At 37.2% G+C, this 70667-nt stretch overlaps 8 protein-coding genes, 3 long non-coding RNA genes and 2 other non-coding genes across 17 annotated transcripts in view; 6 read left to right on the top strand and 7 right to left on the bottom strand.

The window, feature by feature from the left end:
• Positions 1 to 2690, top strand: part of LOC141632390 (phosphate transporter PHO1 homolog 10-like) — an 8298-nt gene extending 5608 nt beyond the window's left edge. The window contains exons 10-13 of the mRNA XM_074444944.1: positions 1515 to 1664; positions 1735 to 2013; positions 2077 to 2213; positions 2295 to 2690. Coding sequence (XP_074301045.1) covers positions 1515 to 1664; positions 1735 to 2013; positions 2077 to 2213; positions 2295 to 2433 — 705 coding nt within the window. The 3' untranslated portion in view covers positions 2434 to 2690. The remainder of the gene's footprint in view (positions 1 to 1514; positions 1665 to 1734; positions 2014 to 2076; positions 2214 to 2294) is intronic.
• A 332-nt stretch (positions 2691 to 3022) lies between these two features.
• TRNAD-GUC (transfer RNA aspartic acid (anticodon GUC)) lies at positions 3023 to 3094 on the top strand. Its single transcript has one exon. It is a non-coding gene; the product is annotated as a tRNA-Asp (tRNA).
• A 1755-nt stretch (positions 3095 to 4849) lies between these two features.
• On the bottom strand, positions 4850 to 11690 carry LOC141641898 (uncharacterized). Its single transcript, XM_074450542.1, has 4 exons — positions 11271 to 11690; positions 10848 to 11186; positions 6331 to 6668; positions 4850 to 5699 (listed from the first exon to the last, which is right to left on the bottom strand). Exons 1-4 carry the CDS (start codon positions 11688 to 11690, stop codon positions 4850 to 4852), a joined length of 1947 nt encoding a protein of 648 aa, XP_074306643.1.
• Positions 11691 to 24490: 12800 nt separating this feature from the next.
• Positions 24491 to 25638, top strand: LOC141632382 (sucrose nonfermenting 4-like protein). Its single transcript, XM_074444937.1, has one exon. It carries the CDS (start codon positions 24577 to 24579, stop codon positions 25636 to 25638), a length of 1062 nt encoding a protein of 353 aa, XP_074301038.1. The 5' UTR covers positions 24491 to 24576.
• Positions 25639 to 27162: 1524 nt separating this feature from the next.
• Positions 27163 to 30957, top strand: LOC141632374 (phosphate transporter PHO1 homolog 10-like). Its single transcript, XM_074444928.1, has 13 exons — positions 27163 to 27700; positions 27776 to 28043; positions 28124 to 28172; positions 28311 to 28382; positions 28521 to 28650; positions 28741 to 28861; positions 28966 to 29230; positions 29313 to 29417; positions 29507 to 29551; positions 29635 to 29784; positions 29867 to 30145; positions 30213 to 30349; positions 30427 to 30957. Exons 1-13 carry the CDS (start codon positions 27163 to 27165, stop codon positions 30560 to 30562), a joined length of 2295 nt encoding a protein of 764 aa, XP_074301029.1. The 3' UTR covers positions 30563 to 30957.
• An 83-nt stretch (positions 30958 to 31040) lies between these two features.
• On the top strand, positions 31041 to 31112 carry TRNAD-GUC (transfer RNA aspartic acid (anticodon GUC)). The gene has a single exon. It is a non-coding gene; the product is annotated as a tRNA-Asp (tRNA).
• A 4605-nt stretch (positions 31113 to 35717) lies between these two features.
• LOC141641897 (F-box protein CPR1-like) lies at positions 35718 to 36803 on the bottom strand. Its single transcript, XM_074450541.1, has one exon. The coding sequence runs from the start codon at positions 36801 to 36803 to the stop codon at positions 35718 to 35720; it is 1086 nt and encodes a 361-aa protein (XP_074306642.1).
• A 1539-nt stretch (positions 36804 to 38342) lies between these two features.
• LOC141644177 (uncharacterized) lies at positions 38343 to 41936 on the top strand. Of its 5 annotated transcripts, none has more exons than XR_012543926.1 (6): positions 38343 to 38370; positions 38789 to 38932; positions 39023 to 39099; positions 39277 to 39324; positions 39478 to 40051; positions 41573 to 41936. It is a non-coding gene; the product is annotated as an uncharacterized LOC141644177 (long non-coding RNA). The 5 variants fall into 5 exon arrangements; XR_012543925.1 differs by lacking the exon at positions 41573 to 41936 and having other exon boundaries at positions 39478 to 39554; positions 39965 to 41343; XR_012543927.1 differs by lacking the exon at positions 41573 to 41936 and having other exon boundaries at positions 38872 to 38932; positions 39478 to 41343.
• A 3325-nt stretch (positions 41937 to 45261) lies between these two features.
• Positions 45262 to 46945, bottom strand: LOC141632368 (putative F-box protein At3g16210). Its single transcript, XM_074444922.1, has 3 exons — positions 46860 to 46945; positions 46672 to 46729; positions 45262 to 46584 (listed from the first exon to the last, which is right to left on the bottom strand). Exons 2-3 carry the CDS (start codon positions 46725 to 46727, stop codon positions 45420 to 45422), a joined length of 1221 nt encoding a protein of 406 aa, XP_074301023.1. The 5' UTR covers positions 46728 to 46729; positions 46860 to 46945; the 3' UTR covers positions 45262 to 45419.
• A 2621-nt stretch (positions 46946 to 49566) lies between these two features.
• On the bottom strand, positions 49567 to 52646 carry LOC141632362 (indole-3-acetic acid-amido synthetase GH3.4-like). The gene is made up of 4 exons (XM_074444915.1): positions 52312 to 52646; positions 51899 to 52000; positions 50322 to 51131; positions 49567 to 50150 (listed from the first exon to the last, which is right to left on the bottom strand). Exons 1-4 carry the CDS (start codon positions 52608 to 52610, stop codon positions 49580 to 49582), a joined length of 1782 nt encoding a protein of 593 aa, XP_074301016.1. The 5' UTR covers positions 52611 to 52646; the 3' UTR covers positions 49567 to 49579.
• A 3600-nt stretch (positions 52647 to 56246) lies between these two features.
• LOC141641896 (F-box/kelch-repeat protein At3g06240-like) lies at positions 56247 to 57263 on the bottom strand. Its single transcript, XM_074450540.1, has one exon. It carries the CDS (start codon positions 57261 to 57263, stop codon positions 56247 to 56249), a length of 1017 nt encoding a protein of 338 aa, XP_074306641.1.
• Positions 57264 to 57282: 19 nt separating this feature from the next.
• Positions 57283 to 61566, bottom strand: LOC141632356 (uncharacterized). The gene is made up of 3 exons (XR_012537780.1): positions 61480 to 61566; positions 61285 to 61341; positions 57283 to 57411 (listed from the first exon to the last, which is right to left on the bottom strand). It is a non-coding gene; the product is annotated as an uncharacterized LOC141632356 (long non-coding RNA).
• A 7020-nt stretch (positions 61567 to 68586) lies between these two features.
• On the bottom strand, positions 68587 to 70315 carry LOC141632353 (uncharacterized). The gene is made up of 2 exons (XR_012537779.1): positions 70118 to 70315; positions 68587 to 68840 (listed from the first exon to the last, which is right to left on the bottom strand). It is a non-coding gene; the product is annotated as an uncharacterized LOC141632353 (long non-coding RNA).
• Positions 70316 to 70667: the final 352 nt, after the last annotated feature.

Below are 70667 nucleotides of genomic sequence, written 5' to 3'. Positions count from 1 at the left end.
CAAACCTACCACGGTCCGATTATTGCTTAGCCTTGCCGTTACCAAGAACTGGCCACTGCGCCAACTAGACATCAATGATGCATTTCTCCAAGGTACTCTTACCGATACTGTCTACATGGCACAACCTCCGGGGTTCATTGACTCTAAGAACCCGACGCATGTTTGTCGACTCAAGAAAGCCATTTATGGTCTTAAACAAGCCCCTCGGGCTTGGTACACCGAGCTACGGTCTTACCTTCTAGAGACGGGGTTTCACAACTCTATTGCTGACACCTCGCTCTTTATTCTTAATAACTCCCATGATTTGTTTGTTCTTGTCTATGTAGACGATATTATTGTTACAGGTGCCTGTCCAAATCGTGTGAACTCGTTCATCCAAGCTCTTGCTCAAAGATTCATGCTCAAGGATCTTGGTACCTTAGCTTATTTTCTTGGCGTTGAGGTTCAACCGTGTGCCAAAGGCCTATTTCTAACTCAACACAAGTACACGATGGACCTCCTTGCTCGTGCAAATATGACTGATGCGAAACCGAGCAACACACCCATGGATCACTCGGCTAAATTGTGTCTTCAGGACGGTCCGCTCATTGATAATCCCACTGAATTTCGAGTTCTTGTGGGTAGCCTCCAATACTTATCCCTTACTCGTCCTGATATTAGCTTTGCGGTTGGCAAACTCTCGCAGTTTATGCATCAACCCACCACCTGTCACTGGGCTGCCTTGAAGAGGTTACTCCGTTATCTTGCTGGGACACCTGCTCACGGCATTCTCATACGACGTGACACTCCCCTGAACTTACATGCTTACTCTGACTCTGCCTGGGGAGACCATCCCAATGATCTTACTTCCACGGGTGCTTACATTGTCTATCTTGGTCAAACTCCTATCTCGTGGAGCTCCAAGAAGCATCGTACCGTGTCTCGCTCATCCACAGAAGCTGAGTATCGCTCCGTCGCCAACGCTATGGCCGAACTTATATGGCTGGGTAATCTTCTCACGGAGCTCCATATAACTCTCCCTTCTACTCCTGCCATTTATTGCGATAATTTGGGTGCAATCAACCTTAGTGCTAATCCTGTGTTCCATTCAAGAATGAAACATGTTGCCCTGGATTATCATTTTATTCGGGAGAGAGTCCAATCAGGCGTTATGCGTGTTGTGCCCGTTGCCAATGATGATCAATTAGCTGACGCACTCACCAAGCCGTTGCCCAGGCCTCGTTTTACTATGCTCATGTCCAAGATCGGCCTTTCGACCCGACCGTCCGTCTTGCGGGGGGATGTTAGAGAATAATTGTAGTCAATTATTCTTCTATATCTTTGATAATATTGTGTCAATATTTAGTCAAATATTGTTAGTCAGTTTCCTTATTCTTAGCATAGTTTTAGGTAACTAATCTTCTCTAATTAGGTTAACCTAGATATTGTAATTGCTATATAAACGTTGTACCCTTCTCATTGTAATTTATTCAATTCAATATAACGATTTCCAATCTCTACAATGTATACCTCAGATTCAGGCAATTAGGATTATTGAATTCTACATATGCTACTACAGTCAGCCGGGTTTCTATCAGGGGCAGAGCGAATGTCATGATTCTGGAATATACAACGCTTTCTACTTTATCCTAGCTATCGTGCCTTACATGATCCGTTTTCTTCAGGTGTGCATTCATTTCTCCTGCGACTACCATTTTGTCTGTTTTATCATGATTTTCTCTTTTTTCTTTGTAGTGTATTCGCCGGTTGTTTCAAGAAGAAGATCGTATGCATGGATACAACGCTCTCAAGTATCTTACAGCAGTAGTTGCTGTTGTTATGAGAACAGTTTATGAGCTTAAGAAGGGAACACCTTTGATGGTGATGGCCCTGCTGACCTCAGCTATGGCAGTAGCATATAATACATACTGGGATCTTGTACTTGACTGGGGTCTCCTGCGACGAAATTCCAAGAACTTTTATTTGAGAGACAAACTTTTGGTTTCGCACAAGAGCGTATACTACATTGCTATGGTAATCGACTGTTGACCTTCATCTGTTTATGTATATTGAATGCTAAAAAAAAAATATTCGCAGGTCATCAATGTTCTTCTGAGAGCTACTTGGCTGCAGTATGTTCTAGAGTTTAATGTCCGTGGACTGCGCAAAAGCGCCTTTTCCACTACAATATCCTGTCTGGAAATAATACGTCGTGGCATGTGGAACTTCTTCAGGTTAGGTGTTCCCCATGTAGCTGTAAACTTGTAAATATGCGCGCGCGCCTGTCTGAGACACAGATTTTTGTTGGCTGTCAGATTGGAGAATGAGCACCTGAACAATGTGGGTAAATTTAGAGCTTTTAGATCGGTACCATTGCCATTCCACTACCATGATGAGACTGATAACGATGAAGAAGAAGAAGAAGAAGCAGACGAAGAAGAAAAGGTTGACTGAGTGAGCATGCTGTTAATCAGCAACATACTGGTGCTACCTGGGAGCTGCTGGAGGTAATCAAAATGAAGGGGGCAACGCTGAGCTGAAGCAAATGTCGGAAATTTGCAATTTTTTTGAATATATTAAATTTTACTGATCAAGTATCTATTTTTTTCCTGAATATAGCACACCTGAGTTTGTAGGCCAGGCGAGTCAAAACAGTACAGGTTGAACTTACCTAATGTGTAATTTTGTGTATATCAATATACGTTTGCCTATCTGAAACATGGTGCCGAAAAATCTTTTATGCTTATAGATCAGATCTATAGCATCTTTTGCAATAAATGTGTTTTGAAGTATGAACTTTGAAGTGAATATATGCTAATTAAGGATGATTGCTGCCACTCGAGGAGCTGAGCTTTCATTTTCGACTTATGGGAACGCGACCAAAATGCTATAGGTCTCATGATCTGAATTCTGATACTCATCATTTAAGTCTATGTTTTGATTGGTTTCTTCTCAAAGTTACATGATTAGTTCACAATCTTTTCAGAAGAGGATGATACTTGTACTGCTTATTAATCTACTGTTGCACTGTTAAAGCAACCAAGTCGTTGTAGTATAGTGGTAAGTATTCCCGCCTGTCACGCGGGTGACCCGGGTTCGATCCCCGGCAACGGCGTTTTTATTTCTAAATTTATTTTACTACTTTTTGCAAGAATTGCTAGCTACTGTACTTAGTTAGCTTACTGTGTAACTTCCTACCTACAAGTTAATGCCTTGATGATGTAACGTTTTCACCAATGATAATCCAATTGACTCGTAATATCCGATAAATAACTATCTGTTAGGAATACGTTTTGTTACATCAGGAGTAAGCACAAATGAAGGCACACTTACAATTAGGTTCAAGTGGAAGTCCACTTAGCTCCCATGTTTCTTGTGTGTCAAGGTTACATAGGATTAAAGTCGTACCACCCTCGGATTGGAACACCAGCAACCATCCTTCCATTGACTCAATGGTTCTCGTACCTCGTAAATGAGACCCATTGTTAGTTTCTTGGCCCAATGCCCTTCCTTTAATGCCCATAATCTAACTTAGCATATGTAACGACTTCATGCGCCTCGCTAAGCAAAATTTGGATCGGCTTGAGGTCATTGGTTGGCTTATATACAGCAATGAGGCAAACATCATGTATAGGATTGTTATACTGCTGCTTAAGATGTTTGGATATGAAACTCCTATTTTCGATCATAGCATACCAAGACTTGCATACGGATTTGAACCGTAAAGTAGATTTTACGGGCAACCAAGATAGAATCTCGTAAAACAAACCTTTGGCTAATGCTATGCTAAATAGAACTGGATTTAGCCCCCGGGTTTTTTCCCTGAACTATGTAAATATATGATTAAGGTTGGAGCATCCTCTAATACTCCCTTCGTCCCAATCATTTGTTTATCTTTGATTAAAATACTCTCACAATGAATATAAAAGGTGAACAAATGACTGAGACAAAAAGAGTATCAATTATGTAACTCAACTTATTAATCAAATCAACTTAATATTCAAATTCTCGAATGGATCGATGGTGTTTTAAACATCAAAGTACATAATGCTCACCTAGTTATGATGCTTTCAATGTCGCAAATATCGTAACGATCCATGAAGAAGCCATCCTATTTGGTATTAAGTTAGAAATTCAAGACTAAATTATACATAACTCAATGCAATTAATGCATATCTTAAGAACTTTTCATTTTTTGTTTCTTAAATACAACCTATTGAGTTGTATATATTTTGGGATTAAGGCTCTGATGTTATACACAACCCAATGCAATTAATGAAATTCAAGACCTTTTATTTTCTTTTCTATTTTTTTCGCATTTTGAGGTGTGCGTTCACCCATGTATGATTTTAAAGGATGATTCATGTCAGCCGACCCCAAATCATTTTGAATTAAGGCTCTGATGTTGTTGTTGTTGATAAAGACCTTGCTTCCTCAATCTCCTCGTCTTCATATGCTGCTTTTTCAGATTGGACTTCTGCCCCACCCGTGACCCGTCCATCTTGGGACTTGCGGGGAATGTTAGAGATAAACATATTATCTTATTTTTTATAAAAGAATATTACTAGTATTAGGAAATTATGTATTTATGTGTATTAGGAAGCATCGTCGTTAATAATATCCTTATCTCTTAATTTAGGAAACCATAAAAATTTATCATACAGTATAAAATAAACGCTTATGTATTCATGTTATTCACACAATACAATTCGTATTTTTAGGTGTGCGTTCACTCATGAACGGTTTTAAAGAATGATTCATGTCAGCCGACCCCAAATCATTTTGGGATCAAGGCTCTGATTGTTGTTGTTGTTGTAGTATTTTTCCTTTTATCAAATTGGTTACTCGCTTTCCATTTGTTTGGACATCTCTAAATCCTCACTATAGTTGTTAAGAACGTATAAGGGAAAGGCTTGATTTTATTAATGAGCCAAGGTGGCTTATCCATTTGATGCAGCTCCCATTTTTGGATAGCCGCAACAGCTAAAAAAGTACGGACTGTGACCATCTTGACAACAGGCGCGAAAGTTTCAGAGTAGTCAATGCCCTCTACCTGATGATTGCCAAAAACAACAAGGCGGGCTTTCAATCGCTCAATGGTACCGTCGGAGTTATATTTGATTTTGTAAACCCAACGGCATCCAAGAGCTTTTTTACCAGAAGGAAGATCCGTCAATTCCCAAGTCCCATTGCGCTCAAGAGCATCAATTTCATTTTTCATAGCTGTACACCAATTAGCATCACGAATAGCCTCCTTAAAAGACGAAGGCTCAACACCGCTAGTAATGGCAGCAATAAAAGCACGATGTTTAGGTGAAAAAGAATGACAATTGACATAGTGAGCTAAGGAGTACGAGTTACCTGAAGAGGAGGCGGATTGGAGAGAGCTGGGTGGACTTTGTGTGGTGGCTAAGACATAATCGCGCAAATTGGAATTTGGTATTTTAGGGCGTTTTCCCCGACCAAGAGCATTAGTATCATGGGTCTCGGAAACCGTCCCCGAAACCCCATCAGAGGCCGAGACATCGGCAGAAGAAGACCCGCTGGGCTCGACAATCTCAGGACTAGGCCCAGTATCCGACCCATTAGTACTAGGACCCGGATCATCAGACGCAGCAGTCGGACCAGCAGTGTCATTGGTATTGAAAAAATCGAACACCTCCTCGGTTCCATTAAACGGAATGTCGGAATGGGAGTAGAAGTGTCGGTCGCGAAACCACCTCGGTAGTATAGGGAAAAATAGACTCGTGAAAGGCCACATCACGTGAAACAAAATAGGACCCCGTATCAATGTCGTATAATTTCCAACCCTTTTTATTGTGAGGGTATCCTACAAAAATACATTTACGACTCCTCTTGGCAAATTTATCCCCTTTTGTATTCGATTGTGTGCAAAACGAGACACCCAAAACCCGCAAATTTTTATAGGACGGTGGAGTTCCGTATAGGCATTCATACGGAGTTTTGTTATTGAGTAAAGCGGAGGGTGTTCGGTTAATTAAGTAAGTGGCAGTGAGAATGCATTCCCCCCAAAAAGACTTAGGTAATTGAGATTGAAAAAATAATGACCGAGCTACTTCTAAAAGGTGACGGTGTTTTCTTTCGACTCGCCCATTTTGTTGGGGCGTGCCAACACAAGAGGTTTGAAAGATTATACCAGCTTTGAAAAAATAACCGGCCATATTATTAAATTCCGTACCGTTATCACTGCGGACCATTTTTAATTGTTTGGAAAATTGGGTCTCGATCATGGAAATGAAACTCATAAACATGTCAGAAACTTCCGTCTTATCAACCAATAGATAAACCCAAGTGGCACGGGAGAAATCATCAACCAAGGTCAGAAAATACTTGGCACCACATGAGGAAGGAATACGGTAAGGTCCCCATAAATCACAGTGAACCAAATCAAACAAACCAGAAGCACGTTTATTGTTCAAATCAAAACTACTACGATGCTGTTTTGCAAAGTGACATGCCTCACAAACATGTTCTTTATTAGAAATAAAATTACGAGCAAAGGGAATAGCCTTGACCACTTTTGCAGACGGATGTCCTAAGCGTTGATGCCACAAATCCAAAGAGCCATCAGCTTTGACATTGTTCACCAAAGTCTCAGCACCCACACAAATCCAGTAAAGTCCATCCCGCAGCTCACCAACTCCAATCGTCCTCTTCAAAGAACGGTCCTGAATAAGACAATGATGTTTAGCAAATTCAAAAGAGTAGTCATGTTCCAAAGTAAGCTGTGAGACGGAAATTAAATTGCAAGTCAACGAGGGGACGTATAAAACGTGATGTAGAGTCAAAGAATCGTTAATAAAAACAGAGCCCATGATGGATGACACTGTAACACTACGGATTTTCCTTGGTGACTACTCGACCGAGTAGAGCCTACTCGGCCGAGTAGTGATGAGGTTGTGTGTTGTTTTGGTTCTGCCGAGGAACACTCGGCCGAGTATAGTGAACACTCGACCGAGTATGGGACACTCGGCCGAGTATACACTTACTCGACCGAGTGTCCGGTTTGGCGGAGTGTTATTTTGACGGTTTGATTAGGGAGTGTTTAAGGTTATTTTTATATTCCGCGTCAGTTTCTAAACATCATTCCAACCCTAATCATTCTACGATCTCTCCCTAATCACTCTCTAATCATCCTCATTCTCGTTGTGTGTTCAAATCGTCGTGATCCTTGCGTGTAGTCTCTTATTCTACTGTTGGTAAGTTTCATCCCCTTGTCATTTGTATTCTTTTGGGGTTACTGTATATATGAATTGGGGAAAATGGGATTGTGCAATGTGTAATTGTATTATGTGATTATTGTTGTAGGTGATGATGTGGTAATTGCTCTGCATATTGTATGATTGATTAGAGCATATCGGATTGCGAAAAGGTAGGGTTTCCCTACTCAGTTACTGTTAATTGATTTAAGACTGTGCTTGTGTTGTAATTGTTGTTATCTGTTGATCATCGGAGTATGGGTGTTGTGATGACAGTGGTGATGTGATTGTGTTGTGACGGTTGTGGTGTTGTGACAGCTGTGAAGCTGTGGTGTTGTGTGATTGTGGTGGAGTCACTTGCGGGAGTGGCTTTACACCCTAGTTCGCCCTCCGTGGAACCCGTCACGGGAGGGGATGTGCACATTAAGGGACAGGGATTGTTAGTCGCTCGTTGATGAGTGGACTTGGTGGGGATGGGTGCGGTCACCCATCGGCGGAGTGGATTACCTGTTGCGATGGGTAATCTGGCAGGGCTACACACTTCGGTGTGTAGTCGGTTACTATGGAGGATGATCAGTCGGTTACATTGTTTGTTTGTCTTACATTGATTGAATGGTACTGACCCCGTGTTGTTGTTTTGTAAAACCTGCGGTGATCCATTCGGGGATGGTGAGCAGATTGTGATCTGGTAAAGCAGTTTTGAGTAAGTTTGTTGTCCAAGATGTTATATTGAGTCAGTGTTTATGGGATTGTGTATGTTGTGATGTCTATCGGTGTGGTTGTGGTGCCTCGGGTGGTGATCCGGGCACGGTACTTACTGTTGTGATGCGGGTATTTTCGCACTGTGGTGCGGCTGTTGGTGGCAATGTTGCGATGTTGTCACCGGTTGTGGTGGAATAGGTGAGATGACTATAATACGAGTTTTCGTAAGTGCATACCAGTTAAACATAGATTGTTGTTTTGTTTGCTGCTGTTCCTTGTGAGTTTTGGTTGAACATAAAGACTGTTGTTTTGTTTTGTTGATGTTTCTTACCAGTTTCGGTTTGGGAATGAGGGTAGAGTATGATGTGAAAGAGAGTTGTATATGTTTTCGTTGTTGTCATGGTATAGTGATATTTTGTTGATAGGATACAGTTGTGAGAAGTTGTTACAGTAATTTTGATCTTGTTTCAGGATGAGACATCGGTAGTCATAGTCATGGCAAGTGATTCGTGGAATATGTGTTGTAATGATCTGAAAGCGGCAGGCGGTTCATAATCTTTTGTTGAGATAGTGAGTGCAGGATATTGGGAATTGGTGTCATGTTAGGTTATGTGTGAGTTTTGCGGTAATGAAAGAAAAGAACTTGAGGATCTAGTATGAGTGTACGTAACAAGTGTGGAATGTGAGTTATGCTTTTGGCGATAAGAGTTTATATAGTTTATATAAAGAGGTATGTTGTGATGCGGTAATGTGAAAGAGTTAGAGTGTTTGTTATGATCAGGATTGTGTGGTATTGGTTAGATGCAGTGAAGAATGAGTTGAGGTATGAGAACTGTTTAAGTAAGAGAGCCTTGAATATAGTAAGTGTTTAGATTATAGGCGGGTATCTTTCACATGTGGTGGTGATGAAGATAATGAGAGGTATAGCTAAGGATCTAGTATTAGTGAGTTACGAGGACGTAACATGTGTCTTAAGAGGAGTAGGATGCGGCAAAGAGTGTTTGAGGGTTGTGCATGTCTTAATATTATTGGGCGTAGAGTGTTGGTGTAGTATAAGGAATGGATGGGTACATATAGCGGTTGATAGTGTTAAAAGGCCATGGTTGTGCTTGTAGTAGTTCGATGTTTAGGAGTGTGAGAATTTTTCGATAGTGTTGATAAAAGTGGATGATGATATTTATGAGTTCGAGGGTTTTGGCAGCTGGATGATGATGTTGATGAGTGTGAGTAAACTTCGAGGACGAAGTTCCTTTTTAAGAGTGGTAGAATGTAACATTCCGTTTTGATGGTTGATCTTCTTTTGTGGATTGTCTTGGTATTGAGTGCTATTGAGTGTTATGGAAGTGAGACAAGATTGGAAACATTATTTTGTGGTTATTCGATAACGCTATAGAGTCTATACCGAAAGGATATGTTATCTAGTAAGCGTGGTTAGTGGAGCTGGTGTTAGTTGTCCATGTTTTATAGGTTGGGTTGGAACTTCGAGGACGAAGTTCTTTTTAAGGGGGGAAGATTGTAACACTACGGATTTTCCTTGGTGACTACTCGACCGAGTAGAGCCTACTCGGCCGAGTAGTGATGAGGTTGTGTGTTGTTTTGGTTCTGCCGAGGAACACTCGGCCGAGTATAGTGAACACTCGACCGAGTATGGGACACTCGGCCGAGTATACACTTACTCGACCGAGTGTCCGGTTTGGCGGAGTGTTATTTTGACGGTTTGATTAGGGAGTGTTTAAGGTTATTTTTATATTCCGCGTCAGTTTCTAAACATCATTCCAACCCTAATCATTCTACGATCTCTCCCTAATCACTCTCTAATCATCCTCATTCTCGTTGTGTGTTCAAATCGTCGTGATCCTTGCGTGTAGTCTCTTATTCTACTGTTGGTAAGTTTCATCCCCTTGTCATTTGTATTCTTTTGGGGTTACTGTATATATGAATTGGGGAAAATGGGATTGTGCAATGTGTAATTGTATTATGTGATTATTGTTGTAGGTGATGATGTGGTAATTGCTCTGCATATTGTATGATTGATTAGAGCATATCGGATTGCGAAAAGGTAGGGTTTCCCTACTCAGTTACTGTTAATTGATTTAAGACTGTGCTTGTGTTGTAATTGTTGTTATCTGTTGATCATCGGAGTATGGGTGTTGTGATGACAGTGGTGATGTGATTGTGTTGTGACGGTTGTGGTGTTGTGACAAATTTGTGAAGGCGTGGTGTTGTGTGATTGTGGTGGAGTCACTTGCGGGAGTGGCTTCACACCCTAGTTCGCCCTCTGTGGAACCCGTCACGGGAGGGGATGTGCACATTAAGGGACAGGGATTGTTAGTCGCTCGTTGATGAGCTGGACTTGGTGGGGATGGGCTGCGGTCACCCACTGGCGGAGTGGATTACCTGTTGCGATGGGTAATCTGGCAGGGCTACACACTTCGGTGTGTAGTCGGTTACTATGGAGGATGATCAGTCGGTTACATTGTTTGTTTGTCTTACATTGATTGAATGGTACTGACCCCGTGTTGTTGTTTTGTAAAACCTGCGGTGATCCATTCGGGGATGGTGAGCAGATTGTGACAGGTAATGCAGATGTTTAGCTATGAGACAGTCATGGGGAGTCACCACGTCAAGTCTAGCTTCCGTTGTTATGAGTTTAGATGTCTTGGATTTCATTTGTATTAAGACCTTGTACGTTTATTTTGAGTTGGTCTGAGATAATGTAATCTTTAACTTATATATACTTTGATAAATGTTGTTTGGAAATTGTAACTTTGATATACTAACCTCGGGAAACCGAGATGGTAACAGCCTTTCATGCTAGGGTAGTCCTTGGTAAGGTACCTTGGTATGAGGGGGTGTTACAGACACGACTCGTTGGCCATTCGGCAAACCAACAAGTCGATCAGGAATCATACGCTGAGAGGTAAGGTACGATAAATTGCCACAAACATGGTTAGACGCGCATGTGTCTATTATGCAACTGCACATACCACTGAGACGATCGGAAGAAGTAAGGGAATGAGCAGAGACTCCAACCGTCACATTGTTAGCATGAACCATGGAATCATGACCAGCAGCAGCTGAGAACCCGCGGCCAGAACCGGCAGGAGCAGACCCGGATCTTCGTGCAGCCCGGTACTGTTTGTATTCGGCAATGGTACGCGGTCTGTCCCCCCACCACTCAGGAAAGCGCTGACTTTTGAAGAAACAACCAGCAACATCATGACCCCGCAGTTCACAGTGAGAGCAAATAAGTTTCTGATGCCGCTCACCCCGCTCCTTCTCTCGCTGAACACGCCAATCAACAGAGGGGCGAGAGGCAGGAACAGCGAATGCAGCAACATCAGTGACATCCTAGGGTATGAGTTCTGCCCGTAGGCGCTCCTCTTGCAAGACGACATGGTAAGCACGACTGAGACTCGGTAGCGGGTCAAGTTGAAGTTGTTGGGAACGGATATTACCATAGAGAGTGTTATCTAATCCCATAAAAAATTGATGAAGACGCTCATTATCTAAGCGTTGAGCGGCATCCTTACCAATATCGCACTTGCAGGCTCCACATTTGCACGCAAATATCGGTTCATGAATAAGCAAAGCATCCCACAGAGATTGTAATTTTCCAAAATAAGTGGTAACATCCATACCTTTGGTTTGTATGCAATTTTTGAGTTGAGTTTTGATACTGTGAATCAAGGCGCCGTCAACGACAGAGAAGCGATCCTTCAATTCGGCCCATAGTGCAGCTGCGTCCTCGCCATATGGTATAACAGGTAAAAGTGACGAATCAATCATATTCCGAATCCATTGTACAAGTGTACAGTGGACGACCTCCCAGTGGTCGAGAGTCACAGGGTCGGTTGGTTTCTTAAGGGTACCATCGACAAAGCCGAATTTGATTGCGATTTGAGCGACATCCGCATTGATTTTTGCCAATCTTGATAATTGTATCGAGTCAATATAACATTAGAGATTTTTGCACTAGGAATGTCGTGAGATCCTAGGAAATAGGGACTGGAAGCAGGGTTTTAAATCTCGGCCGATACATCTCGTCTCGCCCGAGATGTATCGGTATCGTTAGTTGCCGATACACGATACACCGAGATAAATCGGGTAGTTTGAAAGAGGCCAAAAATCGGCCGAGTAATCCGAGTCAACTCGGGTATCGAGTGACTCGGCCGATATGACCGCACCAAGGCAAAAAGATCCACCGCCGATATGACCGCACCAATTATAAAAAAAAAACTTACCTTATTTGCGGATCTTAATTGTTGAAGAAGTGAAGAACACTAAGGTATTGTACTATCATACAATTGTTTTCTTCTCTACTGATATCACCATATATGCCGCAGGTACAATCGGGACGAGGTTGAAGACGAGCAGCGGAGCAGAGGAAAAAAGGAGATGAAATAATCTTATTTTAGTATTAATAATGAGTTGGTTCATTTTTAATTTTTCACAGTTGGTTTTTTTTTTTCCTGGTGAAGGGAGATGAAGATGGAGATTGGGGGAGTAAAAGGCAGAGGAAGGGAGATGAAGTGATGAAGATGAAGGGGATGTCGATGTTGGGGGAGTATTAATTAAGTGGTTAATGGTTATAGTGGTGGGGAGTGGGACGTTCACGTGGCAAGTTTATAACCATTTAATTACTTTTTTTTTTTTTTTTTTTTTTTTTTTTTTGAAAATAAGGACCATTTACTCACCTAATGATAGTAATGACTAATGACTTAAGTCTATAAAAATGTTAGTTTGTATTTGTATTATTACGGTTTTTTATTTATAATTGTAGATTTTAGTATTATTTTGTTAAATTTGATTTATCATTGTAGACATGTGTAGTATATTCTTGAATTTTGTTAAGTTTAATTTATAATTATAGTATTTAGCATCTTTATTTGTTGATTTATATTCTTGAAATTATTATTCCAATTATTGATTTATATTTATATTTGTTGCCTGTCACTATTTTCCTTGCTTTCATCTTTCATTTACATTTTAACCCATTTCAGCCAGTTTACCGATACACACCGATACACACCGAGATTTTCATTTACTACTTAAAAATGTTTTTGTGGACATATTTCGTCATTAAATAACATCAGAAACATATATACATAAAAAAAATTACATAAAACATCGTAAAACAAAAATCGGCCGCGACAAGCGAGTCAAGGTCCGCGACAAGCGGTTCAGGAGCGATACCGTGACACCGCGACCGCTACCGCGATCGCGACCGATACCGAGATTTAAAACCCTGACTGGAAGGGTCGATTTTGGTGGCTGAGGAAGCATCATCGCCAGTCATGGCGAAAAAATTGATGATTTTCGTGATTTAATGGTGTTTTAGGGTTAGGGTTTTGTTTATGTGTGAGATCCCTGATACCATGTGTTAGGCCCAGTTTAACCTGGTCTGACCATAACCTGGTCCGACTCAATGAAGCTGAATGGTTGAGACACAGACCGGACAAGACTAACTACTATCTGGCTGGTAAAGAATATTATGGCAAGAAGACTACTAAATCCTGGAAGAGAAGCCTGATAATCAGTATATCATAGCTTGGCGGATTCCTGAAAATAGCCTGGATTAGGCAGATAAACAAGAAATACGATTGTATAAGCTAAATAACCGTGCCCTATTCTCAAGGAAGACCAAGTCCAAACCTAGAACTATATAATCCATGAATCTGGACGGAAAGAAAGGAAAAGGCTAAGGATTGGTTGAGTTGAGAACGGGTCAAGCAAGCTAATAGGAAGCATGCCCTATTATTCCGGTGACAGTTCCTACAATTTGGGGAAGAGGTTGCTGATTATAGACGTTGCTCAATATAAACGTTAGAAGGGAGAAAAATATAAATAGGAGATTTCCAACAATTGTAAAGTCATTCATTATTGCTTAATTTTATCTATACTTTATCTTTTTTACTCTTGAGCATTTGAATATTCTTTCAACATTGTGCCCGGTATATCAAAACAATAAAAACGTTATTCTTTATACTCATTTCTTTCTTTGTCATTTGTTCATACCATTCTAATCTTATAGAACTAGATACCCTGATCACTATATAACTAAGCCGGATCCCTCCAGGAAAATCCTGCTAAAACAATTGGCGCCCACCGTGGGGCATCTAGTTCTTCAAACCAATAAAATTCTCCTTATTATCTTTCAATTAATATTCACACACAAAAATGGTGGAACTCACCGCTGAACAACAATTAGCGGCTACAAGCTCGCCAAAATCAAGGAATTGGAAACAATCCAAGAGAAAGCAGGCTCAGTGAAGCAAAATCAATAGGTCAAGGAATCGAGTCTAGCCTTGAAGAAGAAATTGGAAAATCAGGCTTCGGGCTCCAAGACCAGATTCGAACCAGGAACCCCATTCTCATCCATCATCAAAAACATAGACTTCTCTAATTTTGGAACCCCGGAGAAGGATACATTATCCGGCACTCCAACTATTCCCAATGATGAGACAAACAAAATGAAGCCGCAATAATGATGGCTATGCTTCAAGAAATCCAAAAACTCCACAACAAAATAGAAAATATACCCGAGTACCAGACCCACTGTGGGTCAAGTAGAAGTTGATGACTTTGCGGATTCACCCTTTGCAGATGAAATTGCAAAGATTGATCTACCCAAGAAATTTACTTGTCCCATCCATGAGAACCTATGATGGAACTTCGATTCACAAAATCATGTTGCCATATTCAAACAAAAAATGTTGGTCGCCTCAATACCCGTGAACTCGAGCAAGTCCGTATGTGCAAAGGCTTTGGCACAACCCCGATCGGGCAGCATTACAATGGTTCATCAATCTCCCAAATGGAGGTATCAAGAATTTTGCAGAATTGATCAATGCCTTCAATCAACAATTCGCAAGTAGCGAGAGATATGGCCAAGAGACCAAGCAACCTGTTCAGATAAAGCGACTTCCAAGAATCTCTTAAAGAATTCCTGGCCAGATTTGTCAAAGAAAAGGTGGCCATTCCCGGATGCGATGAAGAAACAAAGAAGAGAAGCATTCGACAAGGAGTCCTGCTTGACAAAGACATCTATGCAGATCTAACCAAGAAAGCATGTCCAACCTTTGCCACTGTCCAATCCATCGCCTTAGAGCATGTCAGATTAGAAGAAGATCTCAACTTCAGGACGAACTCATCCGGAGGAAAGCAAGGCTATGGACACACCAACAGGAAAAGTTCATACCAGAAAGGAGGCAATCCTAGATCGGACCCTATTCCAGGCCCGAACGATCCAAGTCAATATGACACAAGAGCATAAAGGTAATCTCTCTAGCCTCCCAACTATTCCCGAATATAACTTCTCCATTAATACTGCGGGATTAATCAAACGCACGAAAACCCGGGAGATACGGTCAGATGGCCAAAGAAGTCCGACAACCCCAGGAAGGATCCAACAAGATGGTGTGACTTCCATCAGGACATCGGACACACCACAGAAGAATGCATTCAGCTCAGGAAACAAGTGGCATATCTTCTAAAGAAAGGCTACTTGAAAGATATAATCCAAAGACCAAAGAATAAAGATGAAGGACAAAATAAGAGAGACCCGGAAGCGGCGAGAGATCCTCCTCCTCCTCCTCCCATCTATGAAGTCAAATTCATAAATGGAGGATCGAAATCGTGGTCCGACCGACTCTGCAGCCCAAGAGGATATCCAGGGAATCCAAACTTCAACCTCCTCCCAAGCCTGTGTCATTGCCTGCTATCACCTTTGATGACTCGGATCTGCAAGGAATATCGGTCTACACCATGACACTGGTAATCACAATGCAAATCGGCACGACCAAAGTATCAAGAATTCTGATAGATGGAGGAAGCTCAATCAACCTGGTGATGCTTGACGTCCTTAAAGCTATGAAGATAGACGAAAGCAAGATCATAAAGAAATCCAGCGTCCTGGTTGGATTCGGTGGAGAAACAAAAAACACCCAGGAGAAATCGGCTGCCTACCTATGTGGAGGGCGTGGCTTCATATGAGAGATTTGGAGTAATGGATTGCTTATCCTCATATAATGTAATCTGGGCGCGACCATGGATCCACAATGTCAAAGCAATCCCATCAACATACCATCAATGCGTGAAAATTCCAACGAGAATGGGGATAACCACCATCGAGAGGAGAACAAAGGACTCAAGCTCAGGAATGTTACACTCGGGCTTTGAAACCCTCAAAGTCGGGTAAGTCTCTTGCATAGCAATTAAAGTCACCTGTCGGGAAGAATACATAGCACAAACACGGATGGAAACAGGAGAAGTCATATTAGACCCGCATTCCCGACAGAAAGTACTTGTAGGTCGGATGCACCCGACTCAATCGGACCAAATCTGGTCGACTTTCTTAAAACTAAAATGTCTTGTTTTGCTTGGTCACATTTTGATATGACTGGCATAGATGCTGATGTTATTACTCATAAGTTGAACATTGACAAATCCTTTAAGCCTCAGTCAAAGAAAAGAGAAGAAAATTTGTCAGCAGAAAGGCACGAAATTATCAACCAAGAAGTTGACAAGCTATTGGACATGGGAATGATCAGGGAAGTGATGTACCCTGACTGGCTTGCAAACGTGGTAGTCGTCCAAAAGAAAAATGGCAAATGGAGAGTCTGCGTAGATTACACCGACTTAAACAAAGCCTGCCCAAAAGATCCATTTCCCCTACCACACATCGATGCAATGGTAGATGCCACTGCGGCCACGAAATGTTGACATTCATGGATGCCTCCAGTGATTCAATCAAATAAAAATGCATCCAAAGAGACCGGGAAAGCACACTTTCATCACCGAAAGAGGTATATATTGTTATACTGCTATGCCCTTTGGATTAAAAAATGCAAGTGCAACCTACCAAAGGCTAGTCAACATGATGTTCAAAGATCAGATAGGAGACACCATGGAAGTCTATATAGATGACATGGTAGTCAAATCAAAAAAAAAAAAGAAGACCATGTCAAAGACCTGGAAGTAGCCTTTCAAATATTGGAAAAATTCAATATGAAGCTCAACCCACAAAAATGCCACTTGAGTCTCAAGAGAAAATTCTTGGGCTACATGGTGACAAAGAGAGGAATAGAAGCCAGCCCTGAGCAGATCAAAGCTATCCTGGAGCTAGAACCACCAAAGACAGTCAAAGATATACAAAAACCGACGGAAGGATAGCGACTGAACAGGTTCATTTCAAGATCATCGAAAAGATGCAAATCGTTTTATAACCTGCTAAGGAAAAACAAAGACTTCCAATGGACCCCGATCATCAGTCGCCTTTGAAGACTTGAAAATATATCTATCCTCCCCCTTTATCGGCAAAACCAGTCAAAGATGAACCCCGACAAGATACCTTCGATCCACGGCTTCTTTATCGGTGCGATCCTGGTCAAAGAAGCAGACGGACAACAACACACCACATGTCTACTATGTAAGTAAAAGTCTACGGATGCGAAATCGGTATGGATTACTAGAAAAATATGTTTTAGCTTTAATAATGAGTTGCACAAAATTAAGACCATATTTTGAAAGTCACCCTATAATAGTTAGAACAAATCTTCCTATTAAGTCTCAGTACTTAGGAGACCGGTATTGTCCTGGACGAATGTGCAAATGGTCGATCCAAATAAGCACATACAATATAACGTTTGAACCAAGGACAAGAATTAAATCACAAGCACTAGCGATTTTTGTGGCTGATTTTAGTCCAACCCTAGAACCCGACCTAATAAAAGAAGTAAATAAACCGACCAAATGACCAAACAGACCTAGAATGGACCCTATTTGTCGATGGAGCAAACAATACAAGGGGCACGGGCTAGATGTAGTACTAAAATCACCACAGGGGGATAAGATAGTACAGGCTATAAGTTGTGCATTTGAGGCCACCAACAATGAGGCGAGAATATGAAGCCCCGATAGCGGATTAAAGGTATGTATTGATCTTGGTGTGCAAAATTTAAAGGTACGCACTGATTCCCTTCTCGTCTCCAACCAGGTAAATGGCATATATACTTTAAAAAGACCCCAAAATGATGCTTTATCTAGATGTTGTTCAAATGCTAAAATCAAAGTTTAAAAACTTTAATATTGACCAAATTTCCGGGGACTTAAATACCTGGCCGATGCCTTAGCCGGCCTAGGGTCCAACTTTAGTCCCCTTGATTTTGACAAAATACCCATTGTGCATTTATTAGAACCTGCAATAAACAAACAAGATGAAAGTTTCCCAATCTACATTGCTAATTCTTGGACGAAACCTTACTATGATTGGCTACAACAGGGAATCCTACCCTTAAATAAGCAAGATGCCGAGCACCGAAAATAAAAGTCGCCGTATACTATTATTGACAACGTGCTTTTTAAGAAATCGCAGGCGGACCTTACCTCGGATGCCTGGAACCACGGGAAGTCGAGCGGATATTATCGAAATCCATGAAGGATACTGTGGAAATCACAAAGGTGGAAGAAGCCTGGCAAGCAAAGTACTCAGAACAGGATATTATTGGCCCACCTTAAGAGCCGATTGCCTGGATTTCACTCTAAATGCAAAGCTTGTCAGATTCACGGACCATATATCCATCAGCCATCTGAAGAACTACATTCCATATCCGCACCCTGGCCATTTATGAAGTGGGGCATGGATATAGTAGGAAAACTACCTCAAGCACCCGGACAGAAAGTTTTCATGCTAGCAATGACTGACTACTTCTCCAAGTGGATAGAAGCCGAATCATACAGGCAAGTCAAGGAGAAAGATGTCATAGCATTCATCAAACATAATATCATATGTAGATATGGCATCCCCTCCGAAATAGTATGCGACAATGGCACACAATTTGTGGGAAAAAGAACAAAGACCTTCCGTGCTCAATGGAACATCAATCTGGTAACATCCACGCCAGGATATCCAAAAGCCAACGGTCAAAGTCAATCCAGAAACAAAGTGGTGATCACCGTATAAAGAAAAAGCTGGAAAGAAGAAAAGGTAGATGGGTGAAGAGCTCCCCCGGTCCTTTGGGCTGACAGAACCACGCCTAAAACATCCACTGGCCAAACCCCCTATTCCTTGGTCTATGGATGTGAAGCAGTAATTCCGGCTGAGGTGGACATTCCATCAGCCAGGTGTAGCCTAAACACAACAACAAACAACATACCTCTAATGGAGGATAGCCTGGACTTAACGGAGGAGCTAAGAGATGCAGCAAGCATCGATTAGCGAGATACCAAAGAAAGAGTTGCGAGAAGCTACAACAAAACTGTCAAAGCCAGGGTATTCAGGGTAGGAGATCTCGTTCTCAGGAAAGTTTTCCAAAACACAAAAGAAAAGAATGCTGGCAAATTGGCCCCAACCTGGGAAGGCCCCTATCTGATTGATTCAATTGTTGGCCAGGGAGCTTATAGACTACAAACCCTGGACGGCGAAATGATCCCGAGAGCCTGGAATATTACACATTTAAAACTATTTCACATATAGAATATATCGCACAATCCAGGTATAACTTTTTACTTCAAATACTTCTTGCCTGGAACCTACATGTATGATACTTGCAATTACATGAATAAATGCCGTATATGATTTCTTCAATTTATATGTCCAAACACTTATTTATATTCTCATATTCATTTAGCGAAATCTTCAACACTTGTTTTACATATTGCATTTTAATTAAAACAAATCTCAAAGATTGGGGGCCACCCCCACCAAATATCCAACTGATACCCAAAATTCAGTTGCAAAATAGGCCTTTAAATCGAGCTCAACATACAAGCCCTAAAATCTATTCCTGAATTGTATGACATAGGTGGGTCATAAGCCCTCCGCATGCAAACAACCCCACCCATAACACATCAAATCGCCTGATCGATCGAATAATCGGCCGATCGATCGAATAATCGCTCGATCCGATCAAAAATCGCCCGATCCGATCGAATAATCGGCCAGATCCAGTACATATCCAACATCAATACCTTATCAAAACACAAAAAGAAACAAAACAAAGACCAAATATTTATTCACCCAAAATACTGGTCCCACCTAATAACCATCCATCCCAGGGACATTCCCCCTGGATGGGCCAAAAAATTCCTTAAAACTCTAAAAATTCATTCCAGGGACATTCCCCCTGGATAGACCAAAACCCAAAAGAAAAACTAAGTTATTTTTGAGCCATGAATCCGACTCACAACCATCCACCATCTCCCGATCACCGACTTTGCCTTGGAAGGAGGGGAATCCACTTCTTCTTCTTGACCCATGTTGGCCAAATCGGATACTCGAGCATCCGTAGTCGTCTCATCTCGGTCCGGATTCCAATCGGCCCGATCGATTCTGGGTCCCTCATAGCATCAACCCGACCTTTTCCGAAGAAGTCTTGAGCCGCATCACCAACCTCGCCTCCACTAACTCCTTTTCAAAGACAAGCTCTTCATTCTTTTTCAACTGATCTGCATTGCCTGCTTCTCGGCCTCCAACTCCACCTGACAAATTTCTCGGATTTTTGCGCCACCTCACAAACTATAGCGACCCTGGTTGACTCCTTAGCTGCCGCCAACGAGATTGGAGCACCACTTCGTTACCCCTGGATGAGTGCGGTCACGGTTTAGCTTATCCAGCTTTTCCTCCAAGTGGTAACCTTGGCCTCAGGCGTCCCTAAGGCGACAAGCGAGCTTGACCAAAAGATCCAACCCCTGCGTACATACAAAATCAATTAGGCAAATACAAGGTAAAACAAAAAGCATATAAACTATAAAAAACGGATACAACTAACCTCTCTAGCACGGGAAGCGAGTTCAAGCCCCTTGTTACAAGAAGAGTCAGAATAGAAACCACCCTGGTAGACGAATCAAGGGTACTAGCAGACAACAGTTGGTCGCTCATCCTTACGTAAAAAACTCATCTATCCGAGCCCGGCATCATCCATGTCATCAATCCTAGCAGTGCACCGCCTTATACTCCCGAGTGGTCGGGCGGGATAGGTCGTTTCCTCCTTCCTCCTCTTCCGCATTATCATCCTCCCTCTTCCTTTTTTGAGCCTGGACGACCTCTGGTGACACTATCCTGGGCGGATCTTGAGGAGGCCGGACATCGAAATCGGGATATCCAAAGTCTTGTCACTCCCACTAGTTTCCTGGCTCTTGGACCGTTCAAAGAATCCTAGCCACCCCACCTTCAAATCCTTGGCGAAAAAGCTAGCCAGCCTAGCAGAAGACCTAAACACTGGATACATAAAAAATATACGTAAATATCAAACCAAAAAGCGACAAGAAGACAACGACCAAAATAAAAGCATGCGAGAGGACGTACGAAAGAGCGGAGAACTAGGCTTGCCTTTGGGTACTCGACCCCATCCGCTTTGGTCTTCATATACCGGGCAACAATTCCCCGCCTGCAGCAGTGGCTGGCAGTCCTCTCTTCCTCAGGAATGGCAAGAAAAGCATCTATCCTTGCAATAGCCTCTTCATCCGGAGGATCGTGATTCCAATCGGGAGCTACAAACATTACGAAACAAAATATACGGGTAAGATTTATATACCTCACTCTCACTCAATATAACTCGCAAAATAAGAATACAGAAACCTACCACTCTCCAAAGGAGGATATCTCGAGTAATCAAAGCCCGATCCCGAGTCTCGGTCCGGATAAACAGAAAGTCTTTGCCCAACTCTTGTCGTCTCCAGAATCCAGGTTAGTAATTAATGGAGTCATCTTTGACTTAATTCTCAAATTAAAACGACCAACAGAAGGATTTTTAAAATGATATAATGCCTTAATATCATTAAGAGTAATCACAAGATTGTGTTTAGCACATAAATTTTCTATGGAATGAACAAGTTTCCAAACCATCGGCATAATTTGAAAAGGTGACACTTCCATAGCACGGATGGTGTCAATCATTAAGGGAGTAAAAGGTAACTTACACCGCTTTGAATGCCCATTCAAAAATACGAAACCAACCAGGTGATACCCGGTTAGCCCTAATCGGACAAGACTCGAGAATCCATACCTCGGTCGATTCAGAATTATTTTCTTCTCCCTTAATATCTTGTCATAATTTGTTTTCAACAAGTTCTCTTCAGAAAGTAAGGATCCAAAGATTGAAGGGCGGTGAAAAATGCAATCCTGGTACTTAAAAGCAACAAAGCGAAAGCGGAGGATCAATCTCCATCACTTCTTCTTCCTGGACGTTTACGTGTTCGGGCTCGCAGCAGCAGACTTTCTGGGATGTAGGGCGTTTCTTTGCTCCCATGTTCTTAAGTGTTTGATTTATTATAGAAATTGTTGAGAAAATACGAAACGATTATTCGAGAAATATGGAAGAATTCCAGAAGAATTTTAGAAGAATATTTAGCAAAGAAAGTGGAGGAAATTTGGTGGAAGATAATCTTGCCCTAAATACCGAATTTATAGAAAACCTATAACGGTGTGAAAACCCTAGGGATTGTAAAACACTCGGATGACATCACCTAGCCGTTATAGTGTCCAACGGTAACTAGGAGTCTAAGAGTCATTAATTAAGTGTAAGTCTCTTTATTGTTTAACCCGGTAAAAATTGACATTTCACCCCTGGCCTGACCCAGCACGGGTAAAATGTCAAGGGGCAATTGTTAGGCCCGGTTTAACTGGTCGACCATAACCTGTCCGACTCAATGAAGTGAATGGTTGAGACACGACCGGACAAGACTAACTACTATCCGGTAAAGAATATTATGGCAAGAAGACTACTAAATCCTGGAAGAGAAGCCTGATAATCAGTATATCATAGCTTGGCGGATTCCTGAAAATAGCCTGGATTAGGCAGATAAACAAGAAATACGATTGTATAAGCTAAATAACCGTGCCCTATTCTCAAGGAAGACCAAGTCCAAACCTAGAACTATATAATCCATGAATCTGGACGGAAAGAAAGGAAAAGGCTAAGGATTGGTTGAGTTGAGAACGGGTCAAGCAAGCTAATAGGAAGCATGCCCTATTATTCCGGTGACAGTTCCTACAATTTGGGGAAGAGGTTGCTGATTATAGACGTTGCTCAATATAAACGTTAGAAGGGAGAAAAATATAAATAGGAGATTTCCAACAATTGTAAAGTCATTCATTATTGCTTAATTTTATCTATACTTTATCTTTTTTACTCTTGAGCATTTGAATATTCTTTCAACATTGTGCCCGGTATATCAAAACAATAAAAACGTTATTCTTTATACTCATTTCTTTCTTTGTCATTTGTTCATACCATTCTAATCTTATAGAACTAGATACCCTGATCACTATATAACTAAGCCGGATCCCTCCAGGAAAATCCTGCTAAAACACCATGTTAAGAACGTATAAGGGAAAGGCTTGATTTTATTAATGAGCCAAAGGTGGCTTATATAGTTACAGGGCATAATGTAAATGCAATCATAATAATATCGCTAAAATATCGCAACCGAATATATAATATCTTCGTAGTATAATATCTTCCTAATAATATTGGATCATTCTATTGAAGATAAAGACCTTGCTCCCTCGATTTCCTCGTCTTCATATGCTGCTTTTTCAGATTGGACTTCTGCCCCACCCGTCTATCGTGCGACTTGCGGAATGTTAGAGATAAACATATTATCTTATTTTTTATAAAAGAATGAATTTTTTTCCAAAATAGAGTTTTATAACAAACAATTTAACGAAATGTGGTAACTTTGAAACTAATTACCCAAAATGGGTCCACGTAGGCTCGGTTTTGGCGATGCTAGGTTCAGATTAAGGTCGCTTAGCGGGAGAGCGACTTAAGGTCAAACCGCCCAGCCACTGAGCGACTAAGGGAAAAAGGGAAAAAAAAAAAAAAAAAAAGTAGCTGATGGGGGAATCGAACATGGAATTTAAAACAATCCCACCACACCCCTAACCATAACACCCAAGATAATATTATGATTTAATAGGGAGAATAAAATTAGATATTTAATGTTAGTAGTAATAAATGCGTTTTGGAACTTGTACAACAATTACTCAATAATATTTTTATGCACTTTATTTTGACATATAAATTGGATTGCTCTGTTGGTTAGGTAGTATAGAATAAGTGTTAATTTCGTGGGTGGTCTTGAGTTCGATCCTGTTAAGATGCGTTTTTTTGCTCTTTTTTTTTTTTTTTTTTTTTTTCCCGCAAAAACATAGGTCGCTGTGGGGGAGGACGATTTGAACTGAAATCGCTCACCCCCCGAGCGACTTGCCTTGAAGTAGCATACCGCGGTTTGGGCGAACATTAAGTTACACTTTGGGTAAGGTCGTTGAGCGGGAGAGCGACTTGAATCCGAGCCTAGCTTCGGTGATGACGTGGACCCATTTTGGGTAAATACTTTGAAACCTAACCCATTTTGTTAATTTGTATGTGTTTAGACCCCATTTTGGAAAAAAACTCTAAAAGAATATTACTCGTATTAGGAAATTATGTGTATTAGGAAGCATCGTCTTTAATATTATCCTTATCTCTTAATTTAGGAAACCTTAAAAATTATCATACAGTATAAAATAAAAGTCTTATGTATTCATGTTATTCACACAATACAATTCAATATTACAATCATTCTCTTATATTCTCCGGTCCGTCTTGCTTGTGTGTTTTTACTATTTATTGCGTGTTTGCAGCGATTGTAGCGCGATTTTAAGCAGAAATCGTTAAGTATTTAAGGGGAAATGTTTGGATCCAACCCGGATTCTGTGCCTATAGTCAACACTGTCTTTTTCGCCCAGGAACCTGGCGTTCCTGAAAACATGGAGGTGGATGATGCGATTATTCATCCTTTTGCGTCACTTGATGTACAAGTTTCACGTCAACGTATATCTTTGTTTTTGTCGCAGCATACAGCTTATGAGTTGCTACCAGAGTCGGGCAAGGTTGTGGCGTTGGACGTTACTTTGCCGGTTAAACAAGCATTTCATATCCTTTATGAACACGGAGTTCCTGTTGCCCCTTTGTGGGATTTCAGCGAAAGTCGTTTTGTTGGAGTTTTGAGTGCAATCGATTTCATTTTAATTCTAAGAGAGCTTCGGAACCATGACTCAAATTTAACGGAAGAAGAATTAGAGACACACACGATATTGGCGTGGAAAAATGGGAAAATTCGTCACAACAGCCAACTGGTGAATGCTGCACCATATGATTCATTGAAAGACGTGGCTTTCAAGATTTTGCAAAACAAAGTTTCTACTGTTCCGATAATTCATACGTCTCCTCAGGATAGTTCTTCCCAACAGCTGCTACATCTCGCATCCTTGTCTGAAATACTTAATTGTATTTGCAGACATTTTAAACATTCGAGTATTTCTTTGCCTATTCTTCATCAACCAATTTGTTCAATTCATTTGGGTACGCGGGTTCCCAAAATGCTAAAGCCCAATGCTTCCCTTGCGGCTGCCTTGTCTTTGCTTGTCGAGGCTGATGTAAGTTCTGTGCCTATAGTTGACGATAATGACTCTCTATTGGATATTTATTCTCGAAGCGATATCATTTCTTTAGCGAAAGATAAAGCATATGCACAAATTCGTCTTGATGAAATGAGCATCCAACAGGCACTTCAACTAAGAGTCTTGTCATCGGATCCTTTACAAACGTGCTTGTCATCGGATCCTTTACAAACGATCATGGACAGGCTTGCAAATCCCGCCGTTAGGAGACTTGTGATTGTTGAAGCTGGATGCAAACGCGTTGAGGGGATCATTACGTTGAGTGATGTGTTCAGATTTTTGCTTGGCTAGCAATAAGGTCTTATTTAAAACCGTTTTACATTAAATTATACTCCGTATAAGTCATCAATCTAATTAGGTCTGTAACAAGTTCGTCATATACAAATTCTTTGGAATATTTTTTTTTGGAATCAATATTCACTATAAAAGCAATAAAAAGTTTTGTCATATTGTATGCATACAAATTTCAACTATGATATTGTAAGACGCTCGAAAATAAAACAATCTTGCAGGCGGGGTCTAAAGCCCTCTATTTTGCTATTGATCATTCGTACAAGCTTGGATTCCGATACATTAATGCAAATACGGACTGCCTTAATCTAGCTGACAATGGAAGTCAACGAGACAAGCGAAGTGTCTCAGGATTCACGTCTTATCATCAACCACATCAAGCGCCTTGTCAATTGTTTACCTTTACTATTTTGAAGTGTCATAGTCAATTGTTTATCTTTCTATTTTGAGAATGCTTTTGATAAACAATTTGATTTTCCAACTCAATTTGATCCACCTGTCATAAAATAATTGGTCTTTGTGCTAAAACCAAAGGTAAACAACCAAGACGGAGGGAGTAATTGTTTTTCACTTAATCATTATATTGTAACCTTTCTCTTTTCACTCTGTTAAAAGAAAAATACTTTTACATACTCTTTTTTATATAGGGCTGTCAATGATATGAGCCGGCTCGTTGAGCCCTCGGGATCGGCTCGATCAAAGCTCGGCTCGTGCTCGGTCAAAACGAGCTCGAGCCAAGCTTGGCTAAATACGAGCCGAGTCCAAACTCAGTAAAGCTCGGCTCGGAAGCTCGTTTGGGCTCGTTTATAATTTTTTTTTTGTATAATCTTTATGTTGTAGTATTATGTTATTTCAAATTATATGTTATTTAGACATTTATATAAGTATATTATGATATAATATTTTTTTATTATTTTATAATTTAGTTGTTTTTCAAAAATATTTATATTTAATTAGATTTAAAAGGTGAGAAAGTGAAAGTATATAATGACAAAATGAGCTCGATTCGAACTCAAGCCGAGCTTTTCCCGAGCCGAGCTCGAGCCTCAATGTTTTAGGCTCGACGAGAGCTTGAGCTAAAAAATTCGTGCTCGAGCACAACTCAGCTCGTTTACACCCCTATAGTCCATCCGTCCCAGTCAATAGTTTGTTGTTGCTTTATTGCCTCGTGTAAACTATTCACTGTGATAGAGAGAATACTCCGTATTATCTTAATTAAAGAATGTAAAATGTTAACGTTTTGCTAAAATTGGCAATTATTTTGATAACTTGTGAAGACCAAATTAAGTTTTTGTTTCACCTCTATTATTATGTGAACATGCTTTAACACGATTCATTACATGTGAACATCCGTCTAATTAATCATTGACTAATTATAATGTTATTCGCATATTCCTGTTACTACAGCTAATATAGGAGTAACACTTAAATCATTGATTAATTAGGAATACCATTTGAGGGTCTTGCATTGATTTCGAGTCGAGTTGAGCAAGCGTTGACAGTGATTTGAGATTGGTGTCAAAAATGAAGTTTGGTAAAGATTTCAAGAAGCAAATGGTGCCAGAATGGGTTGAAGCATACATGGACTATAATGAACTAAAGCAGATTTTGAGACAAATTCGCGTTTCTCGAGTCCCCAAAACACCACAAACGCCGTTAAGATCCTTACAGCAGAAACTGTCCATGTACAGTCTGTTCAGAGGTTTAGACGACGTGGCGTTTAAGGGTCAGGAAAGTAATAGAGGGGATGTCGAGGATCAGGTGATCAAGATCAGTCCATTTGTCGGGGACAGTAACAGAACGTGTTACAGAACGAAGTTTCTGTTGGAATCTGAAGAATTAGGTCGAGAGCTCCAGGTGAAGTTTTTTAGTAAGCTCGACGAGGAGCTTAACAAGGTGAACGCGTTTTACAAGGATAAGGTTGAAGAAGTTATGAAAGAAGCAGTCGAGTTGAATAAGCAAATGAGTGCTTTTATCGCTTTGAAAATTATGGCTCAGAATCAAAGCATTAAGGGATCTCAGTCGGAATTTGTCATGGCGCCCCTGAGAGCTGCACCTCAAGGTATTAAACTACCATCTCATATAAGTGTTTGTGAATCCGGTAGGGTAATTAAAATTTCAACGTATTCTTTTACAGAAGCTGGTCCCTCAAACTACAGGGAAAATGACAAGGCCAAGGCAATTACAAATGCTGCAAGTGATAAGCTAGATTTCCGAAAGTTACTTAATCATGTAACGATTCATAATAAGGGCGAAGGTCCATCATCGGTTTTTAGAGGGTTTATGAAAGATTCGAAGGACAAAGACTTGAGTTTTAACAAGGCAGAGCTGAAGGAGGTGCAAGAAAGACTAAGAGTTGCCTTTACGGAATTCTATCAGAAGCTCAAGTTCGTAAAAAACTTCAGGTAGTTAACCGAAGAATCTTTCAAAAAAGATCAGTGATTTTTGGATAGTCATCTAATATTTATTTTGCTGTGTTCTACAGTTTTATAAACCTCTTTGCATTTTCCAAGATCATGAAGAAGTATGAGAAGGTGAAGTCATCGTTCCGTGCCTCATTTACAGATTTCAAATAGCATGTCATTCTGGTTCTGTGACAGTATTGTACTCCGTAGTAGGAAACTAGAATCCAATGAGTATTTCTGATCGGCTTATGTGATCCTTTGATATAGACAACGTCAAGGCACGCAGCAAGATTGTACATGAAAATCGTGGACAAGTCGTACCTAGGCAACAGCGATGAGGTATGCTTTGATCTATCTGTTTGAGGTTAGGTGTTCCTAGTATTATTAGTTCATATGCCACAGAAGGCTGTGATGAGACGGTTACACGTTGTCTGCTGATATCTGACAGGGTGTCGGTTCTGTTTACTGCCAGTACAGGTAACAAAGCTGATGGAGAATGCAGAACACTTATTCATCAAGCATTTATATAATGCAAACCGAAGAGAAGGAATGAAACCTCTAAGACCAAAAAGTCGAAGAGAGATGCATCGAGTTACATTCTTTTCCGGTCTGTAGACACATGTAAATTTATGCACCTATTTACTATACTGATACATGATATGTGACCATACATGAAATAGTACTTTCTGGTGTGCAGGCTTCTTTGCTGGTTGCTCGATAGCACTTGTTATTGCCATTGTTCTAATGGTGCGAGCAAGGAGAATTTTTTCGAGAGGACACGCCTCTCCTTACTTGGAAAACATGTTTGGACTTTACAGGTTACAAAAATAATGACTTCCTTTGTCTCGGTAATTTGTTTACTTTTTTAATTCTTTTGGAGGTGTATTTTAATCAACGGTAAACAAATGTCTTAAAATTGCAGCTTATTCCTGTACATAGTTCTCCATCTGCTCATGTATGCTGTAGACATATACTTCTGGAAACGATTTCGAGTTAACTATCCATTCATATTCAATTTCAAGAAAGGAACAGAATTGCGCTTCCGGGAAGTCTTTTTTCTAACCACTGGTCTTGCAGTTCTAGCTCTTGCTAGTTTCTTAGCAAATATTAACTTTATTATTGATGTAACTACTGGAGTTGGAGACCCTGCAAGCTTTGCCAAATTTATTCCACTACTAGTCGCTTTGGTAAGAATATGATTTCAAATATCTTTGTACTGCCTTCTGTCCTTTCATCTGAAACTGAAATCATCTGACGATTATCATGCAGGCGTTTCTTTGTACTGCCTTCTGTCCTTTCAACATCATGTATCGTTCCAGTCGATTTTTTCTCATTAAATGTGTTTTCCGCTGCATATGTGCTCCCTTTTATGAGGTAACAGACGAACAGTATGATGCCCTATAGTACTTTTACAGTTTTACATTCAATTAATGTTCTGTCTTCTGAATTATTCAAATTTGCAGGTAAAACTTCAGGACTTTTTCTTGGCAGATCAACTAACAAGCCAGGTTAGTGCTTTCACACTGTTATACGGTTAAAGGGTACGCGTTAATTTCATTTTTATGAAGATCTGTCTGTATGTGTACCTCAGATTCAGGCAATTAGGATTATTGAATTCTACATATGCTACTACAGTCAGCCGGGTTTCCCTCAAGGCCAGAGCGACTGTCACGATTCTGCAGTATACAACGCCTTCTACTTTGTCCTAGCTGTCATACCATACTGTATCCGGTTTCTTCAGGTGTGCATTCAATTCTTCCTCGACTACCATTTTAATTTAAGGACCTGGTTATTGATGATTTTCTCTTTTTTTTTCTTTGTAGTGTCTTCGTAGATTGGTTCAAGAAGGAGATCGTATTCATGGATATAACGCTCTCAAGTATCTTACAGCAGTAGTTGCTGTTGTTATGAGAACAGTTTATGAGCTAAAAAAGGGAACACCTTTGATGGTGGTGGCACTGGTGACCTCAGCTATGGCAGTAGCATATAATACATACTGGGATCTCGTACTTGACTGGGGTCTGCTACGACGAAATTCTAAGAACTTTTATTTGAGAGACAAACTTTTGGTTTCACACAAGAGTGTATACTACATCGCTATGGTAATCGACTGTTATTCTGTGCTCATCTGTTTATGTATATTGAATGCTAAAAAAAAATTACTCGCAGGTCATTAATGTTCTTCTGAGAGCGACTTGGCTGCAGTATGTTCTGGAGTTTAATGTCCATGGCCTGCGCAAAAGTGCCTTTTCCACTACAATATCCTGTTTGGAAATAATACGTCGTGGCATGTGGAACTTCTTCAGGTACGTTTCCTCGTTGCTATCATTAAACTTGTACATATGCGCGCCTGTCTAAGACACGGATTTTTATTGGCTGGCAGATTGGAGAATGAGCACCTGAACAATGTGGGTAAATTTAGAGCTTTTAGGTCGCTACCATTGCCATTCAACTACCATGATGAGACTGATAACGACGAAGAAGAAGAAGAAGCAGACGAAGAAGAAAAGGTTGACTGAGCATGCTGTTAATCAGCAGCATACTGGTGCTACCTGGGAGCTGCAGGCCAGGAGGTAATCAAAATGAAGGCAAGAACGCTGAGCTGAAGCAAATGTCGGAAATTTGCAAGGATTTTGGAAATAGTAAATTTGATGCATCAAGTATGTAATTGTTTTTTCTGAATATAGCTTACCTGAGTTTGTAGGCGAGTTCAAACAGTACAGGATGAACTTACTACCTAATGTAAATCAGTATATGTTTGCCTTTCTGAAACATCAAGTACTGAAAAGGCGAAAATCATTTACGCTTACAGAAGAATCGTTTTCTAAAGGTTCTCTCATTTATCTGATACTCATCATTTAAGTCTATGGTTCGATTGGTTTCCTCTGAAAGTATATACGGTTAGTTCACAATCTTTACGGGAGAGGAGGTATTTCAGGTTTAAAGCTTTATTCTTTGATATTTAAATACAATAAGTGGCACCTTGATAGCAACCAAGTCGTTGTAGTATAGTGGTAAGTATTCCCGCCTGTCACGCGGGTGACCCGGGTTCGATCCCCGGCAACGGCGGTTTTTTATGTTAAATTTATTTTACTACTGCTTGCAAGGATTGCTAGCTAGGCGGGTCGGAGTACTCACAAGTCACAAGTCATGGCTAGACGTCTAAAATTACGTTGCAAAGACATGAATAATATGATATTTGTTATAGAATAAAAATTAGAGAGGAAAGTGTAGAGAGAAAACAAGCAAATAGATTGAGAGAGGGAAGAGAGATTCATATTATTCATCTCACATAGGGTATAAATAGTACATAGATGGTGAGTGGATCAGGCCCTAATTACATGTTTAATGGCCTTATTGGGTATAAGCCCAATGTACATCCACACTAACTAATATTTCATAACACTTCCCCTTGGATGTACATTACTGAAAAACATGTCTCGTTAAAACCTTACTAGAAAAACCCTGTGGGAAAAAACACTCGTAAGGAAAAAGAGAAAAACCCTGTGGGAAAAAACACTCGTAAGGAAAAAGAGTACAATATTCTTCTAAACGCAAACTAATGATCTACCTCATTAAAACCTTTCTATGGAAAACCCAGTGGGACAAAACCATAGATAAGGAAAAAGAGTACAGCGCGTGCACACTCCCCCTGATGGTTGCATCACTTGTAAAACGTTAATGCAACCCATGATGTGTCAAAGTTCTCGATCTTGGAAATAACTGTCATCGTACTTGATCAACTTAATAGATGTCTTCAAGTTAACAAAAATCACTGATCGCTTCAAACTTCATAATATGACGTTAGTCATTTATAACGATTTTGCAGCTTCACTCCAAATGATCTTGTCACTTTTGTAATTTGAGTCACTTGAACTTTTCTTTGAAAAACATATTATAACAATGTGCATTCATATGATATGTGACTACTTTCTAAACTATATAACATGAAAGAATGTAATGATGTGATATGAAACTAATTCAAAGATGATATACTTAGTCTCTATATGCACATGATGATGATGACTTGATAATGCAAACTGTACAGTATTGTTTTAAATATCCATGATTTGGATGGATTTCAGGTTTATGAGCTCGTTAATAACCATAAATATGCCGATCGTTAAACGGACTTACAAAGTCCTAATCCAATTGGCAATTGAATATTGCGCGCAAATGTGCATCCGTTTCATATGGATATACTTTTATGATCATATAAGAAATGTCAAGAATCGTCATTCTTCATATATTACACTTTAAGTGTAATTTAATATGATAAAGCTTCTTTTGTTTTACCAACTTTTCACTTACTTACTCCCCCTAAGGTGGTAAAAATAAATTATATTCAAGATAGATTGCAATCATTCACTTGACCACCTTATAATGCGATTTCTCTTGATAAATGAGATTTCATGAGTGGGCATTATTGTAAGATTTTATAAGATATCTGGGGAGTAGTGTATAATGCAATTGGTTATCAATTTGCTGAATAAAAATGCCCACTAAGAAGATCAACTTGTTCACATAATAAGAATAAAATTGTGAATTTTAACGGCACAAAGTACTTGTATTTGTGTTATGCGGCTTTTAAGTCACTGAAGACAATATCAATTTGTACAATTGAACTTACAAGGTCTTTTCTACCTTAAGTACTATTATGCAACTTCAATGTTTAGATCTTCTAAGTATCAATCACACACAATTTTAGTTTAGATACTTGTGAGTAATAAAATGTATATGTTATACTCGAAAGAGTCTATGCACATATGTGCAATTTTGCAGTTACATGCCAATTTGTTGGATACTAAGCTTATGATTAGCTAGTATATGACATGTGCTCATAATAATTATTTTCATGTTGCCGAATATATGAATTGATATAGAACACCTCTAGTGTCTCATGTAAATTGGCAAGATCAGTCATATAATAATTTCTCTTTGGGAAATATGACAATATTATTCCTTTACTTGTCATCCTAATGTATTTACAATTACTCCATATGACGAAAAAAAAAATGCAAGTCTTAAGTAATTGGAGAATTTGATTTTTCCGTTCGGTAATGAAAAATAAATAATATGGGTAAGATTACTCCATAAATAAACTAGTCTCTCATTCAAATATAGAAGAGTAGCTCACATTAAAGTGACAAGCGACCGCCGCACACTGAATTGATAGGAAACATCTCACATTAAATTGATAGGAGACGGAATATATTGATAAGGGACCGTCCTCACATTAAAATGATAGGAGAATAATGTCTCATATTATATTGATAGAAGATCGTCTTAAATTATAATGACGATCGTGTCCCATGTTAAAATAGACATGAGTTCGTTTAAAATTAATAGATAGGGTCTCGTCTCAATTAAATAGAGATAGATATGATATCGTCTCAATTGAATAGATATAGGAGACCGACTCAATTAAATAGATTGATATGAAATTGTCTCACATTAAATTAATGGGTAACCTTCTCACATTTAACAGATAAAATACCGTCTCACATTGATTATTAGAAAGGAGACTATAAGTGTACTCGTCAATAATAATATACAAACTTATAGTTCACAGACTATCGGGATTAGAAATGAAAACAAGTGTACAATATCAGAGAAAGTAAGACAATCATGAATTGCACTAATAATTATAAAAGTAACCAATACCACATGAATTGCAAACATAAACTTATGACAACGACATAGGATTTAGAGAAAAAAAATTATTCAAGTAAGACAATTATAAGTGGATTGAAATCAAATGATTTCAACATGCTGGACTAAGCCCATAACTTAATCGGTGATGTAATACAAACTTAGATAAAAAAAACATATCAGCCGCAATGTCGAAATAAGAATTGAACATGGATGGGAGAAATAAGAAGTTAAGAACAGAGCTGCAAATCAGACACAAAAGGAAAAACACAGGCGTTGATGCCGGAAATTAATTAGGAAATAATACCAGTCAACAAACTATGATGATTGAAATACAATATTTTCAAATTCCAAGGATATAGACAAAGAAACGAGTAATAAGATTGCTTTCGTAACTCAATTTCTATGTATTAATATCTCGCTAAATCCGTATAACTAAAGAATTAGCGTATATTTTTCTTCATTATGAAAATACAAGGATTATACTCTTTGAATGAAGATACAAGGATTATAGACTCCTTGATTATAAAGATACAAGGATTCTAAATTCCTTATTATAAAGATAAAGAGATTATAAATTCCTTATTTATAAAGATACAAGGATTATATGAAGAATGAAAACTAAAACCATAAGGAAGTATAGTAATATCCTTATGTCTATTAGTTGAAACAAAATAACATAATTATAATCATTACATCACGAATCGTGACTTAGCAATCCACAAATAAAATCGGGTTTGGCGAGAACTACAATGTTACATACCGCACTGAGGAATGTTTAATCCATAGAATATGTGCGTACGTAATATTGAAACTTTAAGGACACTGCTTACAATACAACGTGGCCGTTCATACGATTAGACAAAAGAGGAAGAAATTACGAAATCAAAATCATGTACCATGAATTGTAATTGAAACATAAACGTACCTATATGAGTTGTGTAAGGTAGGAATCATCCGGTTGATGAATTAGTCCTTGAAATTTGATGGACTTTTTCTTTAGTTAATTTAGTTGGTAGAATCTCGTGCTGATAACGTGTTATAGAATAAGAATTAGAGAGGAAAGTGTAGAGAGAAAACAAGCAAATAGATTGAGAGAGGGAAGAGAGATTCATATTATTCATCTCACATAGGGTATAAATAGTACATAGATGGTGAGTGGATCAGGCCCTAATTACATGTTTAATGGCCTTATTGGGTATAAGCCCAATGTACATCCACACTAACTAATATTTCATAACAATCTTTTCATTTTTTTATTGTGTCGAAGTCAATCGCGGTACTGCCCACATGTAGTCTAAACGGGTTCTTTTTAGTAACCACCACAATGCCGGTAAACTATTGATACACAAATATGTACTTCATTGAGTTCATAACGGGATTTGAACTCAGGTAAAAAACACTACTCTCATAACTTTATTAATTATTAACTAAGCTAGTTGACATCTGGATGTACGCAAATCATTATAAGAGTGAGACGTTCAAACCCTTGCTTAAGCTATAATTAAGCGGTATTGCTCTTAAAACTTTATTAAAAATAATGTAGATTGATTGTTCGCACATAATTAGTCTTTAAGAAACACCGTTTTAAGAAAAAGAACGGTCGGCTAAAAACATAAACTAGCCTTTGCTACCGTATATGTGTACAATTATGTTCATAACAAAGAAGAAGCGGCACAAGACTTTCCTGGTAAGCACAAAAAAAATTGAAGTAACTTGGAATAATATCCAAATAATAAGTCACTAATGTTAGATCGTGCATAGGCCAGGGCCATGTCCGTCGAGCAGGAGAGAGTGCCAACATTACAAGTCTAAGAAGGTTCTTAGATCGCACATGAGCCTGGGCCGTGCCCATCGAGGAGGATGAAGTGTTCACTTTACAAGTTCAAGCAGTTTCCATCCTAAAACCAATTGAAAATGGGTGGAGTAGCCCTTTGACGTATAAAGTAAATTACACTTATCTTTTTCTATGACGTGAAAGACCTAACATGTGATTCTTCACAAATTGACCATGGTCTTACATCATGACGTATAAAGTAAATTACACTTATCTTGTTTATAAATCCAAGTTGTTACATCATGAAGCGAAACGAGGCTTTCCTGGTACGGACAAACGAACCCACATCGACGATCAGAATCAAGTGGAAGTCCAGTTAGTACCCAAGTTTGTTGTGTATCAAGGTTGCATAAGATTAGTGTAGTACCACTCTGTCCTTGAAACACTAGCAAACCATCCCGCCATTGACCAAGTGGCTCTTGGACCTCAACAACGAGCCCCATCGTTAGTTTCTTCGCCCAACAACCCGCCTTCAACGCCCATACATCAAAACAATTGTTGACATCATCAACCGTAACATAAGCTATATCGCCGTGATATACCATGAGACACTCATAATCACAACCATCATTCCTCTGAATTGTAATTTTGGTTCGATGCTCTGGCAATTGAATGTCTCGACATTTATTGGTGGCCAAGTCGAAAACAATGATCACTTCAGCATTATCAGTGTTTTGATCCTCGGATGCAAGCCAATACAAACTTGTATTTACAATTACATCCGAACCATTGTTAAACAAGTTATAAAATTTAGGCAAATCCATGACATATTTCCAAGAATTAGTCCTTAATGAGTAGACCAACACACAAGGAGGGAGACTCAATACCAAATCACCGTCAAAAGTAAAAAACTTGATTAATACAACTTTATAGTCTTGCGTCACTGGATCAAACCCAAACCCGCAACTATCCCAATTATATAATGCTAGATTGTATGGAGTATTAAGTTTCTCGGTATCAATGAGAGGTAATGCCTTGTACTCATTCAAAGCCGGGTTCCATAGGCCTCGGTCATTTCCCAAAACATGCTCGGACCATAGATAATATAATCCGTCACAAGGACCACATACATTATGATTATATGGTGGATTATCATCTAATTTAGCATATGTAATGACTTTATACCTCTCGCTAAACCAAATTTGGATCGCCTCGAAATAAAAGGTATTGGATGCCTTATACTCATATATTGCAATGAGGCAATCATCATGTAAAGGGTTGTTATACTGCTGCTTAAGAGGCTTGGATATGAAACTCGGACTTTGGATCATAGTACACCAAGACTTGCATACGGATTTGAAGCGTAACAGAGATTTTCCAGGAAGCCAAGATAGAATCTCGTAAAACAAATATTCATCAAATCCTTCACTATTGTGTATGATGCTTACATCTGACCATCTCTTTTGCTGTCTTTCTTCCCTATCAATTATAAAAGGATATTATTACTCGTAACTCACTAAGTCGATTCTCTAAACACATACTATAACCGTCTCATCAACACCCTTACATTAAGTAATTATAATTGGATCATTATTGAATAGGAAAAATAATCATATATCGTGATTAAAAGAAACTACGAGTAATTGAAAACATAATCCTTTCGTCCTGGTCATTTATTTACTTTTGATTTAGGCACAAAAACCGAGGAAAGAGGGGTGGGTGGACAAATTATTAGATGACAAATGGATCAAATTGAGTGTGGAAGATTAAGTTAGCTAATACGGATGATAATATGGCTTATCACAAGAGGCTCCAACCGCTCTTTGTGTATATAGGGCAACAATCCGCCTTATTTAGTTTGATTACTAGTCGTTTCTAGCTGTTGTAATTTATCTTGATTCCGGTTTTACATAGGATATAGTTTAGTATATATTCTCTTATATTGTACACCTTGTAAACATCCTGACAATACAGAGCAGATCCTCTGTCCCATTTCATGTCCCATCTTGTGTCCCATTATCTCTCCTAATAACACATTAACACTTTGATATACAATATTACAATTTTTATTATTTCAAGTGTGACGTGTCAAGATTTTAAGGGAATGGGACACAAGATGAGACATAAAAGTGGGACAGGTGATCTCTTTTCGGCTCATGCTTCACCTACGACGCCACGACTATAAGACAGCAACGTAAGTACGCAACTGCATTATTACCTAACTACTTCACGGAGTTCAGGGTATGTCAATCTTTATAGTTTTATCATTCTAATCATACATTCAACAATTTGATCACTTCAATAAGTAGCTTAGGTTTGTTGATTGGAGATTAATTTGTGTAAAAAGGAGTTTTAGGACGAACCTGTTATATATAGACCTAGTTTGATTTAATACCGTTTTAGAGAAGACGTGCAGATTATATTTTTTTTTTTAAAAACATGCGCACAGCTTTCATAAATCTATACCCCTTACTAAAATGTGGGTAAGACATGTTACTATTCACAATGAATAGTAACATTTTACTCCCATTTGCCGGACTTTGCGAGCGGGCTTCTACTAACTGTCTGGACTGCATTTGATTTCTACACACCCGGCCCAATATTTCTTCTCAACCCAATAGCCCCCTACTGCAAAACGCAATCAGTAAACCCACTCAATTTTTACTTTCCTCTCTTACCTCAATTATTTTGCCCTCACGATCATCATCTCAAGTTCTCTCCTCCTCCTTCTCCCATTTCATCAAATTTCTTTCTTTGATAGCCATTTTGATCACACCTTTTACTTTTATTTCAGCTACGACTACGATTTGTTTAGTTAAGTCGACCTTACCTTGATTTTGAGGTACGATTTGGATGGCCAGTACAACTCGTTCAACGATAACTAAGTAGATGATTATGGTAAGTGGTTAATAATTTTTATTCTTATTTTCTGGGCTATGAGTCGAGTTTTTGCGACATTGTTGTCAGATGCAATGCTTTGGATCCTTTTCCGAATACAATTGATACTTGCCATTGATTTATTGTAGTATTGGATTGTCGCACGGTTTAATTTTGATTATATTTTAAGGGTTTTATCTGTACGATTACCTCAACGACTTAATTGCTTCTTCCCATTTAGTTTGATTCAGTCAGCAACCATACTTTGCGAACCCTAATTTGCATAGACATAAAGATACTCACATGTTCCTTTGAAGATGGTTCACTTAATAGCTTTATTTATTAATGTTTCATGGATCCTGAGCTATAGCTTGATGATTTTTGCAGTTTTATGGGTGGTTTACATTTTGTGTGCTAATTGATTTTTTTATTGTTTCAGTTCCCTCTACGCTCGTATGACCGCCTTTTACTTTTATCTTCGTTGGGATCTTAGCTAAAGGTGTTAATTTAATTTCTCCATAGTTCACTTCGTTTTCGCTGTCAAGTTGGTGTATACATTAGAGTCCTCTTGTAGATGATTATGGTAAGTGGGTGATAATTTTATTTTAAATCTTTCTCATCTGGGTAAAAAAAACGCAAGCTTTATAATAAGGTTCTTGATTTAATACGATAGGAGAGATCAAAGACAATATGCTGAGATGGAGTTAAGCTTGGATATACTATGCTCTCAAGACCAATACCAGGATCAAGGTATGTGACTATTTTTATTTGATTTCAATTTCAGTTGGTACATTATAGTGTTGTGAACTCACCGTAGTCATGGATGACAAGAGTATAATGCCGCGGTGACAACGATCAATTTATGCATCAAAAGGGGAACCATTTCTATTTCGTTATTCCTTTCTTGACATTATTGCAACTTTGCAGGTGTCTATAACGTATAATAGTCATTTTAGAACTTCTTATAAGGAGAAGGTATTTTTTCTTTCACTTTGTTGCTCTTTAAGTCTTTTTGAATATTATACGGTTATAATTAATCTCTCTATTTTAAATAAACAATACAAATGCTGACATACAATGTTGTTTGAGTAAGATTTCTGACAATCTAATCTAAAAATATAATTTCAGGCATTATACAGGCGAACAACATAGTATGAACTGAAATTTAGACCGTTTCACTTCATACTTAAGGGAAAGGTCACAAGGTAATGAGGCTTAATTCATTCTTGATCTTAATATCGAACAAGCATAAGAGAAATCTATCGGTTAATTTAATAAAAACCAGAATACACATAATTACTTAAACGTCATTAGAGATAAGACAGGGAAGGTTCCATCCAAATATGTCATTAGTCAATCAGAAAGCGTAGGGCTTGAATGTAACAAAAAAATTCATGTTTTTTTCCCTTTCACTTATAGTGATTTAGCTCTTCCTTCAAGATTTCAACTTTTTTCAAAAAAATATATCGTCTACACACTTTTCAGAAAATTGGCATAATCTTTGATGATTTTATATATTCTACTTAATTTTGATGGACTTCTAACTACTCGCCAAGAGAGTTGGTTGAACTTGCTAATAGAAGGCCTAATTTGCCTTATGGTTGAACTACTCCAGTGTGATGGAAATGGAGCCCGAGCCTGTATCCGGAGCCAATGTCCTCGTCTCAGATGGAGCCTTCCGTACCTATCACCTCTTTTCTTTGTAAGCTTTCATTTCACAAGCCATGTCTTCATCTCAGGTTATTTAATAAACTCAAAACCATCTTGTTTTATAAATTAGTCACAAGATAAATTTTATTCATGTGATATTTCACATGTGTAGTTAGCTTAAGCACCTAAACTCTTGATTATAATGTTGATACGTGATATCTTATACTTAACATAATCTGCCATGACTTCACAATGTTTTGCTGATAACTGAACTCGATGGGTTGTGAACTATTGATGCTCAACTTTTGATTTGAATACCTTTTCAAGTAACGGCTCACTTATTTGAAGCTAGGCTAATAAATTTTGTTGTAAACATAGAGGTATGCCTCGAGGCATTGGGATGTATGCTTGCAGTGGTTAGTCTTTATTAAAGATGTCAATGAGTCGGGTGATGACAGTGGTTATTCTTTTTTATGCTCGCCCCCACCCCCCTTAATGACATGCTCACTTCGTTCATCTAAATAGTTGTCATAGATGGTTTCACATTTCTGCACGCCTTAACTGCAACTAGAGCTGGCAAGTCTGACCCGGCTCGAACCCGAGCAAACCCAACCCGACCCGAACCCGAAAATGACCCGACCCAATGACGACCCGATTATCAGTGACCCGAACCCGACCCAGTCCGGATCCAAACCCGACCCGACCCGATACATCATTTGACCCGAAATGACCCGACCCGATAACGACCTGAACCCGACCCGACTCGATTCGAAAGGGTATGCTGACCCGATATGTGTTCCGAACCCGATATGACCCGACCCGACGTGACCCGACCCAAACCCGACCCGACTGACCCGATTGCCACCTCTAACTGCAACGTCTTAATAAATAGTTGTTCTTTTTTTTTTTTTAATCTGGTTTTGCAACCAATTTTGATTCTTGTTTGTTATTTTTTAAATGGTATCATGGTTTGGTTTATTTTTAATGCTCAAATGGGTGTAATTCCTTATATACTCTATAAGTTTTGTTGTTATTTTAAAAACGTATTTAGGTGTGTTAATTTGAAAACGGTATTCGGATTTTGTTGCTAGAACTGCTAAACCCAATATCAGACCTGATAGAAAATCTCAAGCATGACCGAAAACTATTCGCCGGTTTTGGTGATGTAAAAATGTGATTTTAATGAAGAGGAGTTGAACTGAAAACTCAAAGATGATTTTGCTAAACCTCTTGTTGATAGTCAGGTCGAAGCTTCTCTTTGTCTACCTCAAATCATTTTGGGAATAATATTACATGTTTAGGAAAATGAGTTTTTGGTACAGGGTAAAATAGTGCTTGTCGCAAATAGTGTTGCCCTTTGTATGTTGAGGATATTAGATGATTTTCCCCCTTTTTAGACTAGACTCACAATTATAAAATGCCTTTCAGTGGGTATGAGATAGCTTTATACTTTCTAACACTGTAGGCATGTGGCTTTGAGTAACTAGCTAATAGATTATTGATTTGTCGTTGAGATGTTACAATGTACAGTTATGCTTTAAACTAAACAGGAGTTTGTATTTGCTGTTTTCAGATTTTACTGCGACAGGTTAAACATGGGGCATATTTAAGGGATGAAGACAGTGGGATTCCCTCCACCCATAGCTGAGAAATAAGTTTGCGTTTCAACTTAAGTGATGAGGTTGCAAAAAAAAGGGGAAAATATCGTCTAACAAATTTGTATCTTCTTTTCAGTTGGCTTGTAGCACAATGCTAAATGTTGGTAGATTTGATGTAATTGAGACTATTTTGGGTGAATGGATGTAGTGAGAGTCTAAGAGATTTAAAGCATATTCGGACAATTTGTTCTATTTTTCGTGAATTGATGTAGTGAGCGACTATTTTTATAGAACAATGATCAAGTGAAATTCCGTAATACCGGAGACGAAAAACTTCTATGGAACAATTATAATTAGTGATGGTGATATAGGTCACTAAAGCAGCGAAGATAATAACAAACTTTGACGGTACGATAAACAACAATACGAAATGCATGAAGTGTTACTAATTCTAATAGGTGAGTCACACTATCTTGGGGTACGGCGCGCGAAGCGCGTCGTACAACAACTAGTAGGAAAATAAAAGTTTACATGAATTTCTTACATAAATTCTAAATATAGTGAATTTCTTACATAAATTCTAATATTTATACGTATGATAGGTATGGCTCTTTCATTGCATCGTTCTTGTCGTCACGAAGGCACTGAACTCAAAATCATCTTACATAAAAGGTTAGATTTAGGGTTATTCTACGTAGTAACCCTGTGTTTTTCTGAATTCTAGCTGGTAACCCTTCGTTTTTCAACAACCCACATGGTAACCCTGAACTTATGTAAAAAGGTTCTCCATGACCCTCAACTTTTATTCCGTTAAAAAACTCCGTTAGTTTGAATGTTTATCGGGACTTGGGCTTGTCTTTTACACTTCAGATGCTTAAATGACCAAGTAACTATGGTTTTCTCAATTCAATTAAAATAAATAAACCACGAATTTTGCTAACAAATAATTATATTATAGGTGTGTTAAAGAGTATAATTCATAACATTTTTATTATCATTCTTATTATTATCATCATTTTTATTGCTTAACAAAGAATATTAAAGTAGTAAATATATTGAAACACATCTTACTTTTGTTTTTGTTATAAATTATATTAGATTATAATTGATATTATATTATTATTATTTTTATAAAAAAAACAAAGGTGATGTGGATCGGTATTTTTACTACTTTAATATTCTTTGTTAAACAATAAAAATGATGATAATAATAATAATGATAATAAAAAGATTATGAATTATACTCTTAAGTCTTACCACACCTAGAATATAATTATTTGTTAGGAAAATTTGGGGTATATTTATTTAATTGAGTTGAGAAGACCATAGTTAGTTAGCCATTTAAGCATTTGAACTCTAAAAAACAAGCCCAAGTCCCAATAAACATGCAAACTAACAGAGTTTTTTAACTAAATAAAAGTTGGGGGTCACAGAGAACTTTTTTTTGATAAGTTCAGGGTTACCATGTGGGTGGTTGAAAAATGAAGGGTTACCAGCTAGAATTCAAAAAAAACACAGGGTTACCGCGTAGAATAACCCTTAGATTTATGTGCCTCCTTGTTTTTCGCAATTGTGATCCTTATTATTCGTAATTGTGATGGCCAATAATCCGGATTCGTAAATATCGACGACGTTTTAGTAAACGTCGACGACGTTTTTTAAAAAAAAGACGCTCACTGCCCCTATTCTCTCACTAACAATTCTCCCTATTCTCTCTATTCTCTCTACCCAACCTCCAACTTCCACCAACACTTAACACCACCACCACACTGCCACCAACAGTCAACCACCGCCACCACACTACTGCCACCACCACGCCGACCACCCCGCCTCCACCTTGTCGCCACCACGTTGCCTCCGACATCACCAAGTAAGTGCCGTTTTTTTTTGTTAAATTAGTTTACAAATTGAAACTAATTGAATTAAACTATGAAATTAAATAGTTTTCTTTCCTTTATTGTTATTGTTAATCGATTAAATTGATTGGATTTTGTTTTAGAATTGAATTAGTTAGTAAATTAGGTTATGTGTTAGGTTTTTATTAAAATTAATTGAATTAGTTTAGAAATTGTTAGTTTTTCTATTAAAATTCATGTTAATTAGTTGTTATTATGTAAATTTTGGTATTGTTATATGTTGTTTGCGAAATATAGTTGATTGGGATTGATTTTTGAGTCGAAATTTGTTGTTGTTAATCGGATTGGGAGTGATTTTGAAGGGTTTTAAGGCCGAAACCACGGCCAAACATGGGGAATGGACGTTGGCCGTGGCTGAAAAGTGGTAACTCCACGTTTTACCGTGGGTAAACGTTGGGAATGGGGGTTTGGCTGCGGTCAAACGTGTGATTCTCACGTTTGGCTGTGGTCAAACGTTGGGAATTATTGTTTGGCCGTGGTCAAACATCCAGTTTTATTGTTTGGCCGCGGTAAAAAAAAAAAAAGTTTGGCCGCGGTAAAAAAAAAAAAATGTTTAGCCACTGTCATGTAAGGGGTTTTTTTGTTCAACCGCGGTCAAAGAAGGGGTTTGTTTAGTTAGTCCGCGGTAAATTAATTTTTTTTTTTAAAAAACCGTGTTTTATGCTATTATTCGCCGATTTTTGTTACTTTATATGATATTTAGTCGATTAACGTGTTTTCTAACAACTTATAATTTCCTAATGCAGATGGCAGATCGAAATGAGAGAGGAAAGGCAATCATGAATGCTCCGCCTCCGCCTAACATACACGACCGCATCTTCTTTGGGCGTAATGTTACGGCTCGAAGCGTCGTTTGCGAGTTAAGCGGCCCACAAGCAGCCACCCCTCACTTCGAGAGACGTGCGGAATGGTTATGATGCCTACTCCCGGTCACGTCGTTAGCGAGTCGGAGGAGGCGAGGTCACGGAGGTTCTTTGGTAGTTACCAAAGATGATAGAGAGGATGAGCCGTCGGATGACGGTTCCGGGGAGGAGGAGGAGGATGCTGGAGAGTATGTGGTCCAACCGAACGCGCCACCGCCGAGAGTGTTGAGTCTGAAATTGGGCCGGGATAGTAGAGGACGTTATTCGAGTGTTAGAGAGTCCTCTAACACCGATAGGTCGAGGAGGCCGAGTAGGGATAGTTCTTGGATCTTGAGAGAGCCCGTTCCTGGTGGTCCTAGTAACCCTAACACCCTACGGAGTTTTGGTGGTCAGGTTGCGTTCAACAGTTGGTCGGACCCTAACCCGGAGAATATGAGGTCGTGGATCAAGCTCTACGAGAGGCCGAAAGCTGCGAGGGAGATTAGGAACATGGTTCTCACCGAGGGTGTTGCGGCTAGGGTACAAAGGCGGCGGGCTTGGGGTTTTGAAGGAGTGTTTTACCACCGGTCTAGATGATAACCTCCTTAGTGCTTTTATCGAGAGGTGGCACCCGGATACTAACACTTTCCATATGCCTTTTGGAGAGATTAGTATCATGCTCCATGATGTCCAGCATATTCTTGGGATACCTGTTAGTGGTGATCGGGTGCTTGTGGCCGGTTCGGGCCAGGATGATGACAGTGGTCATCGTTTTTTTTATGAAAAACGTCGTCGATATTTACTAAAACGTCGTCGATATAAATCAGCCCCCTTAGTTAACGTATGAAATTGACTTGAACGGAAAGTACTAAATAATTAGCCAAACTAAATGGCACCAAGTCTCCACAAACTCTTATTTACAACCACTGTAAATGAGAAAAAATAACAACAACTGCGCAATATCATCGAAATCAACACTTTTTTTTGAGAGGCTGATCATGCATTGTACTCTTTCATTACAATTATAATAATATTTACAACAGTTATAAGCAAGAATTACCATCCTAATGAAGATGAATAATGCTTTCCTCGTAAGCACAAATGCCATTACACCAATAGTAAGGTTGAGACTTACGTACCTTTAAAACCCAACTTTTTAATGTGTCAAGGTTACAAATAATTAGATTTTGACAATCTTTAGTTTCAAATATTAGCAGCCCATCTCTCCACTGGCCCAATGGTTTCCGGGCCATAAAATGAAGGCTCATTCTCAATTTCTCGACCCATTTTCTCTTCTTCAAAGCCCATACACAAAACAATCTCATTTTTTGATCAACCTTAACAAAAGCCATGTTTCCACGATACACCATTAGACACTCGTAATCGCAATCATATTCGTCGGACGGAGGCATCGGTAGTTGAATTTCACGACATTCATCGGTGGCCAAATTGAACGCGATTATCGCTTGGTTACCCCAAGAACATGGGTTAGATGCTAGCCAATACAGACTTTTGTTTGCGAAAACATACGACTTGTTATCTCTCAATTCGTAGTATTTAGGCAAATCAGCAACATATTTCCAAGAGTCGGTCCTTAATGAGTAGACTAAAACACCAGGAGGCATTTCCAAGCGGTTATCGGACGCGTCCACAATATCTTTGATTATTACAACTTTATAGTCTTGTGTCACGGGATCAAACCCAAACCCGTAATTATTATCCCAAAATGCAAAATATCGATTAGATGGAAGATTATGTTTGGAAACAACCGGAGGTAAAATTTTACAATGCTTCAAAGTCGGATTCCAGAGACGTCTACCGTCATCACTCCTATATGAGCAGCAAACGTAATATAATCCGTCACAAGGCCCACAAAATATCTGACTACTTGGTGGGCGTTTATATATTTCAGTAACGGCTAAGACTCTCCGACTTTTCTCGTCGACCAAATATTGATAATACCAAACTTCATTAGGAAGTACGTTATATGCAACAATGAGGCAGTTGCGACATTTATCGTCTTTCTGGTAGTAGTAACGTTGTTGCATATTCTTGGATACGAAACTCTTGGTTTTAATCATAGTACGCCAAGACTTGCATACAGATTTAAAGCGTACCAAAGATTTTACAGGTAACCAAGATAGAATCTCGTAAATTAAACATTCGGGAAATTCTTTGGTAAATCGAATAGGGTTTACCTCGTTACGTCTCTTTCCTCGTTCTTTCACCCTGAAATTCAAATATTGATCGGAACATCGTTTACAATCAATTGTCGAATGGATTTCAGTTATTAACAACAAATAATATAAATCTGACCTTTTTTGGATGGCTTCATAGTAAAAAAAGTCGTTACGATCCAACGAGAGAGCCATCCCTATCATATAAATAAATGTTTCGATTATTTTGAACGAAATGTAATGAAAGACATTTTAATTCATGGATCGGGTAATAATTTAGAGAAAACAACAGCAAAAGAAAAAAAAATTAAAAAAAAAATGACAAACCTGGAATGCCAAGATCAATTTTACATTCCCTCCGGCGTCGAAATCAGGTATAATAATGCCCTTTTCCGTCACTGTTTTTATAGTAGTCTTTGTACGATGCAAAGGTTTAGGTATTGAAACCTATATATAAGGACGTCTTATATAACATGTACAAAAATGAGCTTTAATTTTTGCATTCTATTATGGGCTAAGTCTACCGTGAAAAATGATTCATAAAAAATATTATGTAGAACTTTGGGCAATCAGCTAGTCTTGCTTGTGACGGGCTAATCCCGTCACAAGCTTGTGACCTCTCACAAAAAGGGAGAGGGGACAAGGTGGGGCACCCCCCATGTGCTTCCCACTCACCTCTTAATGAGTATTTTGTGAGAGGAAACGGTATCCGTCACGAAAAATTCTTACGTACTCCGGGAGTACCGTACTCCTTACACTTAAAACTAATCCACCAAATAGAATATAATAATAACCTAGGTGTAAGGAGTACGGTACTCCCGGAGTACATAAGAATTTTTCATCCGTCACAAGCTTGTGACGGATATCGCCCGTCTTCAATGAGATTTGTTGTTGGGCAATTGTGATGGTAACGACTAACGTGCAAGTGGTGATTATTACTGATTAACCCCCTTAACTCTGGACAATTGTGAAATTAATCCCCATAAGTTACAAATGTAGTGATTAAGCCCCATAACTTTGATAAAAAGTGATATTCAACCCAATTTTTTACTTTCAACCAAAATTGCTCAAATTCAATTTCATTCATGTATATATTTAAAATTTTAAGGAATTACAAATTTTAAGCAATTGTGAAATTAAGCCCCATAAGTTACAAATTTTTTATTATAAATTTAAAATTTTATGCAATCTATTACACATTTTGGGAAAAAAATATATTTGAAGGAATTACACAAAATTGAATTGATAAAGGTAATCTCTTAGGTATGGTAAATTATATTAAACTTAGTAAAAAATATAAAATATAATTTAAAAATAATGTTAATAAATTAATTAAATACTTTTAAAATATTTATAATTATTTAGTGTATAAAAAGTTTATATATAAAATGATTTTGTGATATAATTTATGTTGAAAAGAGAAATTGAGTTGGATTTCACCTTTTATCAAAGTTATGAGGCCTAATTACTACATTTGTAATTTATGGGGCTTAATTTCACACTTGGCCAAAGTTATGGGGGCTAATCACCACTTTCGCGCTTTTCATTCTATTATGTGCTAAATTACAAGTTTAATAAGGCTGTCTTATATACACAGGTTGTACAAAACGGATTTATTAAAAAAGTACTCCATATTATGACTAGACCTGTCAAAACTCGACCCGACCCGAAAACCCGACCCGACCCGACCCGTTTTCTTAGGGTTACAAACCCGGTTTTTTCGACCCGCGACCCGTTTGACCCGAACCCGAAATGACCCGTTATTTTAGGGTCGAGACCCGACCCGAACGGGTCGACCCGTTGGGTCAAGAGAAAATCATGAATTTTATTAAAAATATTATTATTTATATATTATATTTGAAAATATAGATAAAAAATTATTTTTTTATTACTTAAAATTAAAAATTCAACTAAAAAGTCAATTTTATATAACTTTTATAATATTTAATAATAAAATAATTATTAAAAAAACTTTATTTTAATAATTATATCAATATAATTATTGTATATGATGAATATGACTAAAATAATAATTTTAAACATATTTTAATTTTTAAAAATATATTTTTTAAATTAAAAAAATCGTTTAAAAAAGGCGTTAAAAATTATTTCTTGACCCGTATTCTGACCCTAACCCGACCCGTGACCCGTATGACCCGACCCGTATCTGACCCGACCCGTATTTGACCCGACCCGTATTCTAACCCGACCCGTATGACCCGACCCGGGACCCGACCCGCCCGACCCGTTTGACAGGTCTAATTATGACCCATTAAATAAATAGTTAGGCAATGACTTAGGGATGTAATTATGGCTCAAATCGAATGAAAAAATTTGATCCAAAATCACCCTTTAAAAATCCATCCCGATCCATAATTTAAAAACCCATATCCATATCCACTATTGGAAAACGCGAACTAAATTCAAACATGATCCATTCACACCCCAAAAAACCCGATCCAATCGGATTTTTTTGAAAATTTAGGCTTATTAAACTTGTAATTTCAATTTTCTTATATAAGAATTTTTTATGTAGTCAAATCAAGTTTCGGATTGGTGTTGGATTATATGGTGGATCGGGTATGGATTTGGATTGAATATGGGTTTAAAAAAAATATAATGGACCGGGTATGGATTTTAAAATATTGGATATGGATCGGGTATGGATATGGATGGCAATTATGGATTTTACTATTGTTGTGAAAATCTATTTTATAAATTTTATGGCACATAATAACTTGTAAACACGGTTTAACTATTATATTTATGTGTTGAAATTTAATTTCGTGAGTTATTGGAGGCTGTCGGGACTTGAACCTGTGACATAACGTCACACTGGTTCTGATACCATGATAGAAATCATCCAACCAAAAGCTTAAGCTGAGGGTTCGAGTCCAAGATCGATTTTATACTCTAATACGATTGACTCTGGTATCATGATAAAAAATTAGAAAACATCTCATTCAAACAAAAACTTAAACCAATGATTAGAGTCACAAGATCAATTTTATACTCTAACAAATTCCACCGCATATTATATCTTTCTTTTAAACGCCCGATGAGTCCCAACTCGGAAAAGACGGGCTAAAGTGAGTTGAGATCACTCCCAAGTCCATCAGTTGAACCATTGGCAATAGTTTCAAGCATCTGGGCACCTTATACTGACTAAGGGATGTCCCTTTTGATATAGCATACTCCCTCAACTTTTCAAAAGAACCATTTTTCACAACTCGAATTTCTAGTGGTCCAATGGACTTGAAAAGACCTCGACAACGACGATATAGAGTGTTTAAGGAATTCTCCATTGCCAAGCAACATTGTTCCAAGACTTCTTCAGTCAGCTCGATTTTCCGCGGGTCCTTCTTAGACAACAATTCCAAGTATATGACATAGTGGCCGGGGATGGTAGTCTTAATATGGGCGTAGCTTGTGTACTCTAGCACCATTGTATCAAAGGGCTTGAGTATGATTGATACATTTTCGATTGCTTTTAGCAACCCGGATTCAGTTGTTTCCTCTACATCAATGCTAAGTACCATATGCTTTCTCCCCATGAACTTGAATTGTGGGGTAGAATTGTAAATGCTCATTGGGCAAACAACGTCCTCTACTCGGTACCTATAATAATGTATATACGGATCGGAGTTATTTTTAATTAATTGTAGGCCAACAAAATTAAATTACCATAAAATTTCTTTCATTTGGGTAATTTACTAGTTACGCTAAGGTCACTAGCTAATTACATCTGCAAAAATTGGCGGAAAAAAGTTAATAGAAAATGAAATGTACCTATACAAACCGGTATAGGTGGTCACCAAAAGCTCATACTCCTTCCCAATTTCGATGTTGGCGAGGTCCACTGGTTGATGACATGTTATAGAACCCGACTCGGTTCCGGATGAATCAAGAGGCATAAACTCAAAGTAGGCCATATTTGGTATCAATGTGAAAGTGGCCTCATCATAAGGCTTACAAATGGGATCTAAATTGACGCCGAAAGCGCCCTCCGAAGCAGCATATCTATTGCTCACCAATGGCAGCCCGCCACTATAATATTCCAGTGCCGGTATATATTGGGCCATTGAGCCCGTAACTCGAGTCTCCACGTACTTAGCATTCGCCCAAATCTTTGGGATAATTCCTTCCCAATTCCCAACAATGCACGCCGAGTAAATTAACTCGGCCAGTTCAGTGTTAGGCCGGCCCATAAACGAGTCGGTTATCCGGGCCCTTAGGCCTTGGTCCTTGATCATCGAGCTTAAGATCCCGGTCGCAATGTCCCGACATATCTCCTTGTAATGTTCCTTGAGAAAGTGAATGACGGTGATAAGGGTCGGGGCAAAAGCGGTTCCAACCCGAACCACGTCGTGTCGTTGGTAAAACCCACATAGGAGTTGAGTGTAGATGGATTGGAAGTGATCAAAGCAATGGATGGATTCAATAGGACTTGAGTAAATGTCTCGGGCCGAGTCCATGAAATAATGGGTCCTATAGTAGGCTGTTGAGACAGGACGGACTAATAAACCACCCGGAGTTGTTGATTGGATCCTTGAAATTAAAAACATCAATGATTTTCCTTTGTCTACTCCTTCAATATTTCTGCATCACACAATTATCTGTTATCATTAATTAATTCACTTGTAGTATGGAAACTTTTCACTTAGATGGTTTAGATTTTGTCCAAAATTTTTAGTAATTTATAACTGGAAAATGAGATGACATCATCGATTGTACCGAAACTCGGTACCATGGCTAGAGCTGGTAAGTTTGACCCAACCCAAGCCCGAGAATGTTGCAAACAGAGACCGATCGGACTTGACCAGATGACGACCTATAACTCGACACGACCCGACCCGACTCCACATGAACCCGTCCCGATACTGATCCAATTTAATTGACGACCCAACGATTATTAAACTTAATATTGATAAAAATGGAAATGATTTAATTTTTAGTTTGATACGTTTGACTTAATAATGAAGTAAGTAAACCAAGTAATAGTTGAAAAGTAAATTTAATGGTCAAAAATTGAAGTAACGCGATAAAGTAACCACACCTGATAATGACCTATCTAAACCTGACCCGGCCCAATACATCATCTAACCTAAAATGACCCGACTTGATAACGACCCAATCCGAACCTGAAGGACATATTTGACCCATCTTAAACTTTTTTTTTTTTTGAGTTAACCCATCTTAAACTTAAAGATGGATAAACCTGTCTTAAATGAATATATATTTCGTGTACAACCGCCTTATAGAAGAAGCGTTTATGTAGATCAAGTTTTTTCTAACCGGTTTTCAACTCTATACATAACGGTTTTATAAGAAACTAACTAAATAAATTCCGTGTTGAAAGAACTAACTTGGAGATAACAGGCAGAGGAAGGCTATAAAGCAAATGCCTCTTCACCATTGACTCCGCGGTTGTTGGTATTAGCTTTTGCACTCCTCCTGAAGTCCCTGAGCTTTATTTACTCATCATCAATAATCAATAATCTTTCACGTTAGTATTCGTCCAATGAAATTAACTGTGCACTTCGTCTTAGTCATTTGTTTATCTTTTTTATTTTTTGTGAAAAGATATTCGTTTCTCTCATATTATACGGGGTCATACGTACACTCATACATAAAGATATACTCCGTAAAATATACGTCTGCAATTTTGATTATCTTATGATGAAATTTTGTACATTTGTCCTGATGAAAAAGCTAACGTAAATAACTCGATGAGATAAAGTACGTAAAAGAATTAAAAGTCAAACATGCATGTACATACCTATGAAAAAATTCAGTAATACGATGAGCACAAAGAATAGGGGACGTATCACCATTAGCGATACGTAAGATGTCCGGTTTCAAGTCTTCATAGGACACAATAGGTACCTTTGATTTGAAGGTATCCTTATCTTTAGGACACCCATGTCGTTTCAAGTACTCTACCTCTGCGTTTTGGCTAAGTATCTCCGCCAACACATTGTCTTGCTCTTTGCCGCATTTGCTAGTTACTTCCTCTATGAAATTCAGCAATGCCGTTGGATTAGCGTTGCTGACGAGATCATTTTCTCTTCTCCCCATTATTTATTTACGCTACAAAATAGTTTTAGAAACCAAATTGAGCTGAAGTAAATTTGATCTTATATAATTAAATGAGTTTTAAGCTGAGGGTATTATATATACATAAGCCGAATTGCTGTGCTAGGCTGTTCTCATTAATAGATTGAAGATAATTATTCAAACTTCATTATAACAGCCATGTGACAGTATCAAAGTATGATCTTCGTGTATGTTTGTTACGATTTGTACAATTTAAATATAATTGATTCAAAATTAATACACCGTAGGATATAGGATTATATAAGCTCGCTTAAGAGGTTAAAATATTGTAATTTACTTTTTAGTACGTATTTTACTCAACATAATACTCTTTTCATGTAAAATAGCATTTGGATACTGGTAAAACAGAATAAGGGTAATATGCTGCCTTTGGTGCGTACTACGGAAACGTACCCGAGTATGATTCGAAGTCTATAAGTCATAGTCTTTGGCTATAAATAACTTTTTCAAAATTATTGTTGGAGGGGCTTTAAAATGAGACTTAGAAATCTCACCTAAGTTTTCATCACTAGACCCCAACCTTGTAGGCCGATTTTGCTCTTTGAAGGGTTTGATGGATGAAATTTATTAGAGTATCTTAATCACGATTGTAAGAAATGGCATACGAAATATATTTTAAAAAATTAAAATGTAAATATAGGTAAATATAGGTAAATTGGGCCACATCCAATACCAAAACTTATAACCATTATTAAAGAGAAAGCTCTCGGGTCTTATTCCTCTTTCTTAAAAATAAAATCATACTTGTAAATTACTCGTATTATTAAAATCGTACATTGGCTTGGGCTGGATCCATCAAGGAGGAAAAATAATCGACTTCATAAGTCCAAGAAAGTTCCATCCAAAACCATACTTGTAAATTACTCGTATTATTTAACTTTTGTTTTTCTTTTACAAGTCGAAATCAGAAAGGAAAGTACATAGTCCATTTCCGAAAACGTGAAGCTATTAGTATTAAATAACTAAATAAATATAAATACTCCGTACGTCTCAAACATAAGATGAATAGCTGTGCTATGCTGTTCTCATTTAATAAAAGAAAGGGTAGAGTTTAAGAATGTTGAGGGAATCCAAACTTCATTATAGAAGCCATGTGCCAGTATCAAAATATGATCTTCGTATTTGTTTTCTTACAATTTTGTACAGTTTCATTCGATTACTCATGAGCATTTAGATCAACTGGTAAAAGGGGTTGTTATAATTACGAAGTACACCACTTTGTTTAAGGACATCTATTACTTGATCTCAGGAGATAATGTATCTAGTTTGTACTCTGTTAAGCCGAGGTTCACTATCTAAGGAGTCGGAATTAAGTTTTGCAAAACTAAATTGAAAATGTAGTTAAAGCAGTCGGAATGAGCTGTGAGTTCGGGAGTATATTAAAAACAATGTATAAATTATGGAAACGAGTTAGCGTCACCGAGTGACACTCAATCTCGGCGCCACCGTCAAACATGGAAACCTAAACTAAAGTAAATCAAACAATTAAATCATAATACACCATTAGGGTTGTTCATTCAGTGGTCCGGACCAAAGACAGACCGGATCGGACCATTTGGTACGGACCAGACCGGACTAAATTTTGTTTGGTCCGGTCCACGGTCCACCTATTTACTCTACTTTGGTCTTCGGTCCGGTCCTGGACCAACCCGAATAGACCGCGGAACGGACCATGGACCGAAGTTATGTAATAAAAGAATTTTTAAATTTTTAATATTATTAATTTTATTTTCTACTTTGTCTACACGTATTATAAGATGTGTAATTATGTAGTTAAATCTAACAAGAAAATAATGTTGTTTATTTTGATCATTACGAACTTCTCGAATTCTAATTTTATATGCTAAAACATGTCAATGACAATAATATTTGGTTCATTTGGTCCGGTCGGGTCCGGTCCACATGTTTTTATGGTCCAGACCGGACCGGACCAATATTAATATGGTCTGGTCCTCGATCCAGCTCTTAACCCTTATTTGGTCTTCGGTCCAGAGAGTTTGGTCCGGTCCGGTCCGGTCGCGGACCAATGAACACCCCTATACACCATAAAACAGTCGGACCGAATACAATCCAGTCCGGTCTCCGGGTCTACATAAATATTGTGACCGATCTCTTGTCCGGTCCGGTCCAAGCACAAAAAATCACCTTAAATTACCTTTAAAAATAGAACCGGTCCGGTCCAAACACGGCAAAAAACCGGACTTAAAGGGTTCCGGTCCGAGTTCCCACCTAACCGGCCCGGTCTCCGGGTTTGGGAAATAGGCTTGTCCGGTCCGTGGATCTTTGCGGTCCGGTCCAAACACGGCAAAAAACCGGACTTAAAGGGTTTCGGTCCGGTCCGGCCCAGGTTCCCACCTAACCGGTCCGGTCTCGGGGTTTGGGAAATAGGGTTGTCCGGTCCGGTTTTCATAAATGTAAGCTGAATTACAATAACTTTGTAATCTTTAGTCTTGGACTTGGGAGTCATATCCAAAACCAAAGCCGTTTTCATAAATGTAAGCTGAATTAGTTGCGAGATTTGGGTTCCAGGTGATATCCGGTAACCTCTTGAACTCGTTAAGTGCAGGATTCCATAAACTACGTTTAGGAGTAGAAGAGCGAAAGGAGCATATATAGTAGATCCCATCACAAGGGCCACACAAGTATGAATTATCGAAAGGGGTGTCTATCCTGTTATACGAAAAAGCTCTATTCTTCGTATCGTCTATCAACAACTCAAACACGTCTAACTCACCTAATTGTGTTACGGAATATTGAACAATGAGGCAATCACGCCAGTTGTTGGTATCGTAGTAGTTTCTCAAATGTTTTGATATAAAGTGGGAGCTTTTAATGATACCATACCATAATTTGCATACGCTTTTGAATTGCAGCAAGGCTTTGACAGATAACCGAGACAATATCTCAATTATCAAATGCTCGGGGATTTGATCTCCGTTCTTAATTGAAACCCCAAGCGACTTTTTTCCTTGCCGCTTTGACCTTCAAAAAGAGAGATTAAAAAAATAATCAGTTTTTATTCTATCAAAAATAGTGCTCCGTATCATCATATTTCATGGGAGAGCAGAGGTTTTAAAGAGATCACCGTACCTTTTTGTAAGAATATCTTTCACTGTATTTGCAGGCATTCGAGTCCGATATTGTTATATGCGTACAAATTAAATCAGTAGATAAACTGAGATCTCATTTGCGCAAAATGTACTCAACTCCGTATCAATTTGTGAAATACCGAGTAATTAACTCCGTATTAATTTCTTTTCTAATCAAAAAAGGAAAAGTAGAGTAAATAAGAGTATCTGAATCTCAACGGAGAGAGAAAATTAGAGAAGTTAAGGTGCGATTTAGAAAAGTCTCATCATAAAATTGATCAAGTTACATACATCTCATTACTTGAAATTGACTTGAACGGAAAGTACTGAATAATTAGCCAAACTAAATGGCACCAATTCTTATTTACAACCACTGTAAATGAGTAATTAACAACAAATGCGCAATATCATCCAAACCAACAATTTTTTTGAGAGGCTGATCATGCATTGCACCCTTTCGTTATAATTATAATAATACTTACAACAGTTATAAGCAAGAATTACCGTCCTAATAAAGATGAATAATGCTTTCCTCGTAAGCACAAATGCCATTACACCAATAGTAAGGTTGAGACTTACGTACCTTTAAAACCCAACTTTTTAATGTGTCAAGGTTACAAATAATTAGATTTTGACAATCTTTAGCTTCAAATATTAGCAGCCCATCTCTCCACTGGCCCAATGGTTTCCGGGCCATAAAATGAAGGTTCATCCTCAATTTCACGACCCATTTTCTCTTCTTCAAAGCCCATACACAAAACAATCTCATTTTTTGATCAACCTTAACAAAAGCCATGTTTCCACGATACACCATTAGACACTCGTAATCGCAATCATATTCGTCGGACGGAGGCATCGGTAGTTGAATTTCACGACATTCATCGGTGGCCAAATTGAACGCGATTATCGCTTGGTTACCCCAAGAACATGGGTTAGATGCTAGCCAATACAGACTTTTGTTTGCGAAAACATATGACTTGTTATCCCTCAATTCGTAGTATTTAGGCAAATCAGCAACATATTTCCAAGAGTCGGTCCTTAATGAGTAGACTAACACACCAGGAGGCATTTCCAAGCGCTTATCGGACGCGTCCACAATATCTTTGATTATTACAACTTTGTAGTCTTGTGTCACGGGATCAAACCCAAAACCGTAATTATTATCCCAAAATGCAAAATATCGATTAGATGGAAGATCATGTTTGGAAACAATCGGAGGTAAAATTTTACGATGCTTCAAAGTCGGATTCCAGAGACGTCTACTGTCATCTGTCCTATATGAGCAGCAAACGTAATATAATCCGTCACAAGGCCAACAAAATATCTGACTACTTGGTGGGTGTTTATATATTTCAGTAACGGCTAAGACTCTCCGACGTTTCTCGTCGACCAAATATTGATAATACCAAACTTCATTAGGAAGTACGTTATATGCAACAATGAGGCAGTTGCGACATTTATCGTCGTTCTGGTAGTAGTAACCTTGTTGCATATGCTTGGATACGAAACTCTTGGTTTTAGTCATAGTACACCAAGACTTGCATACGGATTTAAAGCGTACCAAAGATTTTACAGGTAACCAGGATAGAATCTCGTAAATTAAACATTCGGGAAATTCTTTGGTAAATCGAATAGGGTTTACCTCGTTACGTTTCTTTCCTCGTTCTTTCACCCTGAAATTCAATATTGATCGGAACCTCGTTTAGAATTGATACGAATTCTATTCGAAGGAATAAAACTCGCAAGAGTGCAGCGGAATTAACGAAACTGAACAGATCCTGGACCTGTCCGATTTACGAATTTGTATGATTTGAACAGTTTCTTGAACTGTCTGATTGTCAATTTGAAACGGGTAATTTTTATGTGTTTTTGATATTGTAACAAAACAAGAAAACAAAAGGGATATTTGACCGATCTAGACCTATAGATCGTTCAATGGTGATCAATCTCGCAAGACCTATTGCTAGTTGATCGAGTTAATGTTTGAAAACGCGTCAAACAAGAACAAAGGTTGGATCGAGCGCATCAATCCGGATGAAGCAATTTGCACACAGCAAAAATACTAACAACTTGGGTTTTTTTTCTCAAAATCATTCACTACTATGTAAAGAAACAACCAGGCCTTATATAGCCTAATCAAACGCCTATTGTAACCGAAAAAGCATCTAAAAGGTCTAAAATAAGTGTCACACTTATTAGACATTAAAGCCCCTACTAATAGACTTAAAGCCTCTTAATTACTAAGATTAATAGGTTATTAACTACTATAATTATTGCTGAAATAGTCAACTAATTATTTGGAAATAATATTACTTCTAAATCATAAAACTAATTTACTCGGATATGACTTCTTTTAGGAAAGAAGTCTCGACACCACTTCCTTGGACGCCAAGTAATTGCGTGATCTACTGCTTTTTCTGGGCTTTCAACTGAATAGACACGAGACTGTTCATTACGATAACTTCCTGCATCATTTTCGTATCATCCCCTCCCCCTTTGAAAGGAATTGTCCTCAAATCATGAGGCTTAAACCCTCCGGGATCAAATACGAACCTCACAAATTTAAATCCAAAATCAATGATAAACATTAGCAATGAATTTGAACATTGTGTTGAATCATCCTTTAATTCATCATCCTCGATGTAGACTTCAAGCTCATCTATTTTGTTTGATTTCAAGGTGCTCTCGTGCCAATGACCCTTCAACCCTCCATGCATGAAATTATTAAAAACAAATTTCAATCCACAAATATTACCTTTATCTTCAAATTTCCCCATTAACACCCAAGTAAAGAAATTATCACCATTACGAATATCACCGTATAAGAACTTGTCTATATAGGTTTCCAATGGAGATTTGTAATTACTTGTAAATTGATTGTTGGCAAACTTATGTTCAACGAAATAATCACAAATTTGGCTTGCTTCTTCTCTTGATGGAATCGCCCTATCCTCGACTACATCTTCATTCTCTTCATCAAAAATTGGTGGTAGGTTAGGATCAACTAACGATGTATCATCAATATGAGATTCTTCCTCCAATGAAAATAGTTCATCGTTGTAGCATTCCATCTCTCTTAACCCCATATGATCGTCTTGTTTTAATGAAATCAAGAGCCGAAGCTCTGATACCACTAATGATACGAAAACTATTCGAAGGAATAAAACTCGCAAGAGTGCAGCGGAATTAACGAAACTGAACAGATCCTGGACCTGTCCGATTTACGAATTTGTATGATTTGAACAGTTTCTTGAACTGTCTGATTGTCAATTTGAAACGGGTAATTTTTATGTGTTTTTGATATTGTAACAAAACAAGAAAACAAAAGGGATATTTGACCGATCTAGACCTATAGATCGTTCAATGGTGATCAATCTCGCAAGACCTATTGCTAGTTGATCGAGTTAATGTTTGAAAACGCGTCAAACAAGAACAAAGGTTGGATCGAGCGCATCAATCCGGGTGAAGCAATTTGCACACAGCAAAAATACTAACAACTTGGGTTTTTTTTCTCAAAATCATTCACTACTATGTAAAGAAACAACCAGGCCTTATATAGCCTAATCAAACGCCTATTGTAACCGAAAAAGCATCTAAAAGGTCTAAAATAAGTGCCACGCTTAGTAGACATTAAAACCCCTACTAATAGACTTAAAGCCTCTTAATTACTAAGATTAATAGGTTATTAACTACTATAATTATTGCTGAAATAGTAAACTAATTATTTGGAAATAATATTACTTCTAAATCATAAAACTAATTTACTAGGATATGACTTCTTTTAGGAAAGAAGTCTCGACATCACTTCCTTGGACGCCAAGTAATTGCGTGATCTACTGCTTTTTCTGGGCTTTCAACTGAACAGACACGGAGACTGTTCATTACGATAACTTCCTGCATCATTTTCGTATCATCCTTTATTGACAAATTAAAATAGGTCTTGGTTAGCCAATCTCGTTCATCAAGTTATAGGTCTAACTTGGTGTCTGCTTATCCCTTTTATTGTTTTTGGTATTTACAAATCAAACAAAAAAACACATAAAAATCTCCAAATCCGTTAATTAAACCCAGAATCGTTAAAACGAACAGTTCGTCCGACTGTTCAATCTGTTCATTTCCTGCGAATCCATTTCTATTCAGATTTATTTCGCATCATTTGGCGCGTCAGGTAGCTTCTCAATTTCCTTAAATTGAGACGATTCTATGTTGGCAAAACAGATGAGGCACTACGAGAAGAAATCGTGTTTTTCTGACGAACTTTCAGTGGAGATCGATTTTGCCTTAAACTTCGATTTGCCACCTATATTCGATGAATATAATGAGCAGGTCTTGAGCAATGGAGAGCGAGTTTATGCTCTAATCGCTACTGGTAAGCATGTGGAGAGTACTGCCCGAAATAAGAACGCCTTGGTTCAACCCTTATTGCGTGGATTGGCTGATATTTTTCCGAGTGATTTGTCACGAGGTGTATCTACTTTTCGTGGAATAGGGTACCAAGTAGACTTGATACCAGGTGCTCCATTGCCAAGCGAGGAATTACATCGAAGCAATCCTGCGGATGATGAATTCAAGGATACTTCATCACCTTGTTCGAATTCATCTTCGTTCGTCATTGACGAATGTGCATCTAAGTTTCTGAAATTTGTATTCGATCCTGGTGGAATTGGATGGTCTACGAATCGGGACGATTCGTTTTGAAGAAAGGAAGTATGATACGTATACGAGTTGCACTACGGGTTAATGAAGGAACGAGTTCATGGAAAGTCGGAAATCAGTTTAATTGTTCTCGAGAATGATTAAATGTATTTCGAGCTTTCATCGAACGAGGGAGCTTCACTGGATGAATCGAAAGCTACTCGGATTATGGACCCAAGTTAATATGGCGACTCGTAAAATATAAACAATCTTCAAAACGGTGTTCGATAATAAAGGCTGCTCGGTTCGTAAGTTTGGTCGCATGCTTTGGATTCCTCTAAGTGCAAGGCCGCTTCTACAAAGCAATTAAGTTCCATTTTAATTTGTCAATAAAGGGTGATTATTGGCCTGCTTAGTGAGTCGGTTATTACCATTTCAATGGATTGTTTTATTACTATTTTATTAGGCCTTAATTTACTAAGTTTAATAAACTTAATTAGCTAGTTTATGATCACCATTAGCTGCCTTTTGGGATGCCTAAAACGGCTCTCCTTCTAGACTGTTTATAGTCATTAGTAGCTTGTAATTTGGGAGACGAAATATATGAAAAGAAAAACTTGCTTTGTTTGGTATTTTGCTGTGTGCAATTACTGAGTCGGAGTGATGCGTTCGATCCAAAAATTGTTATTGTTTGACGCGTTTTCAAACTTTAACCCGATTCGTATTCAATAGGTCTTGAATACAATCACCCATTATCAAGCTATAGGTCTAGTTTGATAAATATCCGGTTACTCTTTATTATTTCCGCTGTCATTTCGCATCAAGAATCAATTATGAACTCTGGTACTTAATATTCGAATCGAATTGTCGAATGGATTTCAGTTATTAACAACAAATAACATAAATCTGACCTTTTTTGGATGGCTTCATAGTCCAAAAAGTCGTCACGATCCAACGAGAGAGCCATCCTTATCATATAAATTAATAAATAAGCGTTTTGATTATTTTGCACAAAATATAATGAAACCGATTTTAATTCATGGAACGTGTAATAATTTAGAGAAAACAAAAGCAAAAAAAAAAAAAATAAAAAAAAATTGACAAACCTGGAATGCCAAGATCAATTTTAGGTTCCCTCCGGCGTCGTAATCAGGTATAATAATGCCCTTTTGCGTCACTGGCCTGGTTTTATAAGAGTCTTTGTACGATGCGAAGGTTTAGGTGTTGAACCCTATATATAAGGCATTGACCCTTTAAAAACCCATTAAATAAATAGTTAGGCATTGACTTAGGGATGGTAATTATGACTCAAATCGAACAGAACCCAAATCGAAGGAAAAAATTCGATCCAAAATCACCCTTTAAAGATCCATCCCCGATCCACTATTTAAAAACCCATATCCATATTCACTATTGGAAAACCCGAAACAAATTCAAACATGATCCATTCATACCCCAAAAACTGGATTATATGTCGAATTAGGTGCGAAAAAGATGGCGTATTTCTAAATATATTGTTTGTCCCACATTGAAAAATAATGTAGGTGTGGTAAATATACTACATATGAATAGTTGAATTGTCCCACATTAGAAGATTACCATGAGGTGAGGTATCACATAATTATAAATAGGAGTCATATTTGAAACTTAGGGGTATCAACTCAAAATATTTTGAATCGCTTAAATATTATCTTAGAGAGTTCTTATAAGAGTTTGTATTAACGGCAAACCTTAGTTACAACAATACCATACAAATATTAATCAGGTAGATATTTATAAAAGCGATATATATTACAATATTAGTGATATTATAATGTTTATTTTAAGAGAATCGATAGTATAATGATTTTATTTAAGACAAAATTATAATTAAAAAATAAAATGGGTGCTAAATATACATAAATTGGTTATTAATGCGTCATATATAGTGATAATTTCTGCACTAAAATAGAAAATTTATGAATTATAATATAATCAAGTGTTGCATAAAAAGATCTTGAATCCACAAACAAATCAAGAATAAGCTTTTTTACTTTGATAAATAGTAGAATTAAAATTTTTTAACTTTCAAATATAGGTAATTATTATGCCTCATTACATTTGAGTAACTAAAACACATCATAATTTTTAACCATTAATCAAAATTGCACCAGAAAAAGAAAATATTTTGCATTTGTTTATACATATTATTGCTCCTTCAATTACATCTTAAAAATCATGTTAGGAAAAATAATGTAATTTAAATCATATCATTTGTACATATTTTAATTATGACAAAAAATGGAAAAAAACGTACGGATATAAATAGATAGTATAGTATTTTCTCATTATTAAATCGGGTTGGATATCGAAATATGTGTAAAAAAGATGGTGTAATTTTTAGTGTGTTATTTGTCCCACATTGAAAAATAATGTAAGTGTGGTAAATATACTACATATAAATAGTTGAATCGTCCCAAGTCAGAAAATAATCATAAGGTGGGGTGATCCTAAAATTAATTTAGGAAAGTATCATAAATAATATTCTAGAGCGTCCACATCATCAAAAATCAATTTAGGAAAGTATAATTTTTGATGCAAAAAATAAAGTGGAAAATCTTTTAATTATTATAATATGTATATTTCCTAAATTATATTCAAGTGATATTTCCAATTTTTATATCAAACTTTTACATTTCATTTGACAACAAAAAATCGTTAAAAAAATTATGAAAATAATATAATTAGCTTTGTGGTAAAAAATGCTATCATTAGAGTATAGATTTCATATTATTTGCACATATTAAAGATGGTGTACCTCTTAATACGTAAAATTATGTACTTTTTAGTATGTTTTGTCCCACATTGGAAAATAAGTAGGTGTGGTGAATATACTACATATAAATAGTAGAATTGTCCCACATCGAAAGATTAGTATAAGGTGATGTGATCCTATGATTATAAATGTGAGGCATATTTGGAACTTATGTATCCACCCAAAATTTTTTGAGTCTTATAAATATTGTTTTAAAGAGCTCTTAAGATTTTCTATCATTATCTACGATATGATATAAAAAATAAAGTGGAAATCGTTGGGAACTACCCGGGAAAGAGTTAAGAACATGAACAAGAAAATCAAAAAATACAAAACTAAAGGTTTTACTAATGGTAGTCTCCTGACACAGTACAAAACTAAATATTTTACTAATGGTTGTCTTCTGAATGCAGTAATAGAGCGTTAATGAGTCATTATATGTACGATGTAGAGATCCCTATCTAATAATCGAGACTAAGTAGACATGTATTTCTTGGTATGTTATATCTTTCAAATTGAAAAATAATGTAGGCATGATGAACATACTACGTCTAAATAATTAAATTATGTATCTGACATTGAAATAATAGTATACGGTAGGGTGATTCTATAAATATAAATAGGAGACATCCTTAAAACTTAGGTATTAACCCAAATTTTTTTGATATAAAAGATACGTACTTTTTAGTATGTTATATATCCCACATTGAAAAATAATGTAGGTGTGGTGAATATATTATGTATAAATAATAGAACCGTCCCATATATATACATATTCTATATTATATTAAAGTGATGTTTATAATTTTGATATAAAAACTTTATATTTTATTTGACAAAAAAGTATTGTATGAAAATTATATAATTATATTGTGACAACAAAAATGCTATCATTAGAGTGTAGATTGTATTGTATTGTATTTTCTCATTATTAAATCGGGTTGATGTCAAAGTAGGTGCAAAAAAAATGGTGTACTTAGTATGTTATTTGTCCTAAATTGAAAAGTAATGTAAGTGTGGTGAATATACTATGTATAAATATTAGAATTGTCCCACATCGGAAGATTACCATAAGGCAGGGTGATCTTATGATTATAAATAGAAGTCATAACCCAAAATCTTTTGATTCTCTTAAGTATTGTCAGAGAGAGCTCTTAAAAGAGTTTGTATTACTGTCTCTACAATAATGATTTCTAACCTAAGTTAATCTTTGGAAAATCTTTTAGTTATTATAATATATACTCTGTATTTCTTATTTTATATTCAAGTGATGTTTCTAATTTTTATTTAAAAACTTATACATTTTATTTGGCAAAATAATGTCGGTAAAAAAATTATGAAAATAATATTATTAGATTCATGGTAAGAAATGCTATCATTAGAGTATATATAGATTTCATATAATTTGCACATATTAAATATTGTGTATTTCATAGTATGTTATATGTCCCATATTGAAAAATAATATAGATGTGATAAATATACTACATATAAAAAATAGAATTTTCCCACATCGAAATATAGCATAAGGTGGGTGATTCTATGATTATAAATATGAGGCATCTTTGGAACTTAGGCATCAACCCAAAATCTTTTGAGTCTCTTAAGTATTGTCTTGGAGAGCTCTTAAAAGTTTATATCATTATATTTTCTACCTATAGATTTTATATGTCCCATATTGAAAAATAATGTAGGTGTGGTAAATGTACTACGTTTAAATAATATAATTAGAATTGTGTTCAAAAATATTCTATCATTAGAGTATAAGTTCCTATCATTTCCACATATTTTAATTATGATAAAAAAAAATAGAAAACAAAAGTTCATGGTAGCATGTGTAATCTATCAAAGTTCAAGGTTACCATGAGAAATTTACAATATTATAATGATATAGTTAATTAAATTTTCATTTAAAAGAGAAAGATATCCGTACCAATAAAACAATAAAGGGGGTATTATTTTTTAATTGTTATTTTATTGCCACGCTATCAAACTTAACGTCCATTTAACAGCCTTTACATTAGGGGGTACAATGGGCAAAAAAATAGAACCTCAAGGGTACCATAGGCAGATTCTTAAAACTGGGGGTAAAATGAAAAATCTGACAAAATTAAGGGGTACCACAGGAAATTTTCGTATCTCAATTATGTTAAATTTTTTTTGAAGAAAAACAACGTACAAATATTAATGGAGAGTACTTGATCATATTATTAAATTTAAATATAACTATTAGATATAATAAGTAACAATTGTCTATTCGGTATTCGGGATCTGGTTGAATGTCGAACTAAGTGCAAAAAAGATGGTGTAATTCTGAGTATGTTATTTGTCCACAATGAAAAACAATGCAGGTTTGATGAATATATACTACGTATAAATAGTAGAATTGTCTCACATCAGAAAAAAATCCAAGTTTGGTAAATATATTACTTATAAATAGTATAATTGTCCCACATCGAAAGATTAGTATAAGGTGGGGTGATTATATGAAATCTTTTATTTTTTTTGAAAGAGATATTTTAATAATATGTAAACAAATCATTAGACATAGAATGTAAACATTAAACCATTATAACATTTTTTGTGCATTATAAATAAGTTAATTACCCCGTTGCAACGCACGGACATTCAAACTAGTAATAATAATAATAATAAGGTTTAATCACCTACATATTGAATATTTTGTGATTTATGTATATATTTTAATATTTTATTCTAGAAAAGAGGCAACCGTATCGGATACCGTATATCCGGTTTCATATTTTGCCGATCTTTATCCGATACGGTTTTTAAAGAACCGTATCTGAAATTTGTATCGGAAATCCGTATAATTAAATCCATATAGCGTATTGGAACGCCTTAGCCCGACTCTCGACACTCATAATGACACCACCCACGACCAACCAATCCCCAAACTAATATTTCCACAAATAACGACGACGCACAGAAATCATGACGGAGTATTTACTCTTTTTTTTTTGAGAGGTGACGGAGTATTTACTTACAGTAAAAAAAATTCGGCAACTTTTCAATCAGCCGCGCACACCGAAAATGGTAGGTGACAATGATTATGTAAAGTTTTTATATATGCAAATTTTATTTACAATAGTATATTACGCTATTTCCTTTAAACCATTGCATGTGAACACGTATTTGAAACAAGTGTAAACATTAATTATGTAGATCGCTGATTTAGACCAACTAGATAATTACAATAGAAATGCAAAAAAAAAAAAAAAAAAACATCCAAAAACATTAATACCGGCCCAAATACATACCCGTGCAATTTTGCACGGGTTTAAAACTAGTTCTTATTATACATATTGAAATTATTAGGTATCTGAAATGTGCTGTCGAAATAAATTACGTATATTAACTGTTAACCTTAATAAGTTGATTGTTTAACTACTTTTTTAGAGATATATCGTCAAATTATTTGTTAACTATTATGTGTTGTAAATAAATAGAGTATATACTAATTTGGTGAAATAACACGTTCAAAATTAACTAGCGACCTCAAAAGTGATAACATAAATACGAGGGAGGAACACAAATTCTAATTCAAAATAAAATATTATCTAATTAAGCCAACTTATTTGAATCAATCAATAACAATTTTAAGTTGAATCACAAATCATTATATACTCATAAACTCCATATCAATGAAGACATTTGCTGTTTAAAACAACTAGTATGTAACCCGTGTAAAAATGCACGGGAATAAAATACATTTGTTGTATAAACGCATAAAAGAACATAAATGTACAAATTTGCTTTTATTACTAATATAGAGGTTATTCCTAAATAGCTCTTAAATGAAAATTTTATCAAATACTCATTTTACATATATTTTGTTGAAATCCAATCAATTTACATATTGAGATGTATAAGTCGTTGATTTTTCAAATCAATGTTTTAATAATAAGTGTAAGATTATCAGTCAGACTCACCAAAGTCTTAAGACTCTGCCACATCAACTTTCCATTAACTTTTATTATTTTTATGATGCTCAGACTCATCTGAGACGTTATATATTATCAGTCAGACTCACCTCAGACTCTTCTTTTCCATTTCACTTTTTTTTTTACAAACTTGAAAAAAAAAACAAAAAGAAATGACACATGAGATCCACTCATTGGATAATTTCCTTTAAATGTGGGGTCAAGACTCACCCAAAATCTTAAGTAGAGTCTTAGATTTCCAAGACTCAACATGGAAGAGGATACATCATACTCTTAACACTCTCTCCCATCTAAGAGGATGTCCTCTTCAATGTGGATATATCCTCTTAGCATTCTCTTTGAAAAAGAAGAGGAAGACATCCTCTAATTATGGAGTATGTCCTTTTCTTGGCCTTTGTGTCATATAAGAGAGAAAAAGTGTGATGTGGTCCAACTTCAAAGGTGGAAAGGAGAGGAACACAATATCCTCTTTGATGTGGAGAAAAAGAGAGAAAGAGGATGAGAAATTGGAAAATGTGGCAAAAAATAAGAGAAAATATTGTGTCCAATGAAAAAATTAGAAAAAAATAAAGGAGAGGAAGAAGTCCTCCTTTTCAATGTGGATGCTCTTAAGACTTTGGTAGATCATTGGTAGTCTTGAGTAAGTCTTGTCTTAAGACTTATCAAAGTCTTGTCTCAAACCTACCAATAATCTTACCCTAAAGCTAACCATTTTAAAAAAAATTATAATGCCTAATCAATATACTATGAAATAAAGAGTTTTGGAAAATATTTTAAAAATTATGATTATGATTATAGTTAAATTACATTACCATTATCCTTCTTCCAAATAAGAATTTTCGAACCCTTCGTCACATTAAACTGCCAATTGATTGAACAGTGAAGATATAGACCAACATGAAATTAGATTGTTCAAACTCTAAATATAGAAATTTGATCGATTTAACCTGTTTATATAAGCTTTGATTTTTAAGCCGCAATGACTGAACAGTGAAGATATAGACCAATATAAAATAAGATTGTTCAAACGCTTGATATAGAATTTGATCTATTTAACCCGTTTATATAAGCTTTGATTTTTCAGCTGACAATGATTGAATAGTGAAATATAGACCGATATGAATATCATGTTTGGCCTAACTTATGAAAAATAAGTTTCTGTTTTTGAAGCTTAATTTTTTAAAAGTGTTTTTTAAAAGTAGAAACATCAAATTGCCACTAACTCTTTTTACAACGCTTTTTAATAGCGTCGATATAAGCTAAAATAAAGCGTCGCCAGTTTGCCTGCGGTATTAGAGCGAATTTGACTCGCTTATAGCGCCATCATCCAACAACATTTTCAAAGCTCCCAGTACTGTTCTGACTCACTGTCTTTGTAATGTCATTGGCTGTACATTTTTTGGAGAACAATGCTTTTGAGCATTGCTAATAGTTCAAGGTACCAAAACTACACCCACTTTATGGTTGAAGATAATGCTTATATATCTGTAAAATTTCCTATGAAAGGATACAACCAATTTTAAAACAAAAATCATCACACATCCCCAATCCGAAATCCGAAAGACAAATTAAATGTGTATGTAATACTAGTACATATTAGAAAGAGACGCTTAAGACACTAAATTGTAGAATTCACCCAACTCAAGTCCAATGTTGATAAGTCTTAGATCTATATCTTCTTTCACAGCTTTCTTCTCTTGCAAAGCTTAATCTGCAGTAAAAAGTTCATAAAAATCAGAGTGAAATGCACTCATTCATCAATGTAGTAGCCAGTGACCAAAATAGTCACCTTTGTCATGAACAAGATCAAAATATCGACTCGGAATGTCAAGAGGTACGGAAACAAGAAAGAAAATAAGCCACAAAGAAAACTAATAAACAACACCACAGCTAAAATACAGAGCCAGGACCAGCAAATATCAAACAACACCATCCACACTTCTCACAGGTCACAACTCACAAGCAAAATGACTATAAATAAATGTTCAGTAAATGACAAGAGAAGGCAACATAAGAGTAAATACATGTTACTATCATTCGCTAATGCTACCACCATCTCAATTAGATATGCAGCTGCCATATTCATAGTTACAGCTAGTATATTAATGTCTAATTGCATTCAATTATCCTTCCTCCCTACGATTTCACAATTAGGCAAAGGAATAAAGGATGTGTTCATTTAGGGTGTGTTTGGATTGAGTGATTTGAAGGGAAAAGAAAGGGAGGGAGAGTAGGGGATTTAAAATCCTTTGTTTGGATAACAAATGAGGGTGGAGAGAAATGGAGGGCAAGAGATTTGGAGATATCCAATTTCCCTCCTCCAAGCCTAATCAAAATCTCTCCATAATAGGCAAGATTTGGAGAGAAATTGTATCCAAACACCCACACTCCATTCCCCCTCCCCTTCCCTTCTCTCCCTTTCCCTTCTCTCCTTCCCCCTCCCCTCCCTTTCCCTCCACTTTTGCTATCCAAACGCACCCTTAAAGGACAAATTATCGTTATAGCTAATATAGAACATCTCTACATCTGCCATATTCGTAGTTAGTACAGACCATCTCTACAACTTTGGTGGTATCTAAAACAAACTCAAATTAATGAAAACTATTCAACAAGAACAAGACTAATTTACACATTGAACCCAGGATCATATTCAAATTAGATAAGCATCATACTGGCCTTAAAGAGCCTCAAATAATCAGCATACTGGAGAAATAAGAATAAAACTCCATTCAAGCATTTTGTCGAACATGTGATATGCATAACTTATACCCAACTAACATTTTCATAAACAAACAAAATCATAAGAAGGCTAATATTTTTCGTCTCTAAACACATAATAAACAAAATCAATTACATAAATCACATAAAAAAAACATACATTACATAATCATAAAATCCTAGAAAAATTAAGATTGATAATTAAAACAACAATAAGATGGATAATCAAGACAACAACAAGAATTAAGAAATAAGATGGAGAATTAGTACCTTAGGTTTAATTATTATATTATTGTTTGTTGAGCCAGGAAGGAAGAGAGGGAATTGAAGAGGAGAAGAAGAGTGCAGGCGTGCGGCGTCTGTGTGTTGGTTATTTTAGATGAATTAGGTCTCAGTGTTTCGCACTTTTGCTTTCACTTTCCCACTTTGAATTTTTCATTTTTTTCAATTTTTGTTTCTAATTTTCAACTTGCGCCTAACTTGAAAAATTGAAGTATATTTTCAATTTTTCATTTTTTTCATGTGTTTCAATTTTTTTTTTCAAAACTCTACTACTTAGTTTTCAATTATGACATAAAATAAACCCGTTTTCCACTAAGTTTACTTATAAAACGGTTACTTTTTCAGAGTGTATAAAAATAATCAAATTACTATATGTATACATATAAAATAAACAATTTTTGCTTGTGTAAGACGGTTTAAAATTTATTGAAATCCAATAAGCAGTACGTACGTAACATTTTTACTCGTATTACGACGGTTAATGCTTTGTCAAGAAAAATATTACATGATTCACTCAAACACGATTAGTCTTGATAAT

The sequence above is a fragment of the Silene latifolia genome, chromosome 2, assembly GCF_048544455.1.
Source record: "Silene latifolia isolate original U9 population chromosome 2, ASM4854445v1, whole genome shotgun sequence".
Taxonomy (NCBI): Eukaryota; Viridiplantae; Streptophyta; class Magnoliopsida; order Caryophyllales; family Caryophyllaceae; genus Silene; species Silene latifolia.
The sequence above is the reverse complement of the archived record's forward strand: the minus strand, read 5'-3'. Positions and strand labels throughout refer to the sequence as shown.

Bases quoted from the DNA above. Each gene is read 5' to 3' on its own strand.
- LOC141641898 (XM_074450542.1), bottom strand. From the start codon at position 11,690: ATGATTGATTCGTCACTTTTACCTGTTATACCATATGGCGAGGACGCA. The intron at 11,187-11,270 runs GCAGAACTCATA...TGGCGTGTTCAG, and splicing joins TGCAAGAGGAGCGCCTACGG to CGAGAGAAGGAGCGGGGTGA. The intron at 5,700-6,330 runs GTATTTTCTGAC...TATACTACCGAG, and splicing joins CCTTCCTCATGTGGTGCCAA to GTGGTTTCGCGACCGACACT.
- LOC141632382 (XM_074444937.1), top strand. From the start codon at position 24,577: ATGTTTGGATCCAACCCGGATTCTGTGCCTATAGTCAACACTGTCTTT.
- LOC141632374 (XM_074444928.1), top strand. From the start codon at position 27,163: ATGAAGTTTGGTAAAGATTTCAAGAAGCAAATGGTGCCAGAATGGGTT. The intron at 29,231-29,312 runs GTAAGAATATGA...ATTATCATGCAG, and splicing joins TTCCACTACTAGTCGCTTTG to GCGTTTCTTTGTACTGCCTT. The intron at 29,785-29,866 runs GTGTGCATTCAA...TTTTCTTTGTAG, and splicing joins ACTGTATCCGGTTTCTTCAG to TGTCTTCGTAGATTGGTTCA.
- LOC141641897 (XM_074450541.1), bottom strand. From the start codon at position 36,803: ATGATCCAAAGTCCGAGTTTCATATCCAAGCCTCTTAAGCAGCAGTAT.
- LOC141632368 (XM_074444922.1), bottom strand. From the start codon at position 46,727: ATGGCTCTCTCGTTGGATCGTAACGACTTTTTTTACTATGAAGCCATC. The intron at 46,585-46,671 runs GTCAGATTTATA...TTTGAATTTCAG, and splicing joins TATGAAGCCATCCAAAAAAG to GGTGAAAGAACGAGGAAAGA.
- LOC141632362 (XM_074444915.1), bottom strand. From the start codon at position 52,610: ATGGGGAGAAGAGAAAATGATCTCGTCAGCAACGCTAATCCAACGGCA. The intron at 51,132-51,898 runs GTTAGTTCTTTC...TGTGTGATGCAG, and splicing joins CCTCTGCCTGTTATCTCCAA to AAATATTGAAGGAGTAGACA. The intron at 50,151-50,321 runs GTACATTTCATT...ACATTATTATAG, and splicing joins ACCTATACCGGTTTGTATAG to GTACCGAGTAGAGGACGTTG.
- LOC141641896 (XM_074450540.1), bottom strand. From the start codon at position 57,263: ATGACTAAAACCAAGAGTTTCGTATCCAAGCATATGCAACAAGGTTAC.